General features: G+C 45.1%; 2 protein-coding genes across 2 annotated transcripts; one reads left to right on the plus strand and one right to left on the minus strand.

Annotated features, from left to right (window-relative positions):
• Positions 1-2214: 2214 nt before the first annotated feature.
• On the plus strand, positions 2215-13249 carry LOC128047412 (complement C1r subcomponent-like). The gene is made up of 11 exons (XM_052639608.1): positions 2215-2328; positions 3046-3274; positions 5201-5393; positions 5727-5873; positions 5963-6159; positions 6664-6811; positions 6919-7040; positions 9623-9701; positions 10020-10175; positions 11662-11736; positions 12168-13249. Coding segments are annotated over exons 1-11 (2118 nt in total). The 5' UTR covers positions 2215-2326; the 3' UTR covers positions 12938-13249.
• Positions 13250-33152: 19903 nt separating this feature from the next.
• Positions 33153-44559, minus strand: C1S (complement C1s). The gene is made up of 12 exons (XM_052639998.1): positions 44270-44559; positions 43246-43399; positions 42799-43006; positions 42458-42635; positions 40536-40661; positions 39918-40117; positions 39572-39725; positions 38775-38890; positions 38310-38388; positions 37488-37616; positions 36596-36670; positions 33153-34382 (listed from the first exon to the last, which is right to left on the minus strand). Exons 2-12 carry the CDS (start codon positions 43284-43286, stop codon positions 33583-33585), a joined length of 2106 nt encoding a protein of 701 aa, XP_052495958.1. The 5' UTR covers positions 43287-43399; positions 44270-44559; the 3' UTR covers positions 33153-33582.
• Between the last annotated feature and the right edge of the window lie 27202 nt (positions 44560-71761).

Genomic DNA, 71761 nt, shown 5'->3' on the forward strand with positions numbered 1-71761 from the left:
TGTACTCTGCATATAAGTTAAATAAGTAAGCAGGGTGACAATATACAGCCTTGACATACTCCTTTCCCAATTTGGAACCAGTATGTTTCATGTCCAGTTCTAACTGTTACTTCTTGACCTGCATACAGATTTCTCAGGAGGCAGGTAAGGTGGTCTGGTATTCCCATCTCTTTCAGAATTTTCCTCGGTTTGTGGTGATCCACACAGTTCAAGGCTTTGGCATAGTCAATAAAGCACATTTGGATGTTCTTCTGGAACTCTCTTGCTTTTTCTATGATCCAACAGATGTTGGCAATATGATCTCTGGTTCTTCTGTCTTTTCTAAATCCAGCTTGAACATCTAGAAGTTTTTGGTTCACATACTGCTGCAGTGAGCGTGGAATTTTCAAAATTACTTTGCTAGCGTGTGAGATGAGTGCAAGCGTACAGTAGTTTGAGCATTCTTTGGTATTGCCTTTCTTTGGGATTGGAATGAAAACTAACCTTTTCCAGTCCTGTGGCCACTGTTGAGTTTTCCAAATTTGCTGGCATATAGAGTGCAGCACTTTCACAGCATCATCTTTTAGGATTTGAAAGAGCTCAGCTGGAATTCCATCACCTCCACTAGCTTTGTTTATAGTAATGCTTCCTAAGGCCCACTTGACTTCCCACTCCAGATTGTCTGGCTCTAGGTGAGTGATCACACCATCGTGGTTATCTGGGTCATGAAGATCTTTTTTGTATAGTTTTTCTGTGTATTCTTGCCACCTCTTCTTAATATCTTCTGCTTGTTAGGGTCATACCGTATTCTTTATTGTGCCCATTTTTGCATGAAATGTTCCCTTGGTATCTCTAATTTTCTTGAAGAGATCTCTAGTCTTTTCCATTCTATTGTTTTCCTCTATTTCTTTGCATTCTGTCATTTTTTGAGATTGCACCCAAGTACTGCATTTGGGGCTCTTTTGTTGACTATGAGAGCTACTCTAGTTCTTCTAAGGGGATCTTGCCCACTGTTGTAGATATAATGGTCATCTGACCTACTCTTCCTCCTACTCTCCCATTCCTGTCCATTTTAGTTCACTGATTCCTAAAATGTCAGTGTTCACTCTTGCCATCTCCTGTTTGACCATTTCCAATTTACCTTGATTCTGAACCTAACATTCCAGGTTCCTATGCAATATTGTTCTTTACAGCATCAGACTTTACTTCCATTACCAGTCACATCCACAACTGGTGGTCCACAGCCAGCCTGTTTGCCCAGCCCCTGGCGCCATGACCCTCAGGGGCTCACACTCTGGACCAGATGCTGAGAATATCTCCATCCCATCCTCAGCTGCCCTTGTTTCCCTAAGGGACAAGCTCATTAGCAGGCCTGAGTCCATTGAGAGGGGAGGAAGGGCCTTTTTCTTCTTCTTTTTTTTTTTTTTTTGCTGGGATCTTAGTACCCTGACCAGGGATCAAAGCCATGCTGCTTGCTTGAGAAGCTGGGTGTCTTAATCCCTGGACTATCAGGGAAGCCCAAGGAGGGTCTTAAACCAGACCCTACTGGTGCTTTGGGGTCACAGCAGTCCCTGTTCTACGTGTCATTTTTTTAAATTTCTTTATTAGCTGCACTACATGGCATGTGGGATCTTAGTTTCCTGACCAGGGATTGGAAATACAGAGTTTTAACCACTAGAACTTCAGGTAAGTTCCCTCCAAGTGTCATTGCTGAGGGAAGCAGGGCGGGACCCTAGATCAAGCAAGCTTCTCTCTCCTCTGCGCCCTCCTGCACTCCCCATCTCTAATCCTTGCTCCTGTCCCATTATCCTGGGCATTGACCCCTGATCATTCCTGTACCAGAGCTTCTGGCTAACTAAGGACAGGGAGAATGGGGTTAAAGGAGAAGAGAGGGTCACAAAAGACCCCCCTCAACTGCGATTTCCACTGTTCTTTGGGTAGGAACCCTGAACACTCAGCCGCAGTCACCAGAAAGGGCCCTGAAGAAGGGGGGCGGGATTCCCATCAGATTTAGAAAGGGACATCCAGGCCTCCAACCCAAGGCTTTTCTGTCCCTAAAAATGCAGAACCTTCTCCAGCCCTTACCCTGAAGGCCAGCAGGTGGCAGCACCATCAGGCATTTCACAACCAAAACTAAACCGAAACAGAATTGGTTTTTTTTTCTTTTTTGGTTTTGTTTATGCAAATAGTTCATTCCCTACAACATTCATCCCGGAATGGTCACCCCTTCCCCCTCCACAGTCCCTCCCTCCCCCTTCCCTCCTCTGCGTGACCCTGCTCTCTCTGCACCCAGAGTGCATGAAGACGCTGTCACGAGAGTCAGGGATCCAACAACAGGCCTTAAGAAATGTGAGTAAGCCTGGTGGGAACCAAGGAGGGAGGGAGACACCAGAGGGGACGATCCTGGGCACAGGGGGCCCCCTGTCCCAGACTTACTCAGGGAGGTGGGAGCACCCTGACCCTCCCCATACACCTGATTCCTCCAGTGTGCCCACACGTGCACGCTCGAAAATGTACGCCCTATCTCTCCTCCAGAGGAGAAAGGAGACTCAGACCCAGGAGATGAGGTCACACTGCCCTCCTCCTCCAGCTCATAGGGAGCAGCGAGGTGGGGTTGGGGGAGCCTGTCCCTTGGCCTAGACAGTCAGCCTCTGTGCCTGAGACCCTCTTCCATAGGCGGTCTCTCCCAGAGGCCTTGCTGAGCATGTGGGAGCCATTTCAGAGACCATGATTGGAAACCCTCACCCTTAGTTTACTGGTCCAAGCCAGCCCAATTCCTGGAAGGGGAGCAGAGTGATGCAACAGGGCAGGGAGGAGGCTGGGGAGAGAGGTGGGGGGAGCGTGATGACCTCTGGACTGGACACTGGCCCCGGGGAGGAGCACCCAGTGCAGCAGCTGCAGAGACCAGCCTCCCCCCTGCAGCCTCCCCACCCACCCTAGGACATCTCCCTGAGATCTAGAATGGACCGAGAGGAAAATGCCCAGCGGTACGGCAATCCCGTCCCCTACCAGCCAGCAAGGGTCTGCACCCCTCTCGCCCTACAGACACCTTTTTCCTTTTGGCAGGTGGCTCTTATACCTCCTGCTGCCGGTCCTGTTCTACGGGGTTGGAGGCGCCATCCCCACCCCTCAGAGGCTCTACGGGGAGGTGACATCCCCTCTGTTCCCCAAGCCTTACCCTAACAATTTTGAGAGGACCACTGTGATCACAGTACCCACAGGGTACAGGGTGAAGCTTGTCTTCTGGCAGTTTGACCTGGAGCCTTCGGAAGGTTGTTTCTATGACTATGTCAAGGTAGGGAGCAGATGAGGGGGGTGGGCAGAGGGAGAACTGAGCGTCTCTGGAACCTGGGGACCCGGGTTCTGACCAGCCTGGATAGGACACCCTGCCTGGGGACACAGCCCCAAGCTGGTGAAAGCTGATGGCCAGGTGGGGCTCTGAAAGTCCAGGGGTGTCGAGGATGGGAGGCCGCTGGTCTGAGAGACCCTCGTGGAGCACAGACGGGAGAAACAGAGAGGGAGGGAACAGGCCCTGCTCTTGGGGAATGCACTGTCCACAGGAGTCAGAAAAACCTTCCCTGTCTGCTTACTTGCCCGGAGGATTTTGGAAACTTCCTTGCCTCGGTTTCCCTGTTGCCATGGAGAGCGTCACCACTCCATGGCTGCCTCCTCACCAGGAACACAGGAATGTGGGGAAGCGGCTTGTGTGTGGTGGTGGCTCAAGGGTGGTCTGCAGCCAGGACAGTGGGCTCAGTCCCCTCTCCTCTGTCACGACCAAGGGCCCGTCCTAGTCCCTCTTTCTACATCCAATAAAAATGAGATTCCTGGAGACTTCCCCAGTGATCCAGTGGCTAAAACTCTGTGCTCCCAAGGCAGGGGGCCCAGGTTTGATTCCTGGGGAACTTAGGTGGGAAACTAGGATTCCACGTGCTGCACAACACAGCCTAAAAATAAAATTAAAATTTTAAAAATGAGGTTCTTGATTCGGGATTCAGATAGGGCCTACACACAGCCCATAAATACCATTTCCAGGAGATCCTCTAGAGGATATAAAAGGATACCATGGAAATGCTGTATCTTCCTACCCCAGAGGACTTGAGATGTCAGCAGTGCTCATAGGGAGGGTCCTGGTGGTAGGCAAAGTGGGGATGAAATAGGAGGAGGGACGTCTTCTGCTTTGCAGGAGTTAAGGAATCTGTGAAGGAAGAGGTAAGGAGAGCTCAGTGATGCTTGCTAAGCTGGCAGGTCCCAGATGCTCACACTCAGCTGAATATCAGGAGTCATGGCTGGACAGGAATGGGTTGACCAAAACAAGCTGGAAGGACAGGACAGAGGGTAAAGCAGACCATCCAGGCTCTAGGGATGAAGGTATGATAGAAACCAGGTAAAGGCAACCAGTGGGAGGCGGACACAGGAGGAGATGGGGGTAAAGAAATGTCTGACACATGTTGCTGTTCAGTCACCAAGTCGTGTCAGACTCTTTGCAAACCCATGGACTGCAGCACGCCAGGCTTCCCTGTCCTTCAGCATGTCTGAGTTTGCTTGAATTCATCCATTGAGTCACTGATGCCATCCAACCATCTCATCCTCTGTCATCCCCTTCTCCTGCCTTCTATCTTTCCCAGCATCAGGATCATTTCCATGAATCAGCTCTTTATATCAGGTAGCCAAAATATTGGAGCTTCAGCTTCAGCATGAGTCCTTCTAGTGAATAATCAGAGTTGATTTCCTTCAGGATTGACTGGTTTGATCTATTTGCTCTCCAAGGGACTCTCAAGAGTCTTCTCCAGCACCACAATTTGAAAGCGTTGGTTTTTCAGGGCTCAACCTTCTTTATGGTCCAACTCTCACATCCATACATGACTCCTAGAAACATCATAGCTTTGACTAGATGTATCTTTCTGGCAAAGTGATGTCTTTGCTTTCTAATATGCTGTCTAGGTTTGTCATAGCTGGGGGTCATAAAAAGGGAGGGCCGAGTCCCAGACACAGGATAACGTGCAAGGTCAGTCGGTGGGGATGCAGGACAGAGGAAAGGCCTCTGGGGAATTTGGAACAGCCAGAGCCCAGCAGGTAGAGAGCAGCTGGAGACCATCCAGGGGGGTGAGGGGAGTGGGGTGGGGCGGGATCCCCTCTCCGGGACAAGAGAAGGATGACCTTCATGACCTTCCATGTGGGACATGTCCCCTCAACAGCTTGTCTGCCTGTCCCTCCTCCATAGATTTCTGCTGATAAGAAGACCATGGGGAGGTTCTGTGGGCAGCTGGGTTCTCCCCTGGGCAACCCCCCGGGAAGGAAGGAATTCATGTCCCAAGGGAACAAGATGCTGCTGACCTTCCACTCAGACTTCTCCAACGAGGACAACGGCACCATCATGTTCTACAAGGGCTTCCTGGCATACTACCAAGCCGTGGGTGAGTGGCGCCTGCGCTGGGCTCCTGGGCTCAGACTGAGTGGGGGCCAGAAAAGGGAATTCTTGAATCCAAAGAATCGGGAAGCCAGGCCTTCTTGTTTTTTTCCCAAGAGAGCTTTTGCTAGGAGAGAACTATCCACCAGGGCCTTGTCCCCACTGAGCAGGTCCCAGAAAGAGTCAGAGGGGCCGGGAGTTCCAGGTGGCCTGAGATAACCTTGTCCTTAGGCCTCTGATGGGTGACCTCGCTGAGACCAGCGCCTCCACAGGTCCCTCCCCCGCCCCCCCCACCCTGGCTTTTGTGGAATTGAATCCTTCCTTCTGGAATCTTTTCCAGACCTGGACGAATGTGCCTTGCAGCTCAACTCGGTTGAGGAGGACCCCCCGCCCCGGTGCCAGCAGCTGTGCCACAACTACGTCGGCGGCTATTTCTGCTCCTGCCGTCCAGGCTATGAGCTCCAGGAGGATGGGCGTTCCTGCCAGGGTGAGGTCTTGCCTCTGTGGTCTCAGAGGAGGCAGGGACTGAGCAAGGTGGGGCTCTCTGGGTGACCCACTCTCGCTCTGCTCCCCCAGCCGAATGCAGCAGCGAGCTGTTCACGGAGCCCTCAGGCTACATCTCCAGCTTGGAGTATCCCGGACCCTACCCCCCTGACCTGCGCTGCAATTACAGTATCCGAGTAGAGCGAGGCCACACCCTCCACCTCCAATTCCTGGAGCCTTTTGAAATCGATGACCATCAGCAAATACACTGTCCCTACGACCAGCTGCAGGTACAGCCAACCCACCCCCAGAGAGAAATCCTTTTGTCCCCATCCCCACACGTCTCCTCTCACCCTTCCTCCTCACTGGACCATCTGGCCAATGGGCGCAGAAATGGCCGATGTCCCACATGAGTTGTCCTACACACCTGGCATCCAGGTGGCTCTAGTGGTAAAGAACCCATCTGCCAGTGCAGGAGATGTAAGAGATTCAGGTTCAATCCCTGGGTCAGGAAAATCCCCTGGAGGAGGCCATGGCAACCCACTCGAGTATTCTTGCCTGGAGAATTCCATGGACAGAGGAGCCTGGCGGGCTACAGTCCATAAGGTCGCAAAGAGCTGGACTCGACTGAGCGACTTAGTGCACAATCCAGCCGGTGGGTCCTCGGGAGACTTTCTCCCCTCCAGCTGAAAACATACACCAAGCAGAATCCACACCACTGGCACCACCGCCCTAGCCCTGTGTCTGAATTGGAGACATGACCCTCCCTCCGTCCACCCCCACCACCACCGCAGATCTATGTCAGCGGGAGGAACATTGGTGAGTTCTGTGGAAAGCAAAGGCCCGAGCGCATTGATGCCCAAAGCAACTCAGTGGACCTGCTCTTCTTCACGGACGAGTCAGGGGACAGCCGGGGCTGGAAGCTGTACTACACCAGTGAAGGTAAGGCTGCCCGGGGCCCCTCACAGGCCAGAAAGGGGGCAGGATGAGGCAGGTAGAAAGGAGGCCAGTGGCTCGGAAATAAATGTGCCCTCTGGTCTCCCTAACAGTCATCAAGTGCCCCCAGCCCAAGACCCTGGACGCATTCACCATAATTCAGGACCTGCAGCCTCAATACCAGTACCGGGACTATTTCATTGCTACGTGCAAAAAAGGCTACGAGCTTGTGGAGGTAAGAGCCAGGGCCGAGGGGAGGGAGCTAACCCAGAGTCCGGCATAATTCACACGGAAGATGGAAGCTCAGCCCCACATGGAAACATAAGCATGTTTGAGCTGGAAGGGTTACCCGGCCTGCTCCAACTTGACTGCACACTGGAAATAGGATTTCAAAATTCTGATGTCCAGTCCCCTGCTAGAGACTAGTTCATGGGTCTGAAGGGGAGCACGGGTGTCAGGATTACCTATAGTTACTCGGTGATTCTAATGCCCAGCCAAGTCTAAGAACTACAGGTCCTCGCCCTATAACTCACTATGCAGTGAGGAACCGAACAGGCAGGGGTGGAGTTGAAGCGCGAGGCCTCACTCACGCAGCCTCACTGGGATTGTGTACAGCAGGGACTGGCAACAAATGCCCTGCCTCTTGCTCCAGGGCTCTCAGTTTTTGTTTTTAAAACCTACCTGGCTTTACTCGACGATTCATGAATTGGGCAGCATTCCATCAAACAATCAGAAGAGGCTCCGTTTATATCTACCGGTGGTCTTTCCCCAGACACACCACCCTGTCCAGAGCTTTGCAGACCCAGGAAAGAATGCAGTTTGCTCCACCGGTCAATCTCATAGAAGCTAGGAAACTAAAACGCTCCTCTCGGGACTGCCTGGTGGTCCAGTGGTTAACAATCCACCTTCCAGTGCAGGGGGCGAGGGTTTGATCCCTGGTTGGGGAACTGAGATCCCACGTGTCTCAGGGCAACTAAGCCCATGCGCCACAACTACAGAAAGCAGTGAGGAACCAGTGAAGGCAATTAATAATATTAATTAATTAATTAATGCTATTTTTTATAAACCATACAATTGGAGTTACCCTGGCTAGGGACCTGGGACTGGACATCCCATCTTTGTCCAGTAGGTCCCCTCGGAAGACCCACCCTGAATCAGAGAAGAGACCTTCGGTTTGTTGTGGTGAATTCACCCAACAAACATTTTAAGTGTTGATTCAGTGACAGGCAGTGTTCTGGATGTGGGAGGTACAGTCAAAGAAACGTACATGTTCACACAGGTTTCATGGAACTTCCCTTTGAATAGAGATGAGTCAGCCAGATCACTGCTCGTTAGTCCAGGAAGGACTTGGGGGTCCTAGGCACACCGCCCACTCCCGTTCAGGTTGCAACCCGCCCTGTCTATGCCCCCAGCATCCTTACCTTGTAATCATTCACATCATCAACTTTGAACCTAGTCACACAGTTTATCTCACATTATTTACTTTTTATCTGACTCAGCAGTAAAGACTCCACCTGCAACGCAAGAGACAAGGGTTCAATCCCTGGGTGGGGAAGATTCCCCTGGAGAAGCATATGGCAACCCACCCCAGTATTCTTGCCTGGAAAAGTCCATGGACAGAGGAACCTGACGGTCTATAGTCCATGGGGTTGCAAAACAGTCGGGACATGACTGAGCGACTACATGATAATTTACATTTTGCTCAGATATCCTAGTTGTTATGCACATTCTCTTGCAGTCTGATCCAGGGCTAGCAATCTGAGATGATTGTTGGTGTTAATAAAACTCATTCGTGTTGTCCAATTACTTTTCGTTTCAAAGGGTGCTGTCTCCTGGCCTGTCCCCGCCATCTGCTGGCCTAGGACAGCGCTTAGCGTATGTCAGCATCTTGAGCCCCCTTGAAAGTGGCTGGGCTGCGCTAGCATTTTAGGAAAGGCCCTTAGCCTTGAGAAGACTGCAGTCTGGGGGTGATGGGGTGATATGGGGCTTACCTGGCAGGGCAGTCCAGAGAGAAGAAACACGGCCTTACTTCAGGGCAGAAAATTTTGTTTCAACGCAGAGAAAGTGCAACTGTGCTTGTGGCTTGTTTGCCTTTTAATTTAAAACTGTGAAGTTCAGGGACTTCACTGGTATTCCAGTGTCTGAGATTCTGCACTCCAATGCAGGGGGCCTGGGTTCGATTCCTAGTCGGGAAACCTGACCCCACATACCTCAACTAAAGATCCCACAATGAAGATTAAAGATCCTGAGTGCCACAACTAAAACCCAAAGCAGCCAAAATAAATAATAATAAATAAATATTTTTTAAAATAAAATTATGGGGTTCAACTGGACCTCAGTGGAAACTCTTGAAACCCCCTCAAGAGTCTAGAGAGGGGATTACTGGATACAACAATTAGCCCTAGCTCCGATATTATTTTTTTTTTAACTATTTATTTATTTACTTATTTGGCTGTGTCAGTATGTGGGCTCAGTAGTTGTGGCATTCGAGCTTAGTTGCTCCCCAGCATGTGGGATCTTAGTTCCTCGAACAGGGATCGAACCCAGGTCCCCTACACTGGAGGACAGATTCTTAACTACTAGACCACCAGGCAAGTCCCCCACTCTGACTTCCTGCTGTGTGGCTCAGTGAGCCCAGCTGTCAGTCTGGTATGAGAGAACCAGCTGGGAAGAAGGGCCCAGGAGCCACATCCACAGGTGTTGAGGTTCAAGGGCTGAGAGCTGACTTTGCCTCCTTACCGCTCCCCTGTGGGCAAGGGCAGGAGGGAGCCTCAGGGCCTCCTTGTACTAACAGCTGTTCCACCTCTGCTCCAACAGGGGAACAAGGCACTCCTGTCCTTCACAGCTGTCTGCCAGGATGATGGCACATGGCACCGTGCCATGCCCAGGTGCAGGAGTAAGTTGCAACTCAAGCATGTGTCTCCCCCCAGGAGAAGGGAAGAGGGTTGGGCCTAAGCGTGACCCCCAAAAGCCATTCCCCTGACTTGTCCTTTGAAGGCTGCAGCTCACGGGGAACCAGTCGGCCTTCATCTCTGCAGATGAGGGGCTCTGCCCAGAACTGAGTTTTATCCCATCCAATTATCATGCCTCACAAGAGCCCCCAATGACCATATTTCCCAAAGGCTCTCAGCATGTTCTGCGGGTTCCCACCCCTCCCACTGAAGTTCCAGTACAGTCCTTCTCAGTTCACACACGGCCCTGTGCTCTCTCCAAGTCAAGGACTGCGGGCAGCCCCGAAGCCTGCTCAACGGGGCCTTCAATTACACCACCAGAGAGGGGGTGAACACCTACGAGGCCCGTATCCAGTACTACTGCCACGAGCCCTTCTACAAGATGCACACCAAAGACGGCACAAGCGAGTCTGAGCGAGGTAGGGACACGTGCAAATGGCTGTCTTCTCCCTCTCGTTGGAACATCTGCAATTTCTTCCAACAGAGTCTCCAAGGAGGGAATATTAAGATATTTATCCCGGGCCCTGGCTTCAGGGGTGCCAAGAGGCTTCTAATAAGGTTGAAAGAGCAAACATTTGAGCTGATAGGATGAAAGACTCAAATCTCTCATAAACAGCTCTCTCTCGCCCCACCCCCACCATCACCACCCCCACCCTCCGCAGCACGCCCAACAGCACCCCCTCTACAGGTTTATCAGTGGGGTTTCCTCGGCCTTCTCCCCACATCCCCTCTCAGGTTGCTGTGCTGTGACTTTTTACATTACTAAATTACTTTCAGACTCATCAATGGGTATCTTAAAAGCTTTTTGATGAAAGAAATCACATGATTTGTAGGTTTAAAACATGCCAAAAAAAGAAAAAAATATCTTGTTTATAGGCAATTGTTGTTGCTGTTAGTCACTCAGTCACGTCCGGCTCTTTGTGACTCTATGGACTGTAGCCTGCCAGGCTCCTCTGTCCGTGGGATTCTCCAGGCAAGAATACTGGAGTGGGCTACCATGTCCTTCTCCATGTTTACAGGCTATATAAGGGTATTATTCAAGAGCTGGACTTTGAAGTAAGAGAACTCTCCATTTGCATCTTGGTTCTGGCACTTAGAAGTTATATGACCTTGTATAAATTATTTAAACACAGTTTCCTCAACTCTAGTGTTAGTCTGACTCTGAGACCTCATGGACTGTAGGCCGCCTGGCTACTCTGTCCATGGAATTCTCCAAGCAAGAATACTGGAATGGGTAGCCTTCCCCTTCTCCAGGGTACTTCCTGACCCAGAGATCAAACCCTGGTCTCCTGCACTGCAGGCTGGCTCTTTACCATCTGAGACACAAGGGAAGCCCTCCTTGTGTCTAGGAGGAGGGTAATGATGCACATCTGAAAGCATCACCAAGGTGCTTCAGTGAGATAAAATGTTGAGGTCAAGCAAGGTACACTGTCCCCAATCAGAAAACATAGCTACAGGTAATTCCCTGATGGTCCAGCAATTAGGACTCCATGCTTTCACTGCTGAGGGTTCGGGTTCAATCCATGGTTGGGAAACTAAGATTTGCACAGCAGAGCCAAACACCCTCAAAAAACAAAACAATAAAACATAACTTCCATTATCACCCACTACCCAGCACCAAGATGCAATAATGATAAGATCTTCTTGATAAGTTCCTTCCAGTTTTTGTGTCAACTTTCACACATAGGGATCACACTGAATATGAGTTAAGTATTCTGATTTTTCTATTTAGCATCAAAACAAAAACATACACATGAAGCTTTTCAGAACACACACTTTCAGTCTCCCATCCGCAGGTATTCCAACCTTTCCCTTTGTTCCTCCTCCATTCTGTCCTCGCTTTGGTACTCTTGGTCCCTGCCCACACCCACCCCCCAGCCTGAGCTCAGCCCCCTCTCCCCTCAGGGCTGTACACCTGCACGGCTCAGGGCATTTGGAAGAATGAGCTGGTAGGAGAGAAGATGCCTCGGTGTTTGCCAGGTGAGTGGAAGCCCTCCACTGTCCTCTGTGGCCTTGGCAGCCATGCAGGGTCTCGGAGGAGGGGTAGCATAGACAAGAGAGAGACAGTCCAGCCTGTAGCTGAAGACGGACATGGGGCATCTGAAGAAAGGAGAAGAGATGCCCCAGGAGAAGGGCAGATGACAGTCCTGGACTTTTCACTGAGCAGATGGGAGATCAAGATTAAATAAAAAGGGCAAGAAAAGCCCTGGGGAAGAAAAACAAGAACAAGCAGAGGTGGCTGACAATATGCCAAAGACCAGGGGTGAGGAGAGGGGTGGGGTGGGAAGATGGGAAGAGAGGAAAGGGTCCTGAACCAAAAAGAGGGACAAAGCAGAGGGGACAGGCCATGGAGGGAGGTGGGCGGACAGGCACTGACATTTCTCTCCCTGAACCCATCTTCTCCTCCCCAGTGTGCGGGAAGCCAGTCCACCCTGTCGAGCAGAGGCAGCGCATCATTGGAGGCCAGAAGGCCAAGCTGGGCAACTTCCCTTGGCAGGCCTACACCAACATCCATGGGCCTGGGGGCGGTGCACTGCTGGGGGACCGCTGGATCCTCACGGCCGCGCACACCATCTACCCCAAGGACCACGAGGCTCAGGGGCCCCCCAACTTAGATGTGTTCCTGGGCCACGTCAATGTGGAAGATATCACCAAGCTGTCCAACCACCCGGTCCGTAGGGTCATAATCCACCCAGACTACCGCCAGAAAGAGTCCCACAATTTCGAGGGGGACCTCGCCCTCCTGGAGCTGGAAAATAGCGTCACCCTGGGCCCCAACCTCCTGCCAATCTGCCTCCCAGACAATGAGACCTTCTATGACCCAGGTCTCATGGGCTATGTCAGTGGCTTTGGGATCATGGAGGAGAGAATTTCTCACAACCTCAGATTTGTCCGTCTGCCAGTAGCTAGGCGAGAGCTTTGCGAGCGCTGGCTCCGGCAAAAAAACAGGAATGATGTGTTTTCTGAAAACATGTTCTGTGCTGGGAACCCAGCCACAAGGCAAGATTCCTGCCAAGGGGATAGTGGAGGGGTCTTTGCAGTGAGTGACAGGAAAAATGACCGCTGGGTGGCCACGGGCATCGTGTCCTGGGGCATCGGGTGTGGTGAAGGGTACGGGTTCTACACCAATCTCCTCCACTACGTAGACTGGATCAAGAAAGTGATGGAAGTGGAAGACTGAGCTCAGGATTGCCTAGGTCAGAATCCAGACAGCAGTGTATTAAAAAAAATTTTTTTTATCTGACCAGTTGTTGATAACTTCTAAGAATCCATATTAAAATCACTAATGCAGAAAGACACCATGTGAAATAAATTCTCTTCTGTATAGTCCCATCCACGTTCTTCACCTGAAACAACCCAAAGGTCACCTTTATTTCCCCCAAGAATTGCACATGATATATTCCACCATATCTAGGTATCATTGTCCTCTTCCATTTTTATACCATGGTGTAACTGAATATACGATGTCTTCCAAATAAAATTTTATGGGAAAGCCCATTGTGTAAAATGAATTAAAAGCAGTATTTAATAAATATAAATATATTTAGTGACATCAGGGCTTCCTTGGCGGCTCTGCCATAGAGTCTGCCTGCCAATGCAGGAGACAGTTTTGATCCCTGCTCTGGGAAAATCCCACATGCCTCAGAGCAACTGAGCCCGTGCACCTGGGCTCCACGACCTTCCAGCCGCAACTACTGAAGCCAGTGTACTCTAGAGCCCGTGCTGGGCAATAGGAGAAGCCCACACAACAATGAAGACCCAGCACAGCCAAAAGACTAATTGATTTTTTAAAATATTTAGTGAAATCATATGTAAAATATTTTCATAGGAAGGCAACGGGAATAGTTAAGTTGCTGCACACATTTATCATTAGAGTTGTAGACACTTTATCTCGCTCTTTCATTTTGATTATACACTACAAAGAAAATCCTTATTTTCCCACAGAAACAGCTGCAGATACAAGATCTTTTTTAACAGGTCAGTTTCCAATCTCTAAATATTCCTTAAGAGAAGAGTGGTATGAAATTTTTGTTCCCAAATTGAGTCACTAACAGTACTTTTTCTAATCATTTATTTACATATGTATTTACTTTTTGGCCACACCTCCCAGCATGTGGGGTCTTAGTTCCTGGACCAAGAATGGAACCTGTACCCCTGTAGAGGAAGTGCAGAGTCTTAGCCACTGGACAACCAAGGAAATCCCGTTAACAATATTTCCAAATAATTTATATTATTTAAGATATGTTTAAAGGCCAGAGAAGGACTGAAAACTTGGGATAAACATTATAAGCATTTACACCAGAATATTATCATGATATTATTGCAGGTATATTGTCACCCTGCTTATTCAACTAATATGCAGAGGACATCATGAGAAATGCTGGGCTGGTTGAAGCACAAGCTGGAATCAAGATTGCCGGGAGAAATATCAATAACCTCAGATATGCAGATGACACCACCTTTATGGCAGAAAGTGAAGAAAAACTAAAGAGCCTCTTGATGAAAGTGAAAGAAGAGAGTGAAAAAGTTGGCTTAAAGCGCAACATTCAGAAAACGAAGATCATGGCATCCAGTCCCATCACCTCATGGCAAATAGATGGGGAAACAATGGAAACAGTGACAGACTTTATTTGGGGGGCTCCAAAATCACTGCAGATGGTGACTGCAGCCATGAATTTAAAAGATGCTTGCTCCTTAGAAGAAAAGCTATGACCAACCTAGACAGCATATTCAAAAGCAGAGACATTACTTTGCCAACAAAGGTCCGTCTAGTCAAAGCTATGGTTTTTTCAGTAGTCATGTATGGATATGAGAGGTGGACTAAAAGAAAGCTGAGCACCGAAGAATTGATGCTTTTGAACTGTGGTATTGAAGAAGACTCTTGAGAGTCCCTTGGACAGCACGGAGATCAAATCAGTCAATCCTAAAGAAAATCAGTCCAGAATATTCATTGGAAAGACTGATGTTGAAACTGAAACTCCAGTACTTTGGCCACCTGATGTGAAGAACTGACTCCTTAGAAAAGACCCTGATGCTGGGAAAGATGGAAGAAAAGAGGACAAGGGATGAGATGATGGGATGGCATCACCGACTCAATGGACATGAGTTTGAGAAAGCTCCAGGAGTTGGTGATGGACAGGGAGACCTGCTGTGCTGCAGTCCATGGGGTCACAAACAGTTGGACTCAACTGAGCTACTGAACTGAACTGATTATTGCACAAATGACTCTGCTGGACTTGTCTGAACAACCTTACTTGAGCTGACTCACACAGGCCTGAATTAAAGAAGATCAAGGCAGAATTAAAACATTCCTGAGTAATGACGAGTTTGTAAGTCTAAATGCAGGTCCACAGTCCCTTACATGACACCCTCAAGTCCAGGTGCCTTTCAAGGTTCAACATTTTACAGATTCCAGAAATGCGATGTACCATCTGTGTCATGGAATACCGTCATATTACAGCAGTGTCCAGGGCAGCACCTTGCAAGAACACAGATAAGTGAAGTAAGTCAGAAAGAGAAAAACAGATATTATATATTCTCACATACATGTGGAATCTAGAAAAATGGTACTGATGAACCTATTTGCAGGGCAGGAGAGGCAACACAGATGCAGGGAACAGCCACATGGACACGACAGATGGCAGGGTGAGAAAGGGGATGTGGGATGAATTGGGAGATTGACATGTACACTATTAATATTATGTATAAAATACATAACTAATGAGAACCTATTGTACGGCACAGGAACCTTACCCAGTGCTCTGTGGTGACCTGAATGAGCAGGAAATTCAAAAGGGAGGGGATACATGTATACATATAGCTGATTCACTTTGCTATACAGTAGAAATTAGCACAACATTGCAAACAACTATACTCCAGTTTTTTAAAAAGAAGAACTCTTCTGAAAAAACATTTGAATAGTCATAGTAAGTGTGATAAACACTCTGGATAGCTACCTATCAGTTACTGTCAGGTTTTGCCACTAAATAAGTTTTGGTGTCAAACTTATTAAAACACTTTCCATTTTTAACAGCATTTTAAATGTCAGGATTGGGGATTTCAGGATTGTGGACTTCTATAGGTGAAAATGAAAAGAAAACCTTTTCTCATGGAGTCTACGTGAAAGCATACACAAGTGGCGTGGGCTACGTTTGAAGAGTATATGCCGGTTGCAGTTTTTTTAATGTTTAGAAATGTTTTTAGAAGTGAAACACTTTGAGGATTCTGATGGAGATAGGAGTGGAGTGGGTGGAGATGAAAATGGTGAAAACTAAAACTAGATCTATAAAATTTAAGTTGTATGTTATTTCTAAGATTCTTGGCAAATTTAAGATTTTGAGTCCTTGGTCCTTATTGTAATTATCTTGGACCTTATTGTATGGTCCAATTATCCTTATTGGACCTCAGAAGAATTCAATGACTGCTCTGACCTTCCTGGTTCCCACTCTCTTCCCCAGAAGTCATGTCCATCTTATTCTTTAAGGGCACTGAATAGAAAAATAAGGACAAAACCAATATTCTGTGAATAGGCAATTAATAGAAAAAAATACAAATTGCTTTTGGACTTTGGGGATTAACCTAACTCATAAAAAGGAATATATTTAAATTAAGATGCCACTTTTTTTACCAATAAGATTTACCAGTAATATATTATATTGGTGAAGACATAGAGAAGACAGTCACTCATGCATTGTTTTGGTTTTCGGGGGTTTTTTGGTTTTGTTTTGTTTGGAATGTAAATTGGTACAAACTCTGTACAGAGCAATTTGCTAACATGCAATCAAAGTTACAAAGGCACATTCCTTTGACCCCACAATTCCAACTCCATGAATTTTTCCCACAGATATTCTCACATATGAGATAAATGACCTATGTACAAGGGTGCACACTCCAGCATTGTTGGTTATAGCAAAGTATTAAAATCCTGAATTCTGAAAATTCTAGTACCAAAGTTTCAAGTAAATTATGGAATATCCAAATAATAGAATACAACATAGTAATTCAATCTCTAAGACAGATAAATGAAAAAAGTAAGAAGCAGAACAGTGTAACAAAATACTACCATTTGTATTTTTAAAAGAGTAGTTATATATTACTTTTACATGTATAAAGTATCACTGGAAGGTTAAATAAGAAACAGTGGTGGTTTCTTGGGGAAGATAGGAGTAAAAAGAAAAGTTACCACTGTATTCTCTTTTGATCTTCCCAATTTTGAGCAGTGTAGATGTGTTACCCAAGCTTCCCAGGTGACTCCGTGGTAAAGAACCTACCTGCCAATGCAGGTGGTGTGGGTTCCATCCCTGAGTCGGGAAGATCCCCTGGAAAAGGATATAGCAACCAACTCCAGTATTCTTGCCTGGAAAATCCCATGGACAAAGGAGCCTGGCAGGCTACTGTCCATGGAGTTGTAAAGAGTTGGACATGACTTAGTGACTAAACAACTAGAGGAAGATGTTCCAAAAGGAAAGACAGAGCTGCATTCAGTTCAGTTCAACTGCTCTGTCATCTCCAACTCTTTGCAATCCCATGGACTGCAGCACGCCAGGCTTCCCTGTCCATCACCAACTCCTGGAGCTTTCTCAAACTCATGTCCATTGAGTCAGTGATGCCATCCCACCACCTCATCCCTTGTCCTCCTTTCTTCAATCTTTCCCAGCATCAGGGTCTTTTCTAAGGAGTCAGTTCTTCACATCGGGTGGCCAAAGTATTGCAGCTTCAGCTTCAGCATCAGTCTTTCCAATGATATTCTGAACTGATTTCCTTTAGGACTGACTGGTTTGATCTCCTTGCTGTCCCAGGGACTCTCAAGAGTCTTCTCCCATACCACAGGTCAAAAGGATCAATTCTTCAGAGCTCAGCTTTCTTTATGCTCCAACTCTCAGAGCTATATTAAATTTTTTTTAATTTTTGAAAGGTTTAAGGAAATAACCTCATTGAGAAAGCTTATATTTAGCAAGATTGAAAAAATTCAGATATTCCGAGACTTCAAGTGCTAGGGGTGCTAAGTTGCTTCAGTCGTGTCCTACTCTTTGCAACCACCAGGCCCCTCTGTCCAAGGGATTTTCCTGGCAAGAATACTGGAGTGGGTTGCCATTTCCTTCTCCAAGGGATCCTCCTGACCCAGGGATGGAACCCTCGTCCTTTACATCTCTTGCATTGGCAGGCAGGTTCTTCACCACTAGCGCCACCTGGGAAGCCCTAGGCGGAAAACATTTAGGAAGAGGGAACAGCCAGTGCAAAGGCCCCGAGGCAAGAACATGCTGGCTCCATTAGGGACTTACAAAGACAGCCAAAACAGAGCTCACGGATACAAACTCATAGTTCAAAAGGCTTATTCTGGCTTCTGGATTGTGGCCAGAGTATATATGGGGGTGGGGGTGGCGGGAAGCATGAAAGCGACCAGTTAGGAGTAACTGGCTACCAATTATGGTTACCCCAGCAAGAACTGATGGTAACTCAGACCAGGTAGATTTAGTGGAAGTGATACAAAGTAGTCAAAATTTGCAGAGAGCCAAAATATTTCCTGATGGAGTAAATATTGGAGAGAGAAGGATGAGAAAAGGAAAGAAGTCAACTAGATGCCGAAGACTACAAAGGGAGGAGATTTTATTAAAAAACATGAATCCTCTTTTGAACATGCCGAGTGTGTGTCTGTGTGTGCTCAGTCGTGTCCATATGCTCAGTCGTGTCTGCCTCTTTGTGACCTCATGGACTGTAGCCCACCAGGCTCCTCTGTCCATGAAATTTTCCAGGCAACAATACTGGAGTGGGTTGCCAGTTCCTCCTCCAGGGCATCCTCTCTACCCAGAAACTGAACCCACATCTCTTGCATCTTGTACATCGGCAGGTGTATTCTTTACCACTGTGCCACTTGGGAAGACCATAAAGTTTTTAATAAATGCCTATTAGAGAGGGCTTCCCAGGTGGCACTAGTGGTGAACAACCTGCCTGCCAGTGCAGGAGATGTAAAGGACATGGGTTCCATCCCTGGGTCAGGAGGATCTCCTGGAAAAGGAAATGGCAACCCACTCCAGTATTCTTGCCAGGAAAATCCGTTGGATAGAGGAGCCTGGTAGTCGCAAGGAGTTGGACACAACTGAAGCGACTTAGCACCCCTAGCAGCCTAGAAAGATGGAGTAACAGAGATCAGATGGACCCTCCCGCCTGAACCAGACAAACCATAGCAGCAACAAAAATATCAAATATGTGAAACAATGGTGTTTGAGACATTGGCCCTCAGGTACTGAAGACAATGATTCCTGAGAGACTGAATCCTATGATTGTCTCAGCTTAACTGCCTTAAGAGAGATTCAAAGCTGAGGTGCTAGGAGAAACCCAGGTAGGGCTCAGCAGACTCCTTGAGTTGAAGATACAAAGCCACAAGTGCACAGAACTTAGTGTCAGAGAGGAATCAGCCACACACAGAGAACTCCAGAAGATCCTTACAAATATTCACCCACAGGCGAGGAAATTACTGAAGGATGGAGAAAAAAGCCTTCTGAGATGATTAGAGGTAATAGCACCCTGAATGTGTGTGTGCTAAGTCGCTCAGTCGGGTCCAGCTCTTTGTGATACTATGGACTGTAGCCCACCAGGCTCCTCTATCCATGGGATTCTCCAGGCAAGAATGATGGAGTGAGTTGTCACACCCTCCTTCAGGTGATCTTTCCCACCCAGGGATTGAACCCAGGTCTCCTACACTGCAGAAAGATACTTTACTGTCTGAGCCACCAGGGAAGATCCAATAATACCCTACCGAAAAGCACATGAAAAGATATTCAACATCACTAATTATTAGAGCAATGAAACTCAACACTACAATGAGGTATCACTTCACATTGGTCAGAACGGCCACCACCAAAAAAATCTCCAAACAATAGCTCTCCGGCCAATCACCACCATACTGCCACCACAGACACAAGCTGTGTGCAGCCCGTTAAGCTTGCCAGGGTCACCAAGGTACTGGGCAGGACTGGTTTGCAGAGACAGTCAAGTTGGTGCATGTAGAATTCACGGACGAGGTGAGCAACTCCATCATTCGAAGTATGAAAGGCCCCATGCATTAGGGCAACGTGCTCACTCTACTGGAGTCAGAGCAAGAGGCTCAGAGGCTGTGCTGAACTTGTGGCTCCATTCTGGATGTCTGGTGGACCACTTAGCCCATGAGGATGAGCTGCTGTTAATAAATCATTTATATTCTATGTTTTTTAAAAAATCCACAAACAATAAATGCTGAAGAAGGTGTGGGAAAAAGGGAACTCTCCTACACTGTTGGTGGCAGTGTAAAATGATACGGTCACTATGAAGAACAGAATGGAGGTTCCTTTAAAAACTAAAATTAGAGGCAACATGCATGCATGCCGAGTCACTTCAATCATATTCAACTCTTTGCGACCCTATGGACTATAGCCAGCCAGGTCCCTCTGTCCAGGGGATGCTGCAGGCAAGAATGCTGGAGCAGGGTGCCATGCCCTCCTCCAGGGGATCTTCCCCACCCAAGGATCGAACCCACATCTCTTATGTCTCCTGCATTGGCAGGCAGGTTCTTTACCCCTAGCGCCACCTAGGAAACCCAACCAAACTGGAAAACCTCCAAACATATGGGGCATTAGGTAGGGTGGGTCAGTTCAGTCACTCAGTCACGTCCGAATCTTTGTGACCCCATGGACTGCAGCATGCCAGGCCTTCCTGTCCATCACCAACTACCAGAGTTTACTCAAATTCATGCCCATTGAGTTAGTGAGACCATCCAACCATCTCATCCTCTGTCATCCCCTTCTCCTCCCGCCTTCAGTCTTTCCCAGCATCAGGGTCTTTTCAAATAAGTCAGCTCTTCGCATCAGGTTGCCAAAGTATTGAAGCTTCAGCTTCAACACCAGTCCTTCCAATGAATATTCAGGACTAATTTCCTTTAGGATGGACTGATTTGATCTCCCTGAAGTCCAAGGGACTCTCAAGAGTCTTCTCCAACACCACAGTTCAAAAGCATCAATTCTTCAGTGCTCAGCTTTCTTTATAGTACAACCCTCACATCTATACTTGACTGCTGGGAAAACCATAGCTTTGATTAGATGGAACTTTATCGGCAAAGTAATGTCTCTGCTTTTGAATATGCTGTCTAGGTTGGTCATAACTTTTCTTCCAAGGAGTAAGCATCTTTTCATTTCATGGCTGCAGTCACCATCTGCTGTGATTTTGGAGATCAAAAAAATAGTCTCTCACTGTTTCCATTCCTTACCCATCTATTTGCCATGAAGTGATGGGACCAGATGCCATGATCTTCGTTTTCTGAATGTTGAGCTTTAAGCCAACTTTTTTACTCTCTTCTTTCACTTTCATCAAGAGGCTCTTTAGTTCTTCTTCACTTTCTGCCATAGGGTGGTGTCATCTGCATATCTGAGATTATTGACATTTCTCCTGGCAATTTTGATACCAGCTTGTGTTTCATCCAGTCCAGCATTTCTCATGATGTCCTCTGCATATAAGTTAAATAAGCAGGGTGACAATATACAGCCTTGACCTACTCCTTTCCCAATTTGGAATCAGTCTGTTGTTCCATGTCCAGTTCTAACTGTTGCTTCCTGACCTACATACAGATTTCTCAGGAGACAGAAGTCTGGTATTCCCATCTCTTTCAGAATTTTCCACAGTTTATTGTGATCCACACAGTCAAAGGCATATAAAGCAGAATAGATGCTTTTCTGGAACTCTCTTGCTTTCTTGATGATCCAGTGGATGTTGGCATTTTGATCTCTGGTTCCTCTCCCTTTTCTAAATCCAGCTTGAGCATCTGGACATTTTTGGTTCACGTATTGCTGAAGCCTGGCTTGGAGAATGTTGAGCATTACTTTGCTGGGGTGTGAGATGAGTGCAAGTGTGCAGTATTTTGAACATTCTTTGTCATTTCCTTTCTTTGGGATTGGAATGAAAACTAACCTTTTCCAGTCCTGTGGCCACTGCTGAGTTTTCCAAATTTGCTGACATATTGAGTGCAGCACTTTCACAATGTCATCTTTTAGGATTTGGAAGAGCTCAGCTGGAATTCCATTACCTCCACTAGTTTTGTTCATAGTAATGCTTCCTAAGGCCCACTTGACTTCGCATTCCAGGATGTCTGGCTCTAGGTGAGTGATCACACCATCATGGTTATCTAGGTCATGGAGATCTTTTTTATATAGTTCTTCTATATATTCTTGCCACCTCTTCTTAATGTCTTCTGCTTCTGTTAGGTTCATGCCATTATTGTCCTTTATTGTGCCCATCTTTGCATGAAGTATTCCCTTGGTATCTCTAATTTTCTTGAAGAGATCTCTAGTCTTTCCCATTCTATTGTTTTCCTCTAGTAGAAGGGTATTATCTCGTAGCAGGGAACAATGGGCCATAGATTAAATGCTGCTCTGGTCCCAGCTAATAAATGTTAAAAGCAAGACTCAAAATGTTTCCAAGTAACTTAACTGAGTCCGAGAACAAAGCTCAAAAATATTTATAGAATTACAAAAATATCCCACACTCAACAAGATAAAATTCACAGTCTGACAGCCAATCAAAGAATATGAAATATTCATAAAAGCAGGAAAATACGATCCATAACAAGGGGAAAAATCCACCAAAACCAAGCCAGAACTCATACAGAAGTAAGAATTAGCAGACTCATTAAAATGATTGTTCTAATGATATGGTTACAACTGTCAAAAAGTTACAAACATGTCTATGAGATTCCCTAGGAGAGATGTTAAGTCGGCTGATGTGTAGATTTGGAGTTGACACAAAAGGTCTGAGCTAAAAATGTAAACTTCAGAGTCATTGGTAGGTATATGGATGTGTGTTTAAAGCCACAGCATGGACGAGGCCACCAAAGGAGTGAAGCAGGATAGAGAAGAGAAAAAATCAAGATCAATGAGTATGCCCTGAGACACACCATCAAAAGCCTGGGAGAACAGGAAAAATCAGCCAAGCATGCTCAGAAATAGCGGCTGCTGTGGAGTGCGTCTGTGTCTCTCCCTCAAAATTTATATGTTGAAGCCTTAACTTCTAACATCATGGTATTTGGAAGTAATATAACCCAAAAAGGAAACCAGCTGCTCAAAAGCCAATAAAGAGGCCAGGTTGGTGATGGAAAGGAAAGTTTGCTTTATTTTGGATACCAGCAACTAGTGGGAATAAGATGCTTGGATGGCATTACCACTCAATGGACATGAGTTTGAGCAAACTCTGGGAGATACTGAAGGACAGGGAAGCCTGGCGTGCTGCAGTCTATGGGGTTGCAAAGAGTCAGACATGACTGAGTGACTGAACCATCAGTGGGGATTGTCCAAACGACAGGAGTTGGCCTCTGGACAGGCTGGCAATCAGTGGGCTAGAGCTTTCACAGGCTGAGGGAGGGGGCAACGTGCAGAAACAGCACAGTCAGCTCTGACAGTCATCTGAAAATTAGTCACTGGTGATCTGAGCAGCATCACCTTAATTAAGTACACTTATTTTTCAATTCCAAGGTCGGTTTGTTCTCATTTCCTTAAGGCCAATTCTTTGAATTGTGGCAGTTTATATCATGGCTACAGTCTGGTCATCCTGCAGTTAACTTCTCCACCTGGGGTTTCAGCATCTATAAGGCAGCTCACAGGATATGGCTCAGAATATTATCTATAGCCCTTGAGAAGGAACTAGAGGTCCTTGACCATGTCTAAACTCTTTAGTTAATGTCTAAACTCTTATTATTTGGCCTCCTTTGACTGTTTTCCTTTGTCCCTGCATGTTCTCACTTCTCTGGTTAAACTTATTCTTTGGCTAAAGTTTTTCCACAGACAGAAGGCAAACCGAGCCAAAGTTTCTTCTTCTATAAAATGGGAGTAATAATAAAAGTAACTCATACAAGTCTTATACAATAGTATCATTTGCAATCTCATATGAATATTAAAGAATCACAAGCATAAAAAAGAATGAAATAATGCCATTTGCAGCAACATGGATGGTCCTAGAGACTGTCATACTCAGTGAAGTAAGTCAGAAAAAGACAAATACCATGATGTCACTTATATGTGGACTCTAATATATGACACGAGTGAACTTAGCTATGAAACAGGAACAGACTCACAGACACAGAGACCAGACTTGCGCTTGCCAAGGGGTCAGGGTGTGGGAGAGGGAAGGACTGGGAGCTTGGGATTAGCAGATACAAACTATTAAATATATAGGATGGGTAAACAACAAGGTCCCACTGTACGGCACCGGGAACTGTATTCAATGTCCTGTGATAGACTATAATGGAAAGGAATAGGAAAAAGAATACAGATATGTACAACTGGATCACTTGGCTGTACAGCGTATGCCAATACATTATTTAATCAGTATTAAAGAGTTAAATGAGATAATACAAGAGACGGGCTTAAGGCAGCATTAGGCACACTGTGAGCTGTGCTGGGGAGGGGTCCTATAGTGTCTTACTGCCTTGATATACACAATCGGAAGGCAGGATCCTTCTTCATGACTATGAGCTTAGAATCACACTTTTTCAGTCAGCCTGGTGGAATACAACACAACTTTCAGTCAGTCTGGTGGAATGCAACATAGATTACTACTATCATTAAAGGCATTTCTAGAGAGTTGGAGCATAAGAAAGCTGAGCACCAAAGAATTGATGCTTTTGAACTGTGATGTTGGAGAAGACTCTTGAGACTACCTTCAATGCAAGGAGATCAAACCAGTCAATCCTAAAGGAAATCAGTCCTGAATATTCATTGGAAGGACTGATGTTGAAACTGAAGCTCCAATACTTTGGCCACCTGATGGGAAGAACTGACTCATTGAAAAAGACCCTGATGCTAGGAAAGATTGAAGAAAGGAGGAGAAGGGATGAGATGGCTGGATGGCATCACTGACTCGATGGACATGAGTTTGAGCAAGCTCCAGGAGTTGGTGTTGGACAGGGAAGCCTGGTGTGCTGCAGTCCATGGGGTCACAGAGTCAGTCATAACTGAGCGACTGAACTGAACTGAAGGCAATTTTACATCCCCACTCTCAAGTAATCTCTCCATCTCTGCTCATCAAGATGAGTTGAGTTGAGTTCAGTTCAGTTCAGTTGCTCAGTCGTGTCCGACTCTTTGCGACCCCATGAATCACAGCACGCCAGGCCTCCCTGTCCATCACCAACTCCCGGAGTTCACTCAGACTCGCGTCCATCGAGTCAGTGATGCCATCCAGCCATCTCATCCTCGGTGGTCCCCTTCTCCTCCTGCCCCCCATCACTCCCAGCATCAAAGTCTTTTCCAATGAGTCAACTCTTCACATGAGGTGGCCAAAGTACTGGAGCTTCAGCTTTAGCATCATTCCTTCCAAAGAAATCCCAGGGTTGATCTCCTTCAGAATGGACTGGTTGGATCTCCTTGCAGTCCAAGGGACTCTCAAGAGTCTTCTCCAACACCACAGTTCAAAAGCATTAATTCTTCAGCACTCAGCCTTCTTCACAGTCCAACTCTCACACCCATACATGACCACAGGAAAACCATAGCCTTGACTAGACGGACCTTAGTCAGCAAAGTAATGTCTCTGCTTTTGAATATGCTATCTAGGTTGGTCATAACTTTTCTTCCAAGGCGCAAGTGTCTTTTAATTTCATGGCTGCAGTTACCATCTGCAGTGATTTTGGAGCCCCAAAAAATAAAGTCTGACGCTGTTTCCACTGTTTCCCCATCCATTTCCCTTGAAGTGATGGGACCAGATGCCATGATCTTCATTTTCTGAATGTTGAGCTTTAAGCCAACTTTTTCACTCTCCTCTTTCACTTTCATCAAGAGGCTTTATAGTTCCTCTTCACTTTCTGCCATAAGGGTGGTGTCATCTGCATATCTGAGGTTACTGATATTTCTCCTGGCAATCTTGATTCCAGCTTGTGCTTCTTCCAGCCCAGCGTTTTTCATGATGTCCTCTGCATATAAGTTAAATAAGCAGGGTGACAATATACAGCCTTGATGTACTCCTTTTCCTATTTGGAATCAGTCTGTTGTTCCATGTTCAGTTCTAACTGTTGCTTCCTGACCTGCATACAGATTTCTCAAGAGGCAGGTTAGGTGGTGAGGTATTCCCATCTCTTTCAGAATTTTCCACAGTTTATTGTGATCCACACAGTCAAAGGCTTTGGCATAGTTAATAAAGCAGAAATAGATGTATTTCTGGAACTCTCTTGCTTTTTCCATGATCCAGCGGATGTTGGCAATTTGATCTCTGGTTCCTCTGCCTTTTCTAAAACCAGCTTGAACATCAGGAAGTTCTCAGTTCACGTATTGCTGAAGCCTGGCTTGTAGAATTTTGAACATTACTTTACTAGCGTGTGAGATGAGTGCAATTGTGCGGTAGTTTGAGCATTCTTTGGCATTGCCTTTCTTTGGGATTGGAATGAAAACTGACCTTTTCCAGTCCTGTGGCCGCTGCTGAGTTTTCCAAATTTGCTGACATATTGAGTGCAGCACTTTCACAGCATCGTCTTTCAGGATTTGAAATAGCTCAACTGGAATTCCATCACCTCCACTAGCTTTGTTCATAGTGATGCTTTCTAAGGCCCACTTGACTTCACCTTCCAGGATGTCTGGCTCTAGATGAGTGATCACACCATCGTGATTATCCAGGTCGTGAAGATCTTTTTTGTACAGTTCTGTGTATTCTTGCCACCACCATATCTATTCACACTGAAGGATAAAAGATGATAATGAGAACAGCATAAGATGCCAAAGCAAGCAGCCAAGTTCAAGAAAAGGAGACTGGAAAGGGTCAGGACCATCTAAGACACATTGAGACAATTTCATAAATTTCTGAGGGGAAATTCTACATTAAATTATGTCACGAGTATTAATACATACACACACACACACACACACAGACCCACACACACACATGCCCAAGCAGATATAAAGTTCACCTAGGTCGAAACTGTGTGCTCAATCGGTCTGTCATGTCCAACACTTTGCAACTCTTTAGACTGTAGCTGTGCAGGCGCTCCTGTTGTCCATTCAGGCAAGAATAATGGAGTGGGTTGCCATTTCCTCTGCCAGGGGATCTTCCCAACCCAGAGATTGAATCTGCGTCTCTTGAGTCTCCCACACTGCAGGCAGATATTTCACCTCTGAGCCATTGGGGAAGCCCAGGTCCACCTTAGTTAATTAATTTTTCCAAAATCTCAATCAGAATACCTCTGTCCAGCCTCTTGGGTTCAGCCCTTTTCCATTCTCACCACCTCTGCTTGGCTCCATGTAAAGACCAGATTCTCTCTCTTTGCTTCCAGTGATCCCAGAATTGTATTTCTTTTATCCTGAGTTTGTCTCCACTGTTTACTTAGGCACTTTTTTTGCTTTTATCCCTGGCTCCTGTGAATTTTTATTCTAACCAACCTCTTTTTTTTCCCATTGGAAACCTTAGGTTCTTCTTGCTTCCTGTGCAAGAGAGATGAAGAAAACATTTTCATTTTACCCATGAGTAGAGAGTACCCAGACAAACCTGAGCATACTGTGCCAAAAATATATCAAAGTCTGTCCCAAGCAGAGAAGACAAAGGAGAATGCTAAACATAAAGGAAGACAGATTGCAAACAGCCTATTTGGAGGTCAGACAGAATACAGTGGTTAAAATTAGGATTAGCGCCTTGCTGGGCTGTTGTTGGTATTCTATGTCATTTGTATTCCTTTGTAGTACAAGAGGCTTTTCAAACAGAAGCTGCACCACCAAGAAAGAAGACCACTAGGCAACAAAAGCAAAAACAAACAAGTGGGACTACATCAAACTAAAAAGCTTCTGCTCAGGAAGGAAACCATCTTCAAAATGAAAAGGCAACCAACATGATGGGAGAAAATAATCTGAAACTGCTTCTCTGATGATCGGTCAATATCCAACATACACAAGGAACTCATATGACTCAATAGCCAAAAAAAAAAGGAAATAACCCAATTCAAAAATGAGCAAAGGACCTGAACAGACCTTCCCCAAGGAAGCTGTATGACAGTGGCCAATGGGTACGTGAAAAAATGCTCAGCATCACTAATAATTAAGGAGATACAAATCGAAGCCACAGTGAGGGAACTCCCTGGTGGTCCAGTGGTTAGCACTCTGTGCTTTCACTGCCAAGGGCATAGGTTCAATCCCTGGTCAGAGAACTAAGATCCCACAAGCCTTGTGGCACATCCAACAGAAAAATGCATACACACACAAAATGAAATATCACTTCATATCTGTTAGGATAGCTATTATCAAAAACACAAGAGATATCAAATACTGACAAGGATATGGAGAAAAGGGAATCCTTGTACATTGTTTTTGAGAATGTAAATTGATACAGCTGCTATTAAAACAGTATGAAGGTTTCTCAAGAAATCAAAAATAGATCTACTGTGGGATCCATCAATTCCACTTCTCTGTGTTTTTCCAAAAGAAATGAGATGATTATCCCGAAAAGACATCTGTATCTCCATATTCATTGCAGCATTATCCACAATAGCCAAGACTTGGAAATAACCTAAGTGTCAATCAACAGATGGATGGATCAAGAAAAAATAGTGTGTGAGTGTGTGTGTGTGTATACACAATATATATAATATTATTCAGCCTAAAAAAAAAGAGGAGAGGGGGAAATCCTGTCATTTGCAACAATATGGGTGAAACTGGAGGAGGTTACCTTAAGTGAAATAAGCCAGAGAAAGGCAATACTGCATGATACCACGTATGTGTCAAATCTTTTTGAAAAAGTTAAACTCATGGGAAGAGAAAGTAAAAAAGTTGTCACCCTGGGTTGAGGCATAGGGGAAATAAAGAGTGATCAATACAAGGGTATAAATTATAGTTATAAGGTAAATAAGGTCTGAGGATATAATGTGTAACATGGTGACTATAATTGATAACAATATATTGTATCACTGAAATTTGCCAAGAGAGTAGAACTTCAATGTTCCCACAAAAAAAAAAAAAATTAAGGAGAAATACATGAGTTGAGGGCTTCCCTGGTGGCTCAGACAGTAAAGAACACGCCAGTGCAGGAGATGCAAGAGATGCAGGTTTGATCCCTGGGTCGGGAAGATCCCCTGGAGAAGGGAATGGCAACCCACTCCAGTATTCTCGCCTGGAAAATCCCATGGACAGAGGGGCCTGGTGGGCTATAGTCCATGAGGTCACAAAGAAATGAACACAACTGAGCGAGTAATACACACACACACGTGAGGTGAGAGGTGTGTGAATTAACTGGATAGAAGATATCCTTTCACAATACATATGCAGGTCAAATCATCACATTGTACGCTTTAATTATCTTACAATTTATTTGTGAGCTACACCTGAAAATAGCTGAAAAGAAGTTTTCTCATATTTTTAAATCTAAAAAAAAAAAGGATGCATATTCAAAAAGTTAAAAAGTCACATTTTCACAGAATTTTTTCTGATAGAAATCAAAGTAAAAGCAATTTATAGAATCCAAAAATCCCACCAGATCCTTCTGGTCCAATTTCAATCAGGGTCTTTCCCAGAGAGTCCTCTTGGCCTCTAGTTGACATCTTTTTTCCCAGGCGTGAGACGCGGACCCACCAGTCCTTTTTCTTTTCTTCTGACCAAAGAAATGTGATGGTTCACCTGCTTTTTGAAAAGTTGTCTTTCCTTGAGTTTCAGATGAAGCACACACATTCTCAAGTGACTTGCAAGGCTGTATGACTGATTTAAACCACAGTGAACAATTTTCCAGCCCTTCTAGGCCTTGGCAAGGAGCCCTTCCCAGCTCTAAAGTCTCTCTGATGATGACTCACTTAGAACCCTTCCCTGCCACTCACCAGGGAAATTATCTAATAATACAGCTAATGATGAGAAAAACAACCCATCTTGTTGTCTGAGGCAGCAGCAACAAGCAAATCTTCACCAATATCTCGGCCAATCAGTGACAACAGAACCCAGATAGACTGAAGACTCTCACTGGTAGAGATAGACTTCTTTTCTCTGTTATTTGTCAGATTCCAGGTTAATTTTTTTTCTACTCCTCCAGTTATTAAAAAGAAGGAAAATGTCTACATCACAAGCATATTTCTTAATCTTAATATTTTTGCGATTCTTTTTTTTTTCCTAGAAGATTCTCCCTTCTCCTGTCCAAAGCACTGTAGTCCAGGGTTCACAGTCAACTCCATGGCACATGGAATGACAGGTGGTGGTCAGGAGGGAAAGGTAGTTGGCAGGTATACAGTTAAGGAGTAACATAAATGGCTTTATACTCCATGCTTACTTGGATAAGATCCTTCCAGAATCTTCCTATCATAACTCCCCTTTGGTTCTTCAGACCTTTCGATTAACGTTCTATTTACTTCACCATGTTTTAATACAGTCTAAGGTCATCTGTGGAATTTGGCCCTTTTGGTCTGTGGGAGATCGAAGTCCTTTCTTGACAGGCCACATATACACCCCTTTTGGCTTCTGATTAAAAAAAAAAAAAAAATGGATTCCTGAAAGCCACGTGTCACATCAAACAGACCAGAGTCCCCTTGAACTCTTAATCTCAGGCCATGGCTTCTGTAAGACACCTCATCTGGGGCAATGGCCACCCCAAGATAGCTCTCCTGTCCTCAGTTTAAAAAGTACTAATCTCTGGGTAGAAAAGCTTATGGTTACTGAAGGGGGGAAGGGGTGGGAGGAATAAATGAGGAGTTTGGGATTAGCAGATTCCAAACTTTTATATACAGGGTAGATATAAAAAACAAGGTCCCACTATATAGCACAAGGAACTATATTCAATATCCTATAATAAACTGTACTGGAAAACAGTATTGTGGAAAAGTTGGCTTAAAACTCAACATTCAGAAAATTAAGATAATGGCATCTGGTCCCATCACTTCATGACAAATAGGGAAACAATGGAAACAGTCAGACTTTATTTTGGGAGGGCTCTAAAATCATTGCAGATGATGACTGCAACCATGAAATTAAAAGACACTTGCTCCTTGGAAGAAAAGTTATGACCAACTTAGACAGCATATTAAAAAGCAGAGACACTACTTTGCCAATAAAAGTCCGTCTAATCAAAGCTTTGGTGTTTCCAGTGGTCATGTATGGATATGAGTTCAGTTCAGTTCGGTTCTGTCGCTCAGTGCTGTCTGACTCTTTGTGATCCCATGGACTGCAGCATGCCAGGCCTCCCTGTCCATCACCAACTACTGGAGTTTACTCAAATTCATGCCCATTGAGTTAGTGAGACCATCCAACCATCTCATCCTCTGTCATCCCCTTCTCCTCCCACCTTCAGTCTTTCCCAGATTCAGGGTCTTTTCAAATGAGTCAGCTCTTCACATCAGGTTGCCAAAGTATTGAAGTTTCAGCTTCAACATCAGTCCTTCCAATGAGTATTCAGGACTGATTTCCTTTAGGATGGACTGGTTGGATCTCCTTGCAGTCCAAGGGACTCTCGAGAGTCTTCTCCAACACCACAGTTCAAAAGCATCAATTCTTTGGTGCTCAGCTTTCTTCACAGTCCAACTCTCACATCCATACATGACCACTGGAAAAACCATAGCCTTGACTAGATGGACCTTTGTTGGCAAAGTAATGTCTCTGCTGTTTAATATGCTATTTAGTTTGGTCATAGTTTTTCTTCCAAGGAGCAAGCATCGTTTAATTTCATGGCTGCAATCACCATCTGCAGTGATTTTCGAGCCCCAAAAAATAAAGTCTGACACTGTTTCCACTGTTTCCCCATCTGCCATAGTGATGAGACTGGATGCCATGATCTTGGTTTTCTAAATGTTGAGCTTTAAGCCAGCTTTTTCACTCTCCTCTTTCACCTTCATCAAAAGACTGTTTAGTTCTTCTTCACTTTCTACCATAACAATGGTGTTATCTGCATATCTGAGGTTATTGATATTTCTCCCGGCAATCTTGATTCCAGTTTGTGCCTCATCCAGCCCAGTGTTTCTCATGATGTGTTCTGCATATAAGTTAAATAAGCAGGGTGACAATATACAGCCTTGACATACTCTTTTTCCTATTTGGAACCAGTCTGTTGTTACACGTCCAGTTCTAACTGTTGGATGTGAGAGTTGGACTATAAAGAAAGCTGAGTGCTGAAGAATTGATGCTTTTGAACTGTGATGTTGGAGAAGACTCTCGAGAGTCCCTTGGACTGCAAGGAGATCCAACCAGTCCATCCTAAAGGGAATCAATCCTGAATATTCATCGGAAAGACTGATGCTGAAGCTGAAACTCCAATACTTTGGCCACCTGAACTGACTCATTTGAAAAGACTCTGATGCTGGGAAAGATTGAAGGCGGGAGGAGAAGGGGACGACAGAGAATAAGATTGTTGGATGGCATCACCAACTCAATGGACATGAGTTTGAGCAAGCTCCAGGAGTTGGTGATGGACAGGGAAGCCTGGCGTGCTGCAGTCCATGGGATCACAAAGAGTCGGACACAACTGAGCGATTGAAATGAACTGAACTGAACTGAACTGATATATGTGTGTGTGCTCAGTCACTTCAGTCGTGTCTGACTCTTAGTGATCCCATGGACTGTAGCCTGCCAGGCTCTGTCCTTGGGATTCTGCAAGCAAGAATACTGGAGTGGGTTGCCCTGCCCTCCTCCAGGGGATCTTCTGCAGCTCCTGCATTGCAGGCAGATTCCTTATTGCTGAGCCATCAGGGAAATATATATATATATACTTTTATATATATATATACATATACACATACATATATATATTTAGAACATTATAAATCAACTGTACTTCAATTAAAAGAAAATACTAGTCTCTATTGTCCAGTCCTTCTTCACCACTGATCATTTTGTGGAAAATGAGGAGTTCTTTGTTTGCTTGCTTGCTTGTTTTTCTGTTTCCTTGGAAAAGAGTAGAAGGGAGACTTTGGGTCCCTCCTCACCAGAATAAACTGTAACATCTCAGTGCAGCACTCAATCCAGAGAAGACACTGCTGCCTAACTGACAAATTAACCAAAACCACCAGGCAAGCAGATGAGAGCATGCAGAATTTATTTTGTTTTTCTTTTTCATTAGGTCATAATTTTGTATTAAACAAATGCTCACAAAAGGAAAACTCACTTTCAGGAGACACACTGAAGCAATTTTTACCTTGAAGTTTTAGACTCTAAGATCTTAAACAGCCAATTCTAACTGCTGTATGTGGACTTCTGACTGAGGTTCAGGTATGTTTGATGAGTTTCTAAAGCAGAACATGGTACCTCACATTGACGTTATGCTAATCCACAATGCTCAGTTACTCTCCATTGGCAGAGAGGAAAGAAGCTGATCCCCTGTTTTCATGATATTTAAATATGAGCTATGAGGGCCCTGAGTTTCCAGGACACAACAGCCCATTAAACTCCCTTTCTATGGTGCTGAGGTCTTGATGTGGAATGAGACAAGTCAGCCAGCACTGGGTTATAAAAATGCTTTATTACAAGTAGATAGCAGAAATGAAATAGTCAACTTCGAACAGGTAAAGGGGAAACAAATAAAAGCAAGAGACTGCCCCACAGCAAATTTCAGAGTCAGAACTGGAACACGAGTAGGTCATCCAGAAAGAGGACCCCCCGTGAATAGAGAAAGAAATGGGTCCCCTTGCACACTGAAGTCCACAGGATGGGCTCAGGGGAGAGGACCCCACGTAGGTAGTCCAACTATACTGAAAGACCAGCACAACCACAGGAGCAGAACCCTACCTCCAACCAGGTATCCCAGCAACCAAGTCCTAGCAATAGCTCAGTCTCACTCCCCTGTCCTCTCAGTCATGGTGAAATAATGGGACTATTGTGAGGAACAGGAAGTCCAGAGGGGTCACGGCCCTTAGAGAGGCTGGTGGGACCTGTACGGTTAGTCTACACTGGGGGCACTATATTCCTGCATTGTCTTCCTTATCCAGTCAACGTAGTTCTTGACTCGCGTGTACATCCCATAGGTCCCACACTGGGGGCCCCAGGACACCAAACCAGCAACATAGAATTTGGGGCTGTTTTCCTTAGGGTCCTGTACAGCAAAGGCCCCACCACTGTCTCCCTCACAGCTATCAACACCTTTGTCATTACCAGCACAGATCATGTTCTCAGTGAAAACAAAAGAACTGATATCTATTTCAGGATTGACCCCCTTCACCTTCTGGCATTTGGATAAGGGAGCAACGGGTAGCTTTGCCCCTCTGAGCTTAATAACGTGACTTTTGGCATTTGTTCGACCCCAGCCTGAGATCAGCCCCAGGACGTTTTCCGGGGGGTCATATTCTGAGGAGGTGCCTGGTAGGCAGATAGGGGAGACCTTGGGTCCCATTTTCACTGGGTCTGTCAGCCGCACCAGCGCAATGTCATTGTCAAAATTCTTTCGTGTTATCGAAGAATCCAGGACCTCCCATCCTGGATGGATAAACACTCTCTCGGCAGTGAGCATCTGAGCATTTGACAATTGTGAGGTGACCACTGAGGAGGACCCAACATACATCACTGGGATATCGTTTCCCTCCACGACATGGGCAGCAGTCAGCACCCAGTATTCATCAATGAGAGCCCCACCAGCCCGTGGGTTCGAGAAGAAGACTTGCCAGGGGAAATTTTCAATCTTCGCAATGGAGCCTCCAAATATTCTTTGTGTTGATATAAAAGGCTCGCTGGGGGTGCCACAGACTAGAAAGGAAAAAGAACAAGGTGGGTAGTCGCTGGCCCCCAGCAATCCTCCAGCCACTCAAACACCTGCTGAGCTTCGTTATTCTCAGCACAACACAGCCAACGTTATACAGGAAATCCCCTACACCAACCTTCAAGTCGTAAACTTTCAAAGATGTGAACATGTGCTTGCACATCCAATCACATAAGTAAGTTCAGGTGTCTGGGGTACATTGTCCTGTGCACAGGACAATGTGTCCTGTCCTCTACAAGTAGCTGTGCATTTGTGAATTTACTGTACAGTGGTGTAAAGTACAATAGTATAGCATCTCTACTTCAAGCCCAGGATGTCTGGAAGCCAGTGTAAAAACAGCAGTGATATGGCTGGTACTGTTAAGAAGCTCCAGCTGTTGAACGATACTACTGTACTTTTCAACACTTTTCAAAGTGTTTTCTTGGGATTTCTCAGGTGGCCCAGGTGCTAAGGCGCTGTGCACTCAAACCAAGAAGCCTGGGTTCCATCCCTGGATTCCATCTGGAGAACTAGATCCCACATGATGCAACTAAGACACAGCAAAGCCAAAGAAGTAAATAAAGATTTTTTGAAGAAAATGTTTTCTTTATTTTTTGTATTGTTTTGTATTTTATATGTATTATTTGTGTGAAAGTATTAGAAACCCTTTGTGTGAAAAGTATTATAAACCATTATTATACTATAAGGTGTTATAGTACAATACAGTTGTGTTAGTTGGGTACCTAAGCTTATGTTGTTGGACTTATGAACATGCTCTTAGAACAGAACTCATTCATATGTAGGGGACTTACTGTATTTGGTCAACCAACTCAGTGCCTGACTTATCTGAACTCACCTAAGGATCAAATATCCCAAATTGCCAGTGCCAAGAGCAGGGGGAGGAGACTGGTTAAACAGAGCCCATGTATAAAGTACTGAACATAAATGAGCCTCACACTATGGACAGCTTAACTCACAGTCCTACAGGAGGCACATGTCACCCCAGTCTCAATACATCTGGCCAGGGACCCAACCAGGAGCCCGTGCTGGGAGTCTCTATTCTCACACATGTAGTGGGAAGGCAAGCCTTCTGTCTGCCTCTGATGCCCAGGTTCAACACTTATCACCTTCTTCACTCAAGTCCTAACTGAAGCCAAGTCCCTCCTAGTAACTGGATGTAGGACAAAGAGAGGGTTCTCTTTTCCCATCTTTCATCTCATCCTCCAATGACCCAGGTAAGGTTGCTTTGCCATTACCCAATGCAACTAAAACTGAATTGTATTTCAGATCAAGTTGGCTTACCTAAATCCCACACTAGTCAGCCCGAATAGACTCTGAGTTGAGCATAACAGACAGATGTAGGTTTAAAGCCTATCCCATCCCTTCCTGAACTGTGAACTCGTAATGAATTCACTCAACTATAAAGCAGGACCAATAACACCTTGTCCAGAGGGTTATTGCAAAGACTTGATTGAATGAGATAATAAATTCAATTAGTTAGCTGAGTCCCTAGCTCTCAATTACAATGTTGTTACTACGAGTATCATTATTATATTCCTGGCTTTGTCTGGGAGTCTTCTTCCACTCAACTCTAATCACTATAATGACGGTCTGAGTGTTAGTTGCTCAGTCATGTCCAACTCTTTCTGACCCCATGGACTAGCTCACCAGGCTCCTCAGTCCATGGAATTCTTCAAGAAAGAATAGTGAAGTAGGTTGCATTTTCCTACTCAAGAGGATCTTCCCAACCCAGGGATCGAACCCAAATTGCAGGTAGATTCTTTACCATCTAAGCCACCAGGAGAAGCCGTCTAATCTCTGTGTAACCCCTTATTTCTTTCTTTCTGCTGTGTCTTTTTGCCAGATAGGCTTTTAATATAATAACTAGGATATTCAACTAATCTTGTTTCTAAGTGTTGGTTGCTCACTCTCAATTTTCAGACCCTGTTTTTAGCAATCCTAGATCCTCTTCCCACACCAACATTACCAAATCTAACCACCCCACACTCTGACACCAACTGTCACTGGTTGACTTTTCTCTGTAGGGTCAGTCACCCCCTGGCAGATCCATGCCCAGATTTGTCTCCACCTCACTGAGCTAGGCTCTGGCAGGCCCAGACCATCAAGTCCCTTCCCAAGAGGATTACAACTCCTTTTAGAAGGTGAGCCCTATGTGCACACCTGAGGACACACTCTCTCTCCAAGTCCAAGCCCTGATTACCTGCAATGCATTTCGGCAGCTCTGTGCCCAGCACCTTGTTCACCCAGCTCCCATTGCCACTGCAGTGATACACCTCTGAAACAGCACAGAAAGAGGGAACACACTCACCATCACATCTTCTCACTTATCTTCTGCCTTCCATTCAGAGCCTCAGTGCCTCTGGGATTTTAGGAGGCAATGGGATCAAACCTACCACAAAATAATCTTGAGAACATCCTCCAAACAATCCCTTTGGCCCCAAACAATCCACTTGCCCAGGGATTAGAAGGAACATTCTCCAAAGCAGAAGGAAGAAGATTAAGGTGGAGGCTGGGAAAGTGCTTCAAGTAGGAAATTAAATTAAAAGCAATGAACTGGGACATATCATGAGCCATCCAGCCCTTCATCCAGCACCACCACGGTCTTTCCATCAAGAAAGTCAGTTGTGGGACTTCCCTGGTGGTCCAGCGGTTAAGACTCTGTGCTCCCAATGCAGGGGGCACTGGTTTGAACCCTGATTGGGAACTAAGATTCTGCATGCCACATGGTGTGGAAAAAAAAAAAAAGTCATCATAGAACAGAGACTTGAAGCTGGAAGCATTACTCCTGTGGGCTCTACATTACGTAGTTGATCAAAAGCTGGATGATCACATGAAAATGGATATTTTCGGGGGAGTTCCTGAAGCTGAGCTAGGTGACCTCTATGATACTCTACAGGTGATCCTGTACAACCCATGCCCCCAACCCCATCCTGTGTGAAAATTGTATCTTTAGACTAAACAAAGAGGATGAACAAAGCCCAGCCCATCTCCCTCATTCTCTCCAAACTCTCTCCAACCCAGAAAGATTGTAGTATTCACCCTCCAACACTCTCACTCTTTCTTTCTCTTTTCTTTAGTCAAAGGAACCTTACCGCTCCCTTCATATTCCATGCTGTAGTATGGCACCTCACAAGAGTAGCGAGTGATGGAACCAAATAGAGTACTTTCCGGATCCTCGACTCGACCATTCCGAATGGGTTCAGGAGCACCACAGTCCACGGCTATAGCAGGAAGGCCGGAGAGAGATGATCAGGATAGACACTTCCTCCCAGAGTCTCTGGGCCAGTCCATCTCCCCAGCTGTGTTCCTCACTCCTTCCCTGCTTCCCCCATCCATAAGCACATCTGGGGTGAATCCCCCACATCAGCCTCTCTGTGGCCATGCTCATCTCTCCAGCCCACTGAGTCCTGACACTCAGATGGCCCCTTGAAAGCGGCAAGAATGAACCTGGTTCCCAGTTGTTGGTGAGGCCTCTGTAGAAATGGACCCATAGAATGCTATTAACTCTAATAATCTCATAGACTCTCTCTTTGTAAGAAACCTGCTAGTTTGGCCGGCCTGGTGTCAGATCAGGACTAGGATTCTATGACTGACTTCCCTTCGAAACCCAATCCACTATCTCACAAGCCTAAGAAGAAAGCATGTATTTGTATCTCAGTGCCTTAACCTTTCCATTTCCTTTATTCTTAAGGGAAAGAAGGTTTATTCAGGAAGATACACAGTCCATAGACAGACTGTGGGCTATCTCAGAAGGTGAAAGGCACCAGGGTTGTGAGTTTTCATAAGACTGAGTAATTTCATAGACTAATGAGTAGAATTATTCCAACTATTTTGGGGAGTGAGTGGGGATTTCCAAGAATTGGGCCACTGCCCACTTTTTAACAAAAGTAGTCCCATTTTAAAGAGATGCATACGTTGACACCGCAACTTGGAATTACTCCACTTTCCATTGCTTTGACAAGTTGAGTAGAAAGATGGGGAACCAACACTTCCCTGGAAAATAATAAACCTCAATATTAGTTTATAAAAGAGATACAGGGAATCAAAAGCCAAAAATGGAATTGATCTCTGGCCTTGGATCAGTGAGAAGTCTTTACCACAAGAAGCCTGGGGACATCTTAGTAGAATGACCCAAAGTATCCAGGAGTTGGAGCTAAAAGAACTTTGTCCCAGCATACCAGTCCCCTTCCCCAGGAAAACTGAAGCCAAAAGGAGGGTGTGAAAATGTCCAAGGATCTTCATGGCTGAGAAGACAACTAGAGATCCTGAGGGGTTCTCTTGATGTTTTGCAGAACAAAAACATTCAGTAACTGATCAGATGATTCCAGTGTACTCATCCTGACCTAGGGATGAGAGAGGAGCCCCTGACAGTGCTTTACCTGTACAACTTCAAACCCATCCACACAGGTTATCTTCACCACATCTCTGAACACATATTTTGCTCTCTCAGGCTCCCAGAAGGAATTGGCAGTGACTTCTTTAGGACAAGGGATTGCTTGAAAAGGATAGGAAAAGAAATTTACCAAACCACTGGAGAATCATTATTACATATAATCATTCTCACATTTGTTGGGTTTTCCTGGTGGTTCAGCGGTAAAGAATCCACCTGCCAATGCAGGAGATGCATGTTTGATCCCTGGGTCGGGAAGATCCCCGGAGAAGGAAATTTCAACCCACTCCAGTATTCTTGCCTGGGAAATCCCATGGACAGAGAAGCCTGGACGACTGCAATCCATGGGGTCACAAAAGAGTCAGACACAGCTTACCAACTAAATAACAACGTATTTTCTACAGTTGTTGACTCATCCTCGGAGGTGGTTAAAATAATATGGCAGGGAATTCCCTGGCGATCCTGTGCTTAGGAATTAGCGTTCTCACTGTTGAGGGCACAGGTTTGATCCCTAGTCAAGGAACTAAAATCTCGCCAGTCTGACAGTGAAATAAAATGGAATAATGACATTACTAACTAACCACCCCCAGGCCATCTGCATTTGAAAATCCAGTTGAAGGATTTCTAAAAATTGAGGGTTTCTCACAACCACTGACAGGTTTACATGGTGCTGAGGAGCTGCTGTGTTCTCAGGATATCCATCCGTACAACAATCTACTGTTTTGATTTTACCTTGGGCAAGGACTCTGGTCCCACCAACCAAAGGACAGCTTCTAGGTTACTCACGATCTCCATGGTAACGAAATTTCCATCCCTTCCTTTGTTCTGATCCATCAGTTTGGAAGATGATATTCAGAGCACTGCTCTGGGTTTCAATTGTGAGTGGCCCAGGAAAGCCATTCCCACAGTAAGGACCAAAATGCTGATCTCCTGTCACAAACTGAAGAGAATCAAAATGGGGAAATCAGAAGAGAGAAAGAACTAAAAGGAAAAGGTAACATGGAAGGGATAAAAGCAAAATAAAATAAGAAGGAGAGAAAGAAAGAAAGAAGGGACAGAAAGCTAGATAATGTGTCTTCAGGGAGAACTCTCTCTGAGTGAGTTGGAAGAAAACTGATCACCCATCACGCACAAGTAAGCTGTCAGGACAGTGGCCCTCAGAGTCAGCTGGCTCCACATCAAAGTCTTCTCTCCTCATAGTCACCACCACTCGGAACCCCTCCTCCAGCTGGATCTGATAGTCACACCTTGAGCTCTCTGGGTATGGACTGGGGTAATTAGGACTTTCAACCTCCCCAGTCATTGTGGTGAATACACTCCCACTGCAATTGACTAAGGAAGAAAAAGAGAAAAGGAGAATCAAATACAGGGTCAGGCCAAGGAGTCCCAGCTCTTTTCTATGATCCTTCTCATGAACTGAAGCCCATGTGCCACAATTATACACCAGTGCATATCAGCAGAGATACCTAATATGTATTGGGTTTCCATCGCATCGCTTGTGTGGAGCTTTTCTTGTTTATGAAGAGGCCCAAGTTGACACCTATCTCTCTTCTCCAATGAATTAACTTGACCCTATAGGCTTATCTTCCTCCACTCTTGTGGCTCCCTTTCTGTTTATGAGTAACTAAAAACTGATGCCAAGTCAAGGCCGTGGCTAATCAAAATCGAAAAGGGTAGACAGACCCCTGACTGAAGGCTCCAGCCAACCCAAATCCCAGGGAACATTCGCCTCTCTTGATGCCAAGCTCACCTCCACAGTTCTTCCTGTCTTCATGGAGGAAGTATTCTGGAGGGCAGGAGCAGAAGTAACCACCAATGAAGTTATTGCAGAAGTGGCTGCAAGGAGCGTCTGCAAAGGCTGTGCACTCGTCTACATCTACAAAGAGCAGAGAAAGACGGTGATCAAAGACAAAGACCTAGAAGGAAGAATGAAGTTAAGCCCAAAACTGCAAGTGTAAGAAAAGTAGAAAGGGTCTGTTGCTTAGAGACATTCAGTGAATCACATTTCAGGATACTACTACTCTGTACTGTGTTGAGTCACTTCAGTCATGTCCAACTCTTTGTGACCCTATAGGCTGTAGCCTGCCAGGCTCCTCTGTCCACGGGATACTCCAGGCAAGAACACTGGAGTGGGTTGCCATGCACTCCTCCACTTATTCTATGTTGCTGCTATTGCTGCTAAGTCACTTCAGTCGTGTCCGACTCTGTGTGACCCCACAAACGGCAGCCCACCAGGCTCCCCCGTCCCTGGGATTCTCCAGGCAAGAACACTGGAGTGGGTTGCCATTTCCTTCTCCAATGCATGAAAGTGAAAAGTGAAAGTGAAGTCGCTCAGTCGTGTCCAACCCTCAGCGACCCTGTGAACTGCAGCCTACCAGGCTCCTCCGTCCATGGGATTTTCCAGGCAGTACTGGAGTGGGGTGCTGTTGCCTTCTCCGTATTCTATGTTACTCTCCTGAAATATGATTCTAAAGTTGTGCTCTACCATTGTGCATCTATAGTGGGAGCTGTCAACACCAAAGACCCTTGACCTTTTTCATAAACAGAGCATTTCCGCTCCAGGGATAGCACTCTGCAAGCTTAACATAATACATCTTCTGTGAGGAGGAACAACTAATACATGTATTACCTTACATGATGCTGGCACTTCTGTCAAATCTAAACAAGGCTTTGGCTTTATGAGTTGTTCTAACATCATGATACCCTGAAGATAGTTATGGACGCACATAGAATGTGAAAGTTTGTTTGCTCTATGTTAAATGGGTTTGAATACCACACATTCCTTGTGTGAGCCTTGGCAAGTTATTTAACTTCCTTAATCTTTACTTTTCCTACCTTTAAGTAGAGATAATAACACCTACTTTCAGAAGTGAGGTAGGACTTCGCTAGAGGTCCAGTGGTTAAGAATTTGCCTGACAATGCAGGGGACACAGGTTCGATCACTAGTCCGGGAAGATTCCACGTGCCTCAGGGCAACTAAGCTCTTGCACTATAACTGCTGAATCCACACGCCACCACTGCTGAAGCCCACATGGCCTAGAGCTCATGCTCTGCAACAAGAGAAGCCAAAGCTACAGCGAAGAGAAGCCCATGCACTCTGACTAGAGAGTAGCACCCGAGAGAGAAAGGAGAGACAGCCTGTGTGCAGCAGCGACAACCAAGTGCAACCATAAGTAAATAAATATAATTTGAGTGAGTGCTAAGTCGCTTCTGTCCAAATCTTTGCAACATTATGGACTGTAGCCCACCAGGCTCCCCTGTCCACAGCATTCTCCAGGCAAAAATACTGGAGGGGGCTGCCATTCCCTTCTCCAGGGGGGTCTTCTTGAACCAGGGATTGAACCCATGACTCTGCGTCTCCTGCATTGGCACGTGGGTTCTTTACCATTAGTGCCACTTGTGAAGCTCTTCAAATTATATAATTTAGGTAAAGATTTAATTAATATAAGTAAAGTTCTTAACACAATACCCAGCTCATAGTGGTTCTCAATAAATTACTGGGGTGTTTCTTAACATGTTTGACTTTCACAAAGGCAATTCATGGAGTGATCCAAGCCAAGTCAATACTTCATAAGAGTTACAAATGGAATCCTCACTCCCTGCATTGCTCAATGTTTGCCCTGCTTCCAGTCTCATGGCTGGATCAATGAGGCACAGAGAGGTGAGCCTTACCCTCGGCAACATAGTACGCAGCAAACCCAGTGAAACGTTCCTCGTTGGAGAAGTCCGACCGGAAGATCACCTGGAGTTTATTGTATGGGATGTGGAACTCTTTCACCACTGGGGAGTTGGAATTCTTGCTGGTCCTCCGTCCACAGAGTTTCCCTTCTTCATGGCCTCCTGACATTATCTAAGAGAAGAGTCAAAAGAACCCAGGAAAGGGTAATATTTTGGTATGGAGGGCAGAGAGATAGACCACTTCGCACCTTAGGACCATGTGACCCAGCTCACTGTGTGCTCACGCTCTCAGTCCACCACCCCAGCCCCGTCCTCCCGCGCCCATCACAGTGTACCTGTACTGAGTCATAGGAGCAGTTCTCGGACAACTCTATGTCCAGGTGGGTGAAGTAAAGGTGGATCCCGTACCCTTCAGGGACTTCTATGTCCCAAGACTTCTCGACCTCATTGGGGTACGCCTGAGGGTAGTTGGGGGATAGAACCTCCCCATACATAGTAGGCTCGGCATAAACCCAGGCCACAAGTGAAAACAGGACAATGCACCTAAAAAATAATAATAATAAAAGCAATTAGAGAGGTGGGTGACCCAGGTACGAGTGGACTAGGGCAGGGAGAAGGGAGGGGAGAGGCGAAGGGCACCAGCACATGAAACAGAATTTTGGGCTGGAATGAAGCAGAAAGGCCGAGGGCAAAGCCAAACGGGCTTAGGATCTGAGCTGCTCTCCTGAGAGGATGAAGGGAACGCATTCCATGTACATCTCTCTAGACCTGGGATCACTCACCACATCTCTGGCAATTTGTTCATCCCTGGTGAGCAGCTCATCTCTTGGTCCTGGCTCTCTGCACCTCTGACTTTGGAGCTAAAGGGGTGGCAGGCCTGGCAGTATTTGTCTAACAAACACAGGCACCTGTTTCAGTGGTAAGGTTCAGTGTCACCTTGGGAAGAATAACACAGAGGTTAAACAGAGCTGTGTCGTTAAGCAACAATGTATGACACCCATCCTCTCATGCTGGCTCTCATTCTAGACTGAAACTAAACCTTATCCTTCTCCCATGGCTTCTCAGGACCTTCTCCCAGTTTTCTTCCAAAATCATGAGACTTCTTCCAAGTGCTTTGCTTCCTCTGTTCTCCTTCTTCACCCCCAACCTCCACCCTGCCCCGCTCTATCAGCCTCTCTTCTCCCCTCACAGAACAGTATCCTCGTCTCCACTTGGGGTTTCAGGAGTTTGTCTGCATCATGGCCATCCACCAGGACAGGTCTCCCTCCTCTTTTGACAAGGAGCCCCCTTATCACTTCAAGCCAACTCTCTTGCCTGTGTATTATTGCATGTATTTCTCTTAATGCTCCCAAAGACCACTGATGGAGAAATGGATTTGTTTCCCTAGGGGAAGGCAGTGACCTTGGGAGAAGTGGTCTCAGAGTTGTGTTGGGGGGAGAAGAAAAGGGGCAGCTGAATGAACATAGAAGGAGACAAAAGCTATTTCTTCAATTTCCTACCTCAATTTTCCGGATCTTTTTTCCTTTTCCTTTTTACCTTTACTAAAAAAGATAAGACATCTCCTCATAGTTCCTAGGAAAGTGTTGCCAAATATGCTTCTAACCCTGAACACTGTTTAGGGGGCAGGGGGCGGTGACATGGGGGTGAATGGGGTCAACCTAAGAGAAATAGGTGGTCTATAGTCTCCCTCCTTTGGATTCTGCTCATCTCAGCCCTCCGTCTCTGCCCGAAACTTCCCTCTGTAAAGTTTTCTGCCTTCCTTTTTCCTTCCATCAAAGCTCTGCTCTTCAAGTTTAAGAATTTTACCTTCAGAAGCTGATGGGAACAAGTAGGTCAGTCCCGTCCCTCTTGCCAGTGGGCAGGCCGGGCAACCCTGCCCGCTCCCAGGAAGAGCGGCTCAGAGCTGGGCGCTCCCTCTGCAGGAACCTCCGCTGGCCTCCCTGGATCTGGTTCTCTGGTTCCTTCCCGGTGATCCTCACCCCAGGGTGCATGTCTGAAATTCCCTGATCCAAACAAAGAGGGGGCTGGGAGACCATGGCTTAGGGAAAGTGAAGCTCAGCTTCGGTCTTGGAGCTCCCTCTGCTTTTGAAACAAGAACTGCATCCTTTTTCCAGCCTGACACTCCTCTGTCCCGGGCTGCAGGCTCGAAAAGAGGGATTGGGGAATTTCACTGATTGCCTAACACTCTTTTTTAGCCAAAGGGAGTGTTGAGTTTTCGGGGAAGTCAGGTGATTTGTGGGAAAAGGAGGGGATTAATCCTGTAAGGAAAAGCAAAACACAGGAAGTCCAGCCCTCCAACTGCATATGAAACACAAATTAAAAGAGAGAGGAGTTATCAGAAATGCCACTTAAGGACTTGCCTGGTGGTTCAGTGGCTAAGACTCCCTGCTACCAATGCAGGAGGCCCAAGGTTCAATCCCTGGTAAGGGAACTATAACCCACATGCCACAACTAAGAGTTTGCATGCCACAGCTAAAAGACCCTGCATGGCCGAACTAAGACCAGGTGCAGCCAAATAAATAATAAATAAATAACTTTTAAAGAAAGAACAGTACACAGAGTGTATAAATATTTACAAAAAAGAAAGAAATGCAGGTCATCTCTGCCTCTAAGGCAAATGTAATGGTTGGATACTGACTTACACTTAAACCCAAGCTGATGTGTTATTGTTCAGCGGCTAAGTCGAGTCTGACTGCGACCCTGTGGACTGCAGCAGGCCAGGCTCCCCTGTCCTTCACCATCTCCCAGAGTTTGTTCAAACTCATGTCCATTGAGTCAATGAGGCCATCCAACCATCTCATCCTCTGTCGCCACGTGAGATGATACTTTTTCCTCTTCTTAAAATCCCTCCATGTGTCCACGTATCTAAATTATATCCAGCCATCAGGGATTTCCCTCGTGGTCCAGTGGTTAAGAATCCAGCTGCCAAAAGAGGGGACATGGGTTGGATTCCTGGTCCAGGACAATTCCACGGTGGGACAGGGCAACTAAGCCCACGCACCACAACTACTGAGCCCTCGCCCTAGAGCCCTCGAGCTGAAACTACTGAAGCCCACACACCTATAGCCTGTGCTCTGCATCGAGAGAAGCCACCGCAATGAGAAGCCCAAGAACCACAACTAGAGGAAGCCCCCCCATAGCAACCAAGACCCAGCAGAGCCAAAAATAAATAAGTCAAAATAAATTCCTATATCAAAGGACAGAAAGAAGAAGTATAAAACACGTTTTTTTAAAAAAATAAAATACAAAGGCAGTGCAGGGAATTCCCTGGCAGTCCAGTAGCTGGGACTCTGTGATTTCACTGCCGAGGGCCCAGGTTCTATCCCTGGTTGGGAAACTAAAATCCCACAAGCTTCAAAAGATGGCCAGAGGGGAAAAAAAAAAAAAGTAGGTAACATCTCTTGTTGTCCTTCCCCATGAGGGACTGGGATAATGCTCCATCAACAAACAATATTTCTGCAGCTAAACAGATGGATTGTCACAGTGACTGGAATAAAGTTATCATTATAGATTATGTTTAAAAATGACTTTGCATTAGTTCAGGTTAGGTTTTGGTGCCAAATTTGGAAGAAGAAAACAAATAAACACTCATATTCCAGAGCCCTTTGGAATTTAGAGCTTCAGATAAGGGACCAAGGGTGGAAGGCTTTCTCATCAGAGCCTTCCCTGACCGCCCCTCGCAAGCTCTCCTCCCATCCCTTGTCACTTTCTACCCCTGTCTTAGTGACTGCATTCCAATGAATCTACACTTTCTTCGAGTGAAGTGCCCCCTTATTTGACATCAGTTCAGTCGCTCAGTCATGTCTGACTCTTTGTGAACCCATGAACCGCAGCACGCCAGGCCTCCTTGTCCATCACCAACTCCCGGAGTTTACCCAAACTCATGTCCATTGAGTCAGTGATGCCATCTAACCGTTTCATCCTCTGTCGTCCCCTTCTCCTCCTGCCTTCAATCTTTCCCAACATCAGGGTCTTTTCAAATGAGTCAGCTCTTCACATCAGGTGGCCAAAATCCTGGAGTTTCAGCTTTAACATCAGTCCTTTCAATGAACACCCAGGACTGATTTCCCTTAGGGTGGACTGGTTGGATCTCCTTGCAGTCCAAGGGGCTCTCAAGAGTCTTCTCCAGCACCACAGTTCAAAAGCATCAATTCTTCAGCGCTCAGCCCTCTTTATGGGCTAACTCTCACATCCATACATGACCACTGGAAAAACCATAGCTTTGACTAGACAGGCCTTTGATGGCAAAATAATGTCTCTGCTTTTTAATACGCTGTCTAGATTGGTCATAACTTTCCTTCCAAGGAGTAAGCATCTTTTAATTTCATGGCTGCAATCACCATCTGCAGTGATTTTGGAGCCCCGAAAAATTAAGTCAGCCACTTTTTCCACTGTTTCCCCATCTATTTGTCATGAAGTGATGGGACTAGATGCCATGATCTTAGTTTTCTGAATGTTGAGCTTTAAGCCAACTTCTGCACTCTCCTCTTTCACTTTCATCAAGAGGCTTTTTAGTTCTTCTTCACTTTCTGCTATAAGGGTGGTGTCATCTGCATATCTGAGGTTATTGTTATTTCTCCCGGCAATCTTGATTCCAGCTTGCGCTTCATCCAGCCCAGCATTTCTCATGATGTCCTCTATATATAAGTTAAATAAGAAGGGTGACAGGAATTTTTAAGTTGCCAATTAAACTGTGCCATATCATTGATTCCAAGATGCATCGAATTCAGAAGTGTTCTAAACAATGCCAGATGTTGTGGGGCCTGGCCTTCTTCAGAGCAATTTATCACATTAACTTCTACTCCAGAGCTACTGATATGGCTATGAGTTGCATTTATTTGTTTGTTTTTTGTTTGTTTTGCTGTGGACCACTTTTTAAGTCTTTATTGAATTTGTTACAATATTGTTTCTGTTTTATGTTTTGGTTTTTGGCCACAAAGCATCTGGAATCTTAGCTCCTCAATTTGAGATTGAACTCACACTCCTGCCCTGAAAGGCAAAGTCTTAACTACTGGACCCCTAGGGAAGTCCCCGGAAGAGAGTTTTAAACATAAATGTCAGCACTTCATGGCATTGTTTGAGCTATTAAAAACAGTTTTACATTAAAATAATGGCACACATTAATCTGAAAAATAGTCACGATAATTATTCCATTCTAAACCATACAAGTGGAGTGATCATGAAGGTAGGTAGGCATTTCTGTTAAGCAACTGTGGTGACAAAAACATGACAGACTTACTAGCCTACCAACTCTGAAATTATTTAATTTTTAATAATTACACAATTCCTGGTATTTAAAAAAAATAATAATTTGTAATCAGCATCTGAAATGAGACTTTGTTGATACTTTTGTTGTGCTACTTCAAACTGGCATAAAGTGGTGCCATACCATATCTACTGTCTTGGTAAGGTGATGAAAGAGAAACAGGCATGTGATGTGTGTAATCACCAAGTTTAAAGTCCCAGTTTTTAGGTAAACCTATTTGCTTAAAAAAAAAAAAAAAACACTGAGGGGTGGGACTTGCCCAGTAGTTAAGACTCCATGCTTCCACTTCAGGTGGCATGAGTTCAATCTCTAGTCAGGGGAGTTCTGGAAAATAAAATTAAAATTCTGGGAGTAGAGGTGGGGGTAAGTGGGGATTATAGATGAAACAAACTTGGCCTTAGGTTATCATTATTGAAATGATGGGTAATGGGAATTTATTATGTTATTTTCTTTTAGTGTATGATTGAAATGTCCATGATAAAAAGTTAAAAATAAAGAAGGCTGATTTTGTTCACACAAAAAAAAAATTTCAGGGGAAAACCACATGCCTAGGAATTGATGCAGCATGATATTTGTGATCATGTCTTGCTTCCGGCTGACACGAGGCCTGGACTCAGACAACCCAAGTCTCTGCTCTGCCACTCACCAGCAGGGGGACCTTGGGCTCATCATCTAACTTCTTAGCTTCTTCAAGGATGAAATAGAATATCAGTTTTGTCTACTTTCCCTGGTGGCTCAGAGGATAAAGCATCTGCCTGCAATGCAGGAGACCCGGGTTCGATCCCTGGGTCGGGAAGATCCCCTGGAGAAGGAAATGGCAACCCACTCCAGTATTCTTGCCTGGAGAATCCCATGGACAGAGGAGCCTGGCAGGCTACAGTCCACAGGGTTGCAAAGAGTCGGACACACACGACTGAGCAACTTCACTTCTTCTGTCTATCTTGCATGGCTGTCTGTCCAAATGATTTAAGGAAACAGTGAGAAGAGAGGGCTTTGAAAACTGTGGTGCCAAATAAATGCACACTTTGAGAGGAAGGGAATTCTGAGTCTATGAGGTGTCTGCAGGCAGGTTCTAGGTGTGACTCACCTCTGCGTGCTCCATGTCTAGCTGCTTCATATATGCAGTCAATGTAAAGAGGAACTTTAGGTGTTCCTCTAGCTGCCCAGCATCTGAACATCTTTACCACATTTGGGGAGCTCCTCATTGTGAGTATTGGGAACAGAGCCCATCTCCCAGGAGAGTAGATGCACATGCAGGAAGCATGTCTCTTAGCAGTCTGTCAGCTCTGGAGCAAACTGTATACTCACAGTCCGTTCATCAGAGGCACTGTCTAGATTTTGAATCCAGGAGCAGTAATGCCAAGAAGCAGGCCCTACAGAACCTCTGGGGACAGTGGTAGCCACCCTAAGATGGAGGAGGAGCTGGGGCTTGCAGGCAGCACCCAGCAGCCTGCCCCAGTGGGTGAGCCTCGCAAGGGGAAGTGACCAGGACATGGCAGGGGCAGTGGCAGCCACACTGTGTCCACTGCTCCTGCTGTGACGTGTCCACACCCGGCTCCCCAGCTCTCCTGGCATTTCTAAAAGCATTCCAGGACCCCTTTAATAAATTCCTCTTCTGCTACAATCTACCAGAGCTGGTTTCTATTTCTTGCAATTAAGAACAATGCTCAGTGGATAAACAACAAGGTCCTACTGTACAGCTCAGGGAACTATATTCAATATCCTGTCATACACTGTAATGGAAAAGAATTGAAAAAGAATATATATTTACACATAACTGAATCACTGTGCTGTACAGCAAAAATTAACACAACATTGCATATCAACTATATTTCAATAGAATAATGTTGAAAAAAAAAAGAGCTAAGCTCAGTGAGTACCTGAGAAATGAATGACTACATGAGTGCACCAGTGAGTTCAGACCATTTAGTAGCTGCTTTTAGCTGTGTGACTTTTGAAAAGATTTTTAACCTCTCTGAGCTTCATCATGTGTAGAATGGGAATAACATCACCTACTTCAAAAACAGCTGGACTAATATCATCAGCTCAAAAACAGCTGTCATTGTCAGGGCCTGTTATGACCATGATTCAATGAGATCATGTATGCTAGGCATTCAGCACTCAGTAAGCCCTTAATAAGGCTTCCCCAAGGCCTCATAGGATAAAAAATCTACTTGCCAATGCAGGAGACACAGGAGACAAAGGTTCAATCCCTGGGTCAGGAAGATGCCCTGGCAAAGAAAATGGCAACCCACTACAGTACTCTTGCCTGAAAAACTCCATGGACAGAGGAGCCTGGAAGACTACAGCCCATGGGGTCACAAGAGTTGGACACGACTGAGTGACTAAGCATTCAAGCCCTTAATAAATAAACAGCAATAACTTCATCTCTAAACACGAGCAGAAGAAAAAAAACATGTCACCAAATTGCCCATGATTCCTTCTCCTCATCCTGTGGAATTCAACACTCGGCAAACAGTTGGTGACTCTGACGCACACCGTGTTCTGTCTTCTCTTTTTCAATTTTGCCACGCAAGTGAAACATTTTCGTTTTCTAACTCTCAAGGAGACAGCAAATCACACGTGCAATGTTACACGATCAGAAGAAATCATCTTGAAAAGGGTTCATTTGGGCATTCTGTACTTAGCATGTGGGGGTGGGGGGGCTCCTATGCATTACCCCTCTGGAGATCCAAGCTTCTGGCTCTCAAGGCTGGACTGGTAGATGAGTGCTATCTGGTAATTCAGCCTCCACGGTGCAAAGAGGGCAGATGTTTTCAACCCTGGGCCTCTGTGTCTTTTGCCTCTGTAGTCACTGAGATGGGAAAAGCCTTTCTTCTAGGTGTGACTCTCCCTTCAAATCCATGCTTATTTCAGCTGGAAAAAAACGCCCTCAGTGGATTCTTGAACTGAGGCCCTGACTCTTTCGAAGGCTGTGAGCCTAGTTAAGGAATAATACCTCTGTCAGATGCCCTGATACTAGTCTTTCTTCCACTTTTTAATTTCAATAACAAATTAGGGTGACTACTTCAGGGTACGTGCAATGCCAGCAAGCTCACCTACAATAAGTATATCACCTGGAAACCCACTCAGTAATTTTTTGAGAATTTTCTACTCTCAAACCTTTGAACAAACCACTTGGATTCAAGGTCAGACTTTCCAATTTCCTCCTTGGCCCTGAATGAAGGATGGAGTTGGCCAATTTAGCACTCTCGACCTTAGCCAGGCCCTCGCAGATTAAAGCTGAAGTCTCCCCTGTGCCCTGCGGCACTTGCAGAGGTTTGCTTCCCTGCAGGAAATATTTCTAGAAGGAAACATTGGGATTAAGAAGGATCCTAGTTCCACAACATACAGGGGATCTGAACCAGGGTCAAATAGAAGCCATGCTTGCCAAAATTCCAATTCATGTACTGTTCAGGAACACTAAAAGAGGATTGTTTATTGATGTACTTCTTTCATGTAGAAAAATCACTTTTAAAAAAGAAGTGTAGCTACATCCCAACACCAATAAGAAGGCCCAGTTCCCTCAAGGAACTTTCCAGTAACGGAAAGAAAATTGTGTGAAATCCTTACAATAATAATTCTAGCAGCTTTTATTTTTATCTTTTTAATTTTTATTTTATACTGTAGTTGATTAACAATGTTGTGTTAGTTACAGGTGAACAACAAAAGTGATTCGGCTATATGTGTGTCTATTCTTTTTTACGTTCTTTTCCCACATAGGTTGTTACATAATATTGAGCAGAATTCCATGCTCAATAGGTCCTTGTTGGTAATTTATTTTAAATATAGCAGAGTGTACATGTTCATCCCAAACTCCCTAACTATCCCTTCCCCTCACCCTTCCTCCCGGTAACCATAAGTCTGTGCGAGTCTGTTTTGTCAATAAGTTTATTTGTATCACTTCAATTCCACAGTTTCTCTTAGATATAGGTGATATCATATGGTATTAGTCTTTCTCCATCTGACCTATTTCACTTAGCATGGTACTCTCCAGGTTCATCCATGTTGCTGCAAGTGACAATGTTTTGTTCTTTTTCATAGCTGAGTATATTCCACAGTATATATGTACTTCATCTTCTTTATCCATTCTTCCACGGATGGAAATTTAGGTTGCTTCCACGTCCCTGCTATTGTAAACAATACTGCAGTAAACACTGGGATGTATGTACCTTTTTGAACCATGTTTTTCTCCAGATATATGCCCAGGAGTGCTTTATTTTTAGTTTTTTGTTTTTTGGGTTTTTTTTGCTTTGTGGGGATTTGGGGGAGGGGGGGATTGTTTTTCATTTGATTGTTTTTTGGCCATACTGTGTGGCTTGCAGGACCTTAGTAATAGTTTCCCTACCAGTAATTAAACCCAGGCCCCATCCTCGTACTCATGGGACACTCACTCTTGGAACCCACATGCCATGCTGTGAGGAAGCCCAGGCCGTATGGATGTGCTGGCTGAACCCACTGAGCTTACAGCTGTCAATCAACATTAATCTCAACACCAGGTTTGTGAGTGAGGAAGCGCTCACAAAATGAGTCCATCCCCATCTGACTGCAACTACAGGAAACCCATAAGTGAGAGCCGCCTAGCTGAACCCAGTGAATGTCCTGAACCATGAGAGACAATAAAGAAATAATAAGAGACTTCCCTGGTGGCCCAGTGGTAAGGACTCCACCTCATTTCAACTGAAGGGGCACAGTTTCCATCCCTTGTTGGGGAACAAGGTCCCATTCGCCAGAGAAAAGGAAAGAATAACAATAAGTATCGCCATTAAGTTTTGGGGTGACTTCATTATTTAGGGCCTCCCTGGTGGCTCAGATGGTAAAGAATCTATCTGCAATTCAGGAGACCCGGGTTTGATCCCTGGGTCGGGAAGCTCCCCTGGAGAAGGAAATGGCAATGCACTCCTGTATTCTTGCCTGGAAGTTTCCATGGACAGAGGAGCCTGGAGGGCTACAGTCCATGGGGTTACAAAGAGTCGGACACGACTGAGCGATTGAGTACACACACACATTATTTACCAATAAATAACTGGAACTGAACTGCAACTAAGACCCAATGCAGCTAAATAAATAAATATTAAAAACAGAAACAAGAAGTTTTTTAAAAGTCAGCAGAACAGCAAAGGCCTTCCATCTTCCACATATTACTTCCAGGGCCACTATAAGAAAAGAACATAGTGGATCAGAGAGTGGGAGATCTCTATGGGCCAGGGCTAGGTGTGGTACACATAAGTCCTATTCACATTCCATTGGCTAGAAGTCAACCACAAGTTCACATCTAACTGTGAGTGTGTGCCCAGAAAGAAGAGGATTTGGTTAGCAGCTTTTAGTGTCTGCCACAACCTCTAAATGTAACCTATATTTCTCCAAGCTGTGGATACAAATAAGACCCCTTAAATATTTCTTGGGCTTTTCTACTTGGGGGAGGGAAAAAACTTTCCTCTACCCTTTCAGGTTCTTCTGGCTGATCTCCGAATTAAATTGACATGATAGGGACTTCCCTGGTGGTCCAGTGGATAAGAATCTGCTTGCCAACACAGGGGACACGAGTTTGATCTCTGGTTCAGGAAGATTGCACACGTTATGGAGCAACTAAGCCACTGCACCATAATGAATGAAGCTGACACTTTAGGGCCTTCAAGCTACAACCACTGGCAACTCCTGAGCCTGAGTGCCAAGAGCCTGTGCTCTGCAAAAGAGAAACCACCACAAGGAGAAACCAGCATACCACAACTACAGGGTAGCCCTGGATGGCTGCAACTAGAAAAAGCCTGAACACAGCAATGAAGACCCAGCACAGCCAAAAAGGTTAATTAATTAATTAATTTTTTAAAAAACTTTGAAAAGAATGTGGGGTCCAAGTTAGGCAACTGAGGCTCATGTGCCATCTGAAAGTAAAGGGGGTGGGAAATTTGAACTTCAGCGGAGAAGAAGGCAATTCATGTGGATATGGAATAACAAATGCTTGCTAGACAGACATTTGCTAGGCTGTGCAGAGACAATGAGACACAGGGAAGACTGATCTCAGCCCCACCAGACACGTAGCCCCTCTTCCCTATAGACATCTCTGGTAAGAGTGCTCTTCCTGGACCAAGCTCTTCATTCAGATTCTATTTTTGGTATCTATTTATTTGGCTATGCAATGTCTTAGTTGCAGCACGTAGGATCTTCAATATTCATTATAGCATGGGAACACTTGGTTGTGGCATGTGAAATCTAGCTCCCTGACCAGGGATCAAACCAGGGCCCCCTGCATTAGAAGCACAGAGTCTTAGCCACTGGACCCCCAAGGAGTTCCCACCTTTATCTAAATTCCTAGGGACTTTGAGATTGACGTGTACACATAGCTATATTTTTAAATGCAAATTGAACAAGGATCTGCTGTATAGCACAGGGAACTCTGCCCAATGTCATGTGGCAGCCTGGACGGGAAGGAAGTTAGGGGGAGAATGGATACATGTATATGTATGACTGAGTCACCCTACTGTTCACCTGAAACCATCACATTGTTAACCAGCTATAATCCAATATAAAATTCAAAATCTTTTCAAATAAAAAGAAAACTCTTTTAGGCAGAGGAAGTAAAAGAATAACTTCCTAAGTCTTCTATTTCTTACAAATAACCAACCTAAAAAAATCCTCATGCCAAAGAGATCCACTCTAGGGTGGCAAATTTTGCTTCCTGTACCCTCTCCCCACTTACACAGGATCCTCGTGTTCATAAACACTCTATGACCCGACAATTTCCTTACCAGGCTGTGGGGACTATAACAACCCAGCAGTGCCATCTCCTGGAAGGGAGCTCCTGCTATTGCTCAGAAGCCCTTTACAGGCCAAAGCTGCCCTGTAAGTAACATAGAGGTAAACACTGCCTTCTTGCCTTTTTTTTTTTTTTTAAATGAGTTTGAAATTTCAAAGAAGGCTTCTTAGAGCATGATACTTAGGAGCTTAATTTTTTAAACTTTAAATATATACATTATATAATATATATTTATATGAATACATATATTTCATAATATTTACATTTATAAAATGTTTCTGTAAAACATAAATATATTATGATAAATATAAATTATAAATAAATTAAATTATATATATAGCATATATATGCTAAGTCACTTCAGTCATGTCCAACTCTTTGCGACCTATGGACTGTAGCCTGCCAGGTTCCTCTGTCCATGGGATCCCCCAGGCAAGAATAGTGGAGTGGGTTGCCATGCTCTCCTCCAGAGGATCTTCCCAATCCAGGGATCAAACCCATGTCTCTTATATCTCTTGCCCTGAAGGCAGGTTCTTTACCACTAGTGCCACCTGGGAAGCCTATATATATACATAGATAGATAGATAGATAGATAGATAGATAGGCAGAAGGAGAAGAGAGTGTCAGAGGGTGAGATGGCTGGATGGCATCACTGATGCAAAGAGCATGGACCTGGGCAAACTCTGGGAGATGGTAAGGGACAGGGAGGCCTGGCATGCTGCAGTCCAATGGGGTCGCAAAGAGTCAGACAAGACTGGGTGACTGAACACAAGAACAACATACATACATATATATATATATATATATATATATATACATATATATATATATATATATATATTGGCCATGCCCTGTGGCTTGTGGGAGCTTAGTTCCCCAACCAAGAATCGAACCTGTGCCCTCTGCCATGGAAGCACAGAGTCTTAACCTCTGGACCCCCAGGGAAATCCCGCTTCTTGCTTTTTGGTTCTTTCTTTTAGGGAGTACCAGGGCAGCATGTCGGGGCTCCAGGGTCTTGTGGAGTTTTCAGTGACGTGGTTCTTGCATTGTTTACACACAGTCTCGTGGGTCCAGATAGGAACTGATCAGGGCTGATGTGAAAAATGACTTGAGTGACACGCGCTGGGCAGTAATAAGAATGCTGTCAGTCAGTCAGTCAGTCAGCACTTGCTATCTGCTGTGTGCCAGGCTCCCCTAAGCTCTGCTTGCACAGTGTAAACAAACGACATCGCCCTTGCCCTCACAGGAGTCACAGTCCAGTGTGGGGAGTCTCGCATCAGTGCTGACCCAGAGATTTTGTCACTGAACTGAGCATATCAGAACAGATTCCTCCTTGCCTTTGGTCAAGTTCTCTCCCGGGGGGAGGCTCCTCAAGCAAACAGGTTTCTGATACACTCACCTGGCCCATTCCCCAGAGAGAGCCAGATAGCTAAGAATCTTAAGTCAGGCTGCACCACCATCCTCTGCCTCTCATTATACAGGTGAACTGATCAGAGAGGATAAGGCTGCTGAAAGAAAATATGCCAAAAGTAGCCAACAAATGTGTTAGATTTGCTTTGACTAGTATTGGCTTCTTGGTGTATCAAATGATAAAGAATCTACCTGGAATGCAGGAGATCCAGGTTTGATCCTGGGTCAGGAAGATCCCCTGGAGAAGGGAAGGGCAACCCACTTCGGTATTCTTTCCTGGAGAATTCCATGGACTGGGGAGACTGGAGGGCTACAGTCCTTGTTATTGCAGAGTCCGACACAGCTGAGGAACTAACACTTTCATTTTTCAGTATTGGCCTACACAGCACTTTTAAAACTTTTTAATTAATCACCAAGATTAAAAAAACAGATTACAGACATGTATCCCAGTGTTCATTGCAGCACTGTTTACAATAACCAGGACACGGAAACAACCTAAATGCCCATCAACAGAGGAATGGATGGAGATGTGGTGCACACACAACGGAATATTACTCAGCCATTAAAAGATTTTAAAGTGGGTCATTTGTAGAAATGCGGGTGCTTTCAAATTGTGCTGGAGAAGTCTCTTGAGAGTCCCTTGGACTGCAAGGGGATCAAACCAGTCAATCGTAAAGGAAATCAATCCTGAATAGTCATTGGAAGAACTGATGCTGAAGCTGAAGCTCCAGTACTTTGGCCACCTGATGCAAAGAGCCGACTCACTGGAAAAGACCCTGATGCAGGGAAAGATTGAAGGCAAAATGCAAAGGAGGTGGCAAAGGATCAGACAGATAGACAGCATCACCAACTCAATGGACATGAGTCTGAGCAAACTCTAGGAGATAGTAGAGGACATAGGAGGTTGGTGTGCTGCAATCTATGGGGTCACAAAGTCAGACACGACTTAGTGACTGAACAATCAGTTCAGTTCAGTCGCTCAGTCGTGTCTGACTCTTTGCGACCCCATGAATCGCAGCACACCAGGCCTCCCTGTCCATCACTAACTCCCAGAGGTCACTCAGACTCACGTCCATCGAGTTCGTGATGCCATCCAGCCATCTCATCCTCGGTCGTCCCCTTCTCCTCCTGCCCCCAATCCCTCCCAGCATCAGAGTCTTCCAATGAGTCAGCTCCAAAGTACTGGAGCTTCAGCTTAGGCATCATTCCTTCCAAAGAAATCCCAGGGCTGATCGCCTTCAGAATGGACTGGTTGGATCTCCTTGCAGTCCAAGGGACTCTCAATAGTCTTCTCCAACACCACAGTTCAAAAGCATTAATTCTTTGGCACTCAGCTTTCTTCACAGTCCAACTCTCACAGCCATACATGACCACTGCGAAAACCATAGCCTTGACTAGACAGATCTTTGTTGGCAAAGTAATGTGTCTGCTTTTGAATATACTATCTAGGTTAGTTATAACTTTTCTTCCAAGGAGTAAGTGTCTTTTAAATTCATGGCTGCAGTCACCATCTGCAGTGATTTTGGAGCCCAAAAAATAAAGTCTGACACTGTTTCCACTGTTTCCCCATCTATTTCCCATGAAGTGATGGGACCGGATGCCATGATCTTAGTTTTCTGAATGTTGCGCTTTAAGCCAACTTTTTCACTCTCCTCTTTCACTTTCATCAAGAGGCTTTTTAGTCCCTCTTCACTTTCTGCCATAAGGGTAGTGTCATCTGCATATCTGAGGTTATTGATATTTCTCCTGGCAATATTGATTCCAGCTTGTGCTTCAACCAGCCCAGCGTTTCTCACGATGTACTCTGCATATAAGTTAAATAACCAGGGTGACAATATTCAGCCTTGACGTCCTCCTTTTTCTATTTGGAACCAGTCTGTTGTTCCATGTCCAGTTCTAACTGTTGCTTCCTGACCTGCATATAGGTTTCTCAAGAGGCAAGTCAGGTGGTCTGGTATTCCCATATCTTTAAGAATTTTCCAAAGTTTATTGTGATCCACGCAGTCAAAGGCTTTGGCATAGTCAATAAAGCAGAAATAGATGTTTTTCTGGAACTCTCTTGCTTTTTCCATCATCCAGCGGATGTTGGCAATTTGACTGTACAATAGTTAACAACAATTTCATAGACTAATAAGTGGGAGGATTATTCCAACTATTTTGGAAAAGGGATAGAGATTCCCAGGTATTGAGCCACTGCCCACTTTTTGGCCTTTAATGGTTAGCCTGGGAACTACCATGGTGCCTGTGGGTGTGTCATTTAGATGCTGATGTATTACAGTGAGTGTAAACGTGAACCATGAACTTCCTGATGTTCAAGCTGGTTTTAGAAACGGCAGAGGAACCAGAGATCAAATTGCCAACATACGCTGGATCATCGAAAAAGCAAGAGATTTCCAGAAAAACATCTACTTCTGCTTTATTGACTATGCCAAAGCCTTTGACTGTGTGGATCACAATAAACTGTGGAAAATTCTGAAAGAGATGGGAATACCAGACCACCTAATCTGCCTCTTGAGAAATCTGTATGCAGGCCAGGAAGCAACAGTTAGAACTGGACATGGAACAACACACTGGCTCCAAATAGAAAAAGGAGGACATCAAGGCTGAATATTGTCACCCTGGTTATTTAACTTATATGCAGAGTACATCGTGAGAAACGCTGGACTGGAAGAAGCACAAGCTGGCATCGAGATTGCCAGGAGAAATATCAATAACCTCAGATATGCAGATGACACTACCCTTATGGCAGAAAGTGAAGAGGAACTAAAAAGCCTCTTGATGAAAGTGAAAGAGGAGAGTGAAAAAGTTGGCTTAAAGCTCAACATTCAGAAAACTAAGATCATGGCATCCGGTCCCATCACTCCATGGGAAATAGATGGGGAAACAGTGGAAACAGTGTCAGACTTTAGTTTTTGGGCTCCAAAATCACTGCAGATGGTGACTGCAGCCATGAAATTAAAAGACGTTTACTCCTTGCAAGAGAAGTTATGACCAACCTAGATAGTATATTCAAAAGCAGAGACATTACTTTGCTGACTAAGGTCCGTCTAGTCAAGGCTATGGTTTTCCCAATGGTCATGTATGGATGTGAGAGTTGGACTGTGAAGAAGGCTGAGCGCTGAAGAATTGATGCTTTTGAACTGTGGTGTTGGAGAAGATTCTTGAGAGTCCCTTGGACTGCAAGGAGATCCAACCAGTCCATTCTGAAGGCGATCAGCCCTGGGATTTCTTTGGAAGGAATGATGCTAAAGCTGAAACTCCACTACTTTGGCCACCTCATGGGAAGAGTTGACTCACTGGAAAAGACTCTGATGCTGGGAGGGATTAGGGGCAGGAGGAGAAGGGGACGACAGAGGATGAGATGGCTGGATGGCATCACGGACTCGATGGACGCGAGTCTGAGTGAACTCCGGGAGCTGGTGATGGACAGGGAGACCTAGCGTGCTGCAATTCATGGGGTCGCAGAGTCGGACACGACTGAGTGGCTGAACTGAACTGAACTGAACTGAACTGAAATGAGGCTCAAGCTCTACTGAACATCAAATCTTCAGCCATCTTGGACCTGTAGAAAGTGAGTGTTCATCACTCAGTTGTGTCCGACTATTTGCACCTCCATGGACTGTAGCCCGCCAGGCTCCTTTGTCCATGGGGATTCTCCAGGCAAGAATACTGGAATGGGTTGTCATGCCCTTCTCCAGGGGATCTTCCCGACCCAGGGAGGGAACCCAGGTCTTCCTCATTGCAGGCAGATTCTTTATTGTTTGAGCCACCCAGGATGATTCTAATCAGTTTGTGTCGTGACCTCAATGGCGACATCATCCTTTTAAAGGTTGTGCCCTGCCCTCTTCTCAATTTTACTTCCATCATGGAAAGCCAGCATTTTGTTCTTATTACATTTAGACACTTCAGATATGACTTCACCCTCCCCACATGCAATGTTTCTTTCAATCTACCATCTGTGGACTTAGAGAACACCTTTTCCATCATCATGGATGGATGACACTGCTTCTTAGTGAAACCAAGTGGGGCTCTGTGGGGTTCCCAGGCGTGGAAAACTTTCTGTCCCCCATTTCTTGTTGGCAAGACTTCAGCCATTATAACCTTCCCTGGGTTCCCAAGGGAGGAGCAACCAAGAAATCACCTGAGGGCAGATTAAAGGGAGCAGAGAAGTTCACTAGGAGATGGATTACCTAAAATGAGATAAAGTGAGTATAAGCCCTGCTCACACTCTAATCTTGTCAGAGACCCCACCTTTGACCTACTGTTATAAAAAGCCTCATGGGCCTTCCCTGGTGGCTTACAGGGTAAAGCATCTGCTTGCAATGCAGGAGACCTGGGTTTGATCCCTGGGTCGGGGAGATCCCCTGGAGAAGGAAATGGCACCCCACTCCAGTACTCTTGCCTGGAAAATCCCATGGACGGAGAAGCCTGGTAGGCTACAGTCCATGGGGTCACAAAGAGTCGGACACAACTGAGTGATGACACCTTATCAAGTTCTCTGGAGTTGCACACACGAGCGCTTAGTCCCTTCAGTTTTGTCTGACTCCCTCTGGACTATAGCCCACCAGGCTCCTCTGTCCATGGGGTTCTCCAGGCAAGAATACTGGAGTGGGTTGTCATTCTCTTCTCCAGGGGATCTTCCTGACCCAGGGACCGAACTTGGGTCTCCATCATTGCAGGTGGATTTTTTTTTTCCTGCTGAGCCACCAGCGAAGCCCTCTCTGGAACTAAGACACATAGTTTTTTCAAGGCAGAACTCCACTGTGTCTCTCTTTGCCCAGCAAAGCAATTTTGTTGTTCAATCACTCAGTCGTGTCTGACTCTTTGCAACCCTGTTAACTGCAGCACACCAGGCTTCCCTATCTCCCAGAGTTTGCTCAAACGCATGTCCATTGAGTCAGTGATGCCAAGCAATAAGGATATCCTTTTCTACTTCATACAAAACACTGTCTCCAGGATTTGATTCAACACTGGTGTACAGAGAGGCCAAGCTTCTAGGAACATCCAGGAACTCACTTCACAGTGAAAGAAGTGGAGGAACAAGTCCCTGTTCATGGAATTCACTGGCTGCATCACGTTCCTGACCACCCTGAAGCAGCTGGCTTGATAGCTTTTGTGGACTTCTGAAGACTCAATTACCATGATGACAGGGTTCAGGACAGGCCACCCCAAGATGTGCCATGCTGGCATGCAGATTACTTTGAGCCGGAAAATAGGCAAGGCCTGAAAGTCTCAGAAAACCTTTGAACAACATCCCCACTAATTGCCCATCCCAGGAAGGACTTATCAGGATAGATAACTATAGCAAAGTGTAAATTAGGTGTGGTGGGCAGGGAGGAACCTAGCAAGGCCCACTCGATCAAAGTCCTATTTGTGACCCATTGTCTTTGGATTTATTTACCAGATATTAACTCTTTTTAATCTTCCTGTGAATTACCTTACATTCCTTTGAAGTATCATGCTCCTACCTCCTTCTCCTGACTGTACTGATGTACTCAGTCGTGGCCAACTCTTTGTGACCCCATGGACTGTAGCCTGCCAGGCTTCTCTATCCATGGCATTTTCCAGAAGGAATACTGCAGTGAGTCACCATTTCCTTCTCCAGGGCTCCTTCTCCTTATCAATACCAATACCAAGAGTTGCTCAGTCATGTCCGATTCTTTGTGACCCATGGACTGTAGCCCACCAGGCCCCTCTGTCCATGGGATTCTCCAGGCAAGAATACTGGAGTTGGTTGCCATTTCCTTCTCCAGGGAATCCTCCCAACCCAGGGATCAAACCCAGGTCTCCCGCATTGCAGGCAGACGCTTTAACCTCTGAGCCACCAAGGAAGCCTTCTCCTTAGTCCAAGATAATAAATATTCTCTCTCTTTTTTTTGTTTTTTTGGCTGTGTTGGATTTTCCTCACTGCTTCCAGGCTTTCTCCAGTTGCAGCAAGTAGGGGTTATTCTTCTTTGAGGTACTCGGGCTTCTTACTCTGATGGCTTCTCTTGTGCAAGCTTCAGTAGTTACAACTTAGTTGTTCCAAGGCACATGGAATCTTCCCGAACCTGGGATTGAATCCGTGTCCCCTGCATTGGCAGGCAGACTCTTAACCATTGGACTGCCAGGAAAGTGTAAGGATAATATATATTCTCTGTCTTGCCTTGCTGTCTTTGGATTTCTTCATGCTTATATGGACTCCTCACAGCATGTAATAAATTTTATTTTCTCCTGTTCATCTGTCTTATGCCATTTAAATTTGTCAACCAAAAAGAACTAAGAGGAGGAAGAGGAAATTTCCCTCTCCCACAGTGTTTTTGAGGAGGAAGAAATTGTCCTCTACCCTTATAGATTCTTCTGGCTAGTCTAAAAATAAAATTGATGTGAGACAGAATAACAGGAGAAAATCAAATAAAAATTAGTAACTTGTCTACATAGGAGAGACCCAGGAAAACTGAGCAACAAAATGAACAAAATCTTAATTTTTAATAGCATCTTCAGCTAAGGACAAAAGAGAATGGCAGGAGGACTTCTCTGGCAGTCCAGTGGTTAAGAATTTACCTTCCAATGCAGGGAGTTTGGGCTTAATCCCTGGTCAAAGAGCTAAGATTCCACAGGCCTCATAGACAAAATACCCAAATGTAAAACAGAAACAGTATTGTAGCAAATTCAATAAAGACTATAAAAATGGTCCACATCAGGAAAAAAAAAAAAAAAACTAAAAAAAAAGAGAGAATGATAGGAAAATGAGTTTGGAACCTCAAAAGGGAGGAAGGCAATACATATGGAGATGAAAAAGTGTTTAGTGGGCTTCCCTGGTCGCTCAGTGGTAAAGAATCTGCCTGCTAATGGGTTTGATCCCTGATCCAGGAAGATCCCACATGCCACACAGCAACGAGGCCAGTGCATCACAACTATTGAGTCTGTGCTCTGGAGCCCAGGAACTGCAACTACTGAAGCCCTCGCACCCTAGAGCCTGAAGAGAAGCCACTGCAATGAGAAGCCTGAGCATCGCAACTAGAGAAAGCCTGCGCAGCAAGGAAGACCCAGCACAGCCAAAAATCATAAAGAAAAACATATTTTTTAAAAAGCAAGTGTTTGGTCAACAAATGTTTGCTGGGATATGGAGATACACTGGACACAAAGCAGACCCTGATCTTAGGTCCTGCCTGAAGCTTCCCCAACCCTTGCCCCACTCAACCCATATCCTTTGCAGATATCTCTGGTGATAGGTCTATCCTAGGAACAAGACCTCTGTCTGAATTCTTTTAGGCAGTTAGGAAGAAGGTCAAAGGTTCTTCCTGAGTTCTTCATGCCTTATTTTCAGCTCAAGATAATCCACATACCAAAGAGACATTTTAGGATATCAATAACCTCAGATATGCAGATGATACCACCCTTATGGCAGAAAGTGAAGAGGAACTAAAAAGCCTCTTGATGAATGTGAAAGAGGAGAGTGAAAAAGTTGGCTTAAAGCTCAACATTCAAAAAACCAAGATCATGGCATCCGGGTCCATCACTTCATGGGAAATAGATGGGGAAACAGTGGAAACAGTGTCAGACTTTAGTTTTTGGGCTCCAAAATCACTGCAGATGGTGACTGCAGCCATGAAATTAAAAGACGCTTACTCCTTGCAAGAGAAGTTATGACCAGCCTAGATAGTATATTCAAAAGCAAACACATTACTTTGCCAACTAAGGTCCGTCTAGTCAAGGCTATGGTTTTTCCAATGGTCATGTATGGATGTGAGAGTTGGACTGTGAAGAAGGCTGAGCACCGAAGAATTGATGCTTTTGAACTGTGGTGTTGGAGAAGACTCTTGAGAGTCCCTTGGACTGCAAGGAGATCCAACCAGTCCATTCTGAAGGCGATCAGCCCTGGGATTTCTTTGGAAGGAATGATGCTAAAGCTGAAACTCCACTACTTTGGCCACCTCAAGCGAAGAGTTGACTCATTGGAAAAGTCTTTGATGCTGGGAGGGATTGGGGGCAGGAGAAGAAGGGGACGACAGAGGATGAGATGGCTGAATGGCATCACGGACTCGATGGACGCGAGTCTGAGTGAACTCTGGGAGTTGGTGATGGACAGGGAGGCATGGCGTGCTGCAATTCATGGGGTCGCAAAGAGTCGGACATGACTGAGCGACTGAACTGAACTGAACTGAACACTGGTCATACCTTGCAGGGCTGGGACAAGTTTCTCTAGAAGGCCGTGTATACTCTGAATCAGCATCTAACATATGGCACTATTCCTCCCATAGCCAAGATTCATGGGTCCAGGTATCTAGGAGTAGAAACAGGAGATCACTACCAACCCTAGAAACCACAAGTGAAATTTTTGCTTCCTGTCCCCATGTCCTTATGCTCTGCTGGCCTAGAGGTCTTAGTTCAGAGGAAGGAATGCTTCCACCAGGAGACATAACAATGATTCCATTGAACTGCAAGACTGCTGCCCAGCCACTTTGCCTGTTGATTTAGAGGTGTGAGAGACTCAAAGAAGGGGGTTACTGTGCTGGCTGGACTGAATGACCCTGACTTCCGAGGGGAAATTGGACTGCTTCTCCACACTGGGCATAAGGGAGAGTGAGCCCACCACACCAAAGAGCCCTTAGGGCTTCTCTTCCCATTAACATGCCCTGGGATAAAGGTCAGTGAAAACTGGCAGTCCAGTCCAGGCAGGACCATTAATGACTCAGACCTCTCAGCAATGAAGGTTCAAGTCACTCCACCAAGAAAAGAACCACAACCAACTGAGGTGCTTGTAAAGGGATTATATCAATAGAATGAGTAATAAGGACTTCCCTGATGGTCCAGTGGTTAAGAGTCCAACTTCCAAAACCAGGAGACATGAGTTCAATCCCTGGTCGGGGAACTAAGATCCCATATGCTGTGGAGCACCTAAGCCTGTCCACCACAACTAGAAGCTAATGATAATTACCAGCTATGACCATGTGACCAGTTATATAAACACTGTAATTATCATAAGTATTCCTTCTCATTTTGTTGTGTGAAACACACACACACACACACACACACACATATGGTTCAAATGGTAAAGAATCCACCTGCAATGCAGGAGACGTGGGTTTGATCCCTGGGTGGGGAATATGGCCTGGAGAAGGGAATGGCAACCTACTCCAGTATTTTTGCCTGGAGAATCTCATGGACAGAGGAGCATGGTGGGTTACAGTCCACATGGTCGCAAAGAGTTGGACATGACTAAGCTACTAACACTTTCATTTTTACTTTCGTATATATAAAAAATCTTTGGCTTTTTTCCCCTTATTCCTTTTCATGTACCATAATATACATTGATTTTCTTTCATACAAGTTATGTGTTTGGGTTTTTTTTGGTGGGGAGAGGTTAGGGTTGTTGTTTGTTTGTTTTTGCCATGCCATGCTGCTTGTGGGATCTTGATTCCCCAATCAGGGATGGAAACTGGGTCATTGTCTGTGAAAGTGTGGAGTCATAACCAGGGCATTCCCAGTTATGTTTTTTATTTTACATCATAGTATTTAAGTTAAGGGGCTTCCCTGGTGGCTCAGCTGGTAAAGAATCCACCTGCAATGTGGGAGATCTGGGTTCGATCCCTGGGTTGGGAAGATCCCCTGGAGAAAAGAACAGCAATCCACTCCAGTATTCTGGCCTGGAGAATTCCATGGAGAAAAGTTATGACCAACCTAGATAGTACATTCAAAACAGGGACATTACTTTGCCAACTAAGGTCCGTCTAGTCAAGGCTATTGTTTTTCCTGTGGTCATGTATGGATGTGAGAGTTGGACTGTGAAGAAGGCTGAGTGCCAAAGAATTGATGCTTTTGAACTGTGGTGTTGGAGAAGACTCTTGAGAGTCCCTTGGACTGCAAGGAGATCCAACCAGTCCATTCTGAAGGAGATCAGCCCTGGGATTTCTTTGGAGGGAATGATGCTAAAGCTGAAACTCCAGTACTTTGGCCACCTCATGGGACGAGTTGACTCATTGGAAAAGACTCTGATGCTGGGAGGGATTGGGGGCAGGAGGAGAAGGGGACGACCGAGGATGGGATGGCTGGATGGCATCACGGACTCGATGGACATGAGTCTGAGTGAACTCCAGGAGATGGTGATGGACAGGGAGGCCTGGCGTGCTGCGATTCATGGGGTGTCCAACTGAGCAACTGAACTGAACTGATACAGTCGCAGAGTCAGATGTGATTGAGTGATTTTCACCTTCACTTTCACTTTCATTTAAGTTAAGAAAGCCCAAGGAGAAGAGCAAAAATCACTCAAGAACTTTACCTCTTCTTCTGGGGAAGCGGTTGGTTGCATTTTCAGTTGTGCATAGGATGATTGTATCATGTTTGGTGGAATGATGACCTTGTTGTTATTTTTATTTGGAGAATAAGAATGGCTTCAGGAGATGCAAAAGAGTACAAATTGACAGGGGGTAGACCTGTGATGCTCAATTTTATGTGTCAATTACCTGGGGGTCATGTGGGCCCAGATAGTTGGCTGAACATTATTCTGGTTGTGTGTCTGAAGAGTTTATCTGGATGAGATAAATGTTGGAATATCAAGACTAAGAAAAGCAGATCACCCTCCGCAAAATGAGTGGGCTTCATCCAATCCTTTGAAGGCCTGAATGGAATAAAAGGTTGAGTAAGGGAGAATTTGTTCTCTGCCTGCCTTTGAGCAAGAACATTGGTCCCCTACCTTTGGACTGGGACTTAGACTATTAATAAAAATCACTCCATTGGCTTGCCTGGTTGTCTGGCCCTCAGAATTAAACTGGAACTCAACTATTTTCTCTCCTGGGCTTCCAGTTTACCAAGTATGAATATTGGGACTTCTCAGCCTCCATATTCACAAGGGCCAGTGCTTTAATATATATAATATATAGTTGACCCTTGGATAACATGGGGGTTAGGGGCATCCAACCTTTTAGGCGGTTGAAAATCTGTGTGTAACTATATAGTCAATGTTCCCTATTGGTGATTCTGCATCTACTAGTTCAACCAACTGCAGATCGTGTGGCACTACAGTATGTATATAGTAAAACAAAATCTTTATAGCCATGAACCCACACAGTTCAAACATCTGTTGTTCCAGGGTCAACTGCATATATATATACATATATATATATGTTCTATTAGCTCTGTTTCTCAGCAGAACCCAGACTAATACAGAAGCTTAAGCATGTTCTTTAAAGATATAAAAGTCTTCCAAAAAATAGATTATCTAAAAGTTTTTTTGTTTGTTTTTGGTCATGCAGCTTATGGGATGTGGGATCTTAGTTCTCCAACCAAGCATTGAACGCTGGGCCCTTTGCAGTGAGAGCACAGAGTCCTAACCAGTGGACCACCATGGAATTCCCTAAAAGTAATTTTTCTAAGTAGACCATTAGAAGAATACTTTTAAAACAAAGAGGGGACTTCCCTGGTGGTGCAGTGGATAACAATCTGCCAGCCAATGCAGGTTCAGTCCCTCATCTGGGAAGATTCCACACGCTATGGGGCAACTAATTCTGAGCATCATAACTACTGAGCCTGTGCTCTAGAGCCCAAGAGTCACAACTCCTGAGCCCGTGACTAGAGCCCATGCTCCACAGAAAGAGAAGTCACCACAATGAGAAGCCTGCACACATCAAGGAAGAGAAGCCCTCCCTCGCTGAAACTAGAGAAAGACCCAGCACAGCCCAAAATTTCAAAACTAATAAATAATTATTTTTAAAAAAGAAAAAAAACTTTTTAAGAAAAGAGGAAAATTCCTCATAAAGATGGCAGATTAACTTGCCTCTTGTGCCTAAAACCCCACTAAAACATAGTAACAGTAAAGTGAAGCTGCTCAGTCATATCCGACTCTTTGCAACCCCATGGAGCCTGCCAGGCTCCTCCTCCATCCAGACCTAATGTTTTTAGGTGTGGAATTTTTCCTGTCCATTTTCTGGATGAATATATTTCTCTGCCTGGTAGTGGTGGGATTGGGTACTTACCTGACCTTGGTGGTGGGGAGGAGGCTTGAGGGTATAACTTTTTGTTTCTGTTTTTGGCTGTACCTCTGGCATACGGGGTCTTAGCTCCCTGACCAGGTTTTGAACCCATGCCCTCTGAGGTGGAAGCATGCAGTCTTAACTGCTGAGGGGTCCAACTTTTTGGCGTCTAGGTTTTCAGGCCAGTCCTCCTGTTGTGTTCTTGGTCAGCTGCCTCCCCTGGGCTGTGTCATCACTACTCCCTCATCTTCTTTCCATTTTCCAAAACTGCATTTAAATGTTTCATCTGCTTTTCTTCTATTCACTTTTTTCCTATAGATTTATACCTTCCTTAGAAGGAAATGGCAACCCACTCCAGTATTCTTGCCTGGAAAATCCCATGGAGAGAGGAGCCTGATGTGCTGCAGTCCATAGGGTCACAAAGAGTCACACACGACTGAGCAACTAACACTATTGCAAGAAACAAGGGAGAGATGTGGACCCAAAAACTGGATGTACATCCTCCAGGCAGAAGACTAGCAGCTTCCTCTCAGTTCAGTTCAGTTCAGTCACTCAACTGTGTCTGACTCTGTGACCCCATGGACGGCAGCACACCAGGCCTCCCTGTCCATCACCAAATCACGGAGTTTACTCAAACTCATGTCCATGAGATCGATGATGCCATCCAACTATCTCATCCTCTGCCATCCCCTTCTTCTCCCGCCTTCAGTCTTTCCCAGCATCATGGTATTTTCCAATAAATCAGCTTTTCACATCAGGTGAACAAAGTATTGGAGTTTCAGATTCAACATCAGTTCTTCCAATGAACACTCAGGACTTATCTCCTTTAGGATGGACTGGTTGGATCTCCTTGCAGTCCAAGGGACTCTCAAGAGTCTTCTCCAACACCACAGTTCAAAAGCATCAATTCTTTGGCGCTCAGCTTTCTTTATAGTCCACCTCTCACATCCACACATGACTACTGGAGAAACCATAGCCTTGACTAGACAAAAGTTTGTTGGCAAAGTAATGTCTCTGCTTTTTAATATGCTGTCTAGGTTGGTCACAACTTTCCTGCCAAGGAGTAAGCATCTTTTAATTTCATGGCTGCAGTCACCATCTGCAGTGATTTTGGAGCCCAAAAAATAAAGTCTGACACTGTTTCCACTGTTTCCCCATCTGACCTTTTCCAGTCCTGTGGCCACTGCTGAGTTTTCCAAATTTGCTGGCATATTGAGTGCAGCACTTTCACAGCATCATCTTTCAGGATTTGAAATAGCTCAACTGGAATTCCATCGCCTCCACTAGTTTTGTTCATAGTGATGCTTCCTAAGGCCCACTTGACTTCACATTCCAGGATGTCTGGCTCTACATGAGTGATCACACCATTGTGATTATCTGGGTCATGAAGATCTTTTTTGTACAGTTCTGTGTATTCTCGCCACCTCTTCTTAATATCTTCTGCTTCTGTTAGGTCCATACCATTTCTGTACTTTATTGAGCCCATCTTTGCATGAAATGTTCCCTTGGTAGCTCTAATTTTCTTGAAGAGATCTCCAGTCTTTCCCATTCTATTGTTTTCCTCTATTTCTTTGCACTGATCACAGAGGAAGGCTTTCTTATCTCTCCTTGCTATTCTTTGGAATTCTGCATTCAAATGGGTATATGTTTCTTTTCTCCTTTGCTTTTTGCTTCTCTTCTTTTCACAGCTATTTGTAAGGCCTCCTCAGACTGCCATTTTGCTTTTTTGCATTTCTTTTTCTTGGGGATGATCCTGATCCCTGTCTCCTGTACAATGTCACAAACCTCCGTCCATAGTTCATCAGGAACTCTATCAAATCTAGTCCCTTAAATCTATTTCTCACTTCCACTGTATAATCATAAGGGATTTGATTTAGGTCATACCTGAATGGTCGAGTGGTTTTCCCTACTTTCTTCAATTTAAGTCTGAATTTGGCAATAAGGAGTTCATGATCTGAACCACAGTCAGCTCCCGGTCTTGTTTTCACAGACTGTGTAGAGCTTCTTCATCTTTGGTGGCACAGAATATCTGATTTCAGTGTTGACCATCTGGTGATGTCCATGTGTAGAGTCTTCTCTTGTGTTGTTGGAAGAGGGTGTTTGCTATGACCAGTGTGTTCTCTTGGCAAAACTCTATTAGCCTTTGCCCTACTTCATTCTGTACTCCAAGGCCTAATTTGCCTGTTACTCCAGGTGTTTCTTGACTTCCTACTTTTGCATTCCAGTCCCCTATAATGAAAAGGACATTTTTTGAGGTGTTAGTTCCAAAAAGGTCTTGTAGGTCTTCATAGAGCTGTCCAACTTCAGCTTCTTCAGCATTACTGGTCAGGGCATAGACTTGAATTATCGTGATATTGAATGGTTTGCCTTGGAAATGAACAGAGATCATTCTGTCATTTTTGAGATTGCATCCAAGTATTGCATTTTGGACTCTTGTTGACTATAATGGCTACTCCATTTCTTTTAAGGGATTCTTGCCCACAGTAGTAGATATAATGGTCATCTCGGTTAAATTCACCCATTCACCCAGTCCATTTTAGTTCGCTGATTCCTAAAATATCAACATTCACTATTGCCAGCTCCTGTTTGACCACTTCCAATTTGCCTTAATTCATGGACCTAACATTCCAGGTTCCTGAACTGTGGTGTTGGAGAAGACTCTTGAGAGTCCCTTGGACTGCAAGGAGATCCAACCAGTCCATTCTGAAGGAATCAACCCTGGGATTTCTTTGGAAGGAATGATGCTAAAGCTGAAGCTCCAGTGCTTTGGCCACCTTATGGGAAGAGTTGACTCACTGGAAAAGACTCTGATGCTGGGAGGGATTGGGGGCAGGAGGAGAAGGGGACAACCGAGGATGGGATGGCTGGATGGCATCACGGACTCGATGGACATGAGTCTGAGTGAACTCCGGGAGCTGGTGATGGACAGGGAGGCCTGGCGTGCTGCGATTCATGGGGTCGCCAAGAGTCGGACACAACTAAGCAACTGAACTAACTGAACTGACTGATGCAATACTGCTCTTTACAGCATAAGACCTTGCTTCCATCACCAGTCACGTCCACAACTGGGTGTTGTTTTTGTTTTGGCTCCATCTCTTCATTCTTTCTGGAGTTATTTCTCCACTGATCTCCAGTAGCATATTGGGCACCTACAGACCTGGACAGTTCATCTTTCAGTGTCTTATCTTTTTGCCATTTCATACTGTTCATGGGGTTCTCAAGGCAAGAGCACTGAAGTGGTTTGCCATTCCCTTCTCCAGCAGACCACCTTTTGTCAGAACTCTCCACCATGACCCATCCGTTTTGGGTGGCCCTACATGGCATGGCTCATAGTTTCACTGAGTTAGACAAGGTTGTGGTCCATGTGACTATATTGCTTAGTTCTCTGTGACTGTGGTTTTCAGTCTGTTTGCCCTCTGATGGAGAAGGATAAGAAGCTTATGGGAGCTTCCTGATGGGAGAGACTGACTGAGGGGGAAACTGGGTCTTGTTCTGATGGGCGGGGCTGTGCGCAGTAAATCTTTAATCCAATTTTCTATTGATGGGTGGAGCTGTGTTCCCTCCCTGCTATTTACCTGGGGCCAAAGGAAGTGGCAATCCACTCCAGTACTATTGCCTGGAAAATCCCATGGACAGAGGAGCCTGGTAGGCTACCGTCCATCGGGTCACAAAGAGTTGGACACAACTGAGTGACTTCACTTTCACTTTAAACTATGGTGGAGGTAATGAAGATAAAGGTGACCTCCTTCAAAAGATCCCATGCATGTACTGCTACACTCAGTGCCAACCCTGCAGCAGGCCACCACCCACCCACGCCTCCACTGAAGACTTCTGGACACTCACAGGCCATTCTGGGTCAGTCTCTTGTGGGGTCACTGCTCCTTTCTCTTGAGTCCTGGTGCACGAGGTTCTGT

Source organism: Budorcas taxicolor, chromosome 5 (genome assembly GCF_023091745.1).
Source record: "Budorcas taxicolor isolate Tak-1 chromosome 5, Takin1.1, whole genome shotgun sequence".
In the NCBI taxonomy this organism is placed as follows: Eukaryota; Metazoa; Chordata; class Mammalia; order Artiodactyla; family Bovidae; genus Budorcas; species Budorcas taxicolor.

What these genes read in the sequence shown, in the direction of transcription:
- LOC128047412 (XM_052639608.1), top strand. An exon ending in GTTTCTATGACTATGTCAAG is followed by an intron (nt 3,275 to 5,200) that starts GTAGGGAGCAGA and finishes CCTCCTCCATAG; the next exon opens with ATTTCTGCTGATAAGAAGAC. An exon ending in GTCCCTACGACCAGCTGCAG is followed by an intron (nt 6,160 to 6,663) that starts GTACAGCCAACC and finishes CCACCACCGCAG; the next exon opens with ATCTATGTCAGCGGGAGGAA.
- C1S (XM_052639998.1), bottom strand. Translation starts at nt 43,286, where the DNA reads ATGAGCTGCTCACCAGGGATGAACAAATTGCCAGAGATGTG. An exon ending in AGACAGGAAGAACTGTGGAG is followed by an intron (nt 40,118 to 40,535) that starts GTGAGCTTGGCA and finishes TTTCTTCCTTAG; the next exon opens with TCAATTGCAGTGGGAGTGTA. An exon ending in CATGGAATATGAAGGGAGCG is followed by an intron (nt 36,671 to 37,487) that starts GTAAGGTTCCTT and finishes GTGCTGTTTCAG; the next exon opens with AGGTGTATCACTGCAGTGGC.